Below are 72,089 nucleotides of genomic sequence, written 5' to 3' on the forward strand. Positions count from 1 at the left end.
ATACTCCCCCCAAACTACTCATAGCCATGGGGCACCCGGGTGGCTCAGTGGTTGAGCACCTGCCTTTCATGCCCAGAGCCTGATCCTGGAGTCCTGGGATCAAGTCTCACATCGGGCTCCCTGCATGGAGCCTGCTTCTCCCTCTGCCTGTGTCCCTGCCTCTCTCTCTCTCTGTGTCTCTCATGAATAAATAAAATAAAAAAAAGTAATAGCCTAATGTTGACCTTACCAATAACATAAACAGTTCATTAACATGTATTTTGTATATGTATTATATTACTCTGTTCTTATGATGAAGTAAGCTAGAGAAAAGAAAATGTTATTAAGGGAATCATAAGAAAGAAAAAATACATGTATAGTACTGTATTTGTGTGTGTATTTGAGAGGGAGAAAGAGAGGGGGGTGCAGAGGGAGAGGGAGAGAGAAATTTTAAGCAGGCTCCACTCCCAGCATGGAGCCCAGGGGGCTCGATCTCAGGACCCTGAGATCATGACCTGAGCCGAAGTCAAGAGTCCGACACCTAACCGACCGAGCCACCCAGACGCCCTTGAGGACTTCGAATTTACACTCAAAAGTAAGATCAGGTGGTGAAGAGCTAACACAGTTGCTAGAGGTCTTGGAGACAGCAGCTACTATTGAGATCATAGGGTTTTGGCATGGGGAAAAGCTGTTTATCTTAACAGATTTCCAATGTATTCAAAACTGGTCTGTTTGGGGAAAAGATGCCTGATAGAACATATCAACAACAAGGAGCCATGTGTGTTTGGTTTCTGAGCTGAGAAGGGCAGCCCCACACTGACTTGACCTTTGGCAGAAGATTCTGGAGCATAAACCACACAGCACTGCTGCTTGCTGTAGAGGGGAAGGAAGAGCCTTTTGAAGCTCTTACCAATCTCTGGCTAGGGGCCACTTACAAATGCGGGGGGGTGTGAGGGTGGGTGGGGGGGTGGGCCACCCTCTTCAGCGGCTCCTATCAGCCCCAGGCAATTCTCCAGAGAACCGAGGCAGCTGTGAGCCCTCAGCCCCCACACTCACAGCAGCTGCTTGTAAATGTTTCCAGGGATGGCAACTTATAGCTCTTTGAATTTGTCCTCTGCCTAACTATAGGCGCATTTTTATTCAGGCAAAGGGAGGAGGGAAGGCTCTGTTGGAAGTTCGAATTAGGAGAGGGGAGGCAGGCAGAGCTGAGAGGGGGCTCAGTGGGATGGGGCTCAGTGGCAGTGAAGGAGCAGGTGAGGAGGAGGAGGTTAAGGGGAGAGACCCTGGAGAAGTGGGTGGGAAACGTGGTCCTGTGCCTGGCCTGCAAAGAGTCCCTGTTCCTGACTTGCAAAGGGAATAAATTAGTGACACAATTGGCTCTAGTTTGCTTCATATTCGGCAACTCTTGGGGCCAAGAGCCACCTCCCCCCCAAGCTGCAGGTGGGTTTAAGCAGCCCCAGTTAATTTTTGACAGTGGTCTTCAAACGTTTTCACTTCCATAGCCTCTAAAGGAATTTTGGAAAAACTATATGCCCCATAACCTAACTTTACAACTAACAACTTTTTATGGAGGGATTTATGAAAGTTTAAATATAACAAATACTGACATTAAGAAAATAAAACTGTCACATCCCTCTTTGAAATGTATTAAGTGGAACCAAATACCATAGTGGTTTGATATCCACCATGATCCACTTAAAAGATACACGAACAAACTCCTTTAGAACAGTCAGAAATTTTATATCCTACCTTTTTCTCTTGAACCCTTTTCATTCTACCCCACAGAATTGTATCCTAATGCAATATGTTTTTATTCTTGGAAGTCTTTGATCATCACAACCTAATTTCTACCATAAAAACATGTATAAACTCACATTGTAAAAAAAAAATGCTCATTTCCTGTGACTGTAAGGCTTTTGAGCCTTTGGGACTGTTTTCATTATAACCAGTAGTACACAACTGATTAAGCTAACACAGAAATAAAACTTTATAATTAATAAACATAAAACAGAGTATTGTTGGGAATATATCACTTAAGTGGTAGAAGAGGATTTATTTTTTAAATTTTTTTATTTGAGAGAGAGAACAGAAGTGGTAGGGGAGGGGCAGAGAGAGAGGGTGAAGCAGACTCCCCTCTGAGCAGGGAGCCTGATGCCGGGCTCCAGTCCAGCACCCCGAGATCATGACCTGAGCCAAAGTTAGACACTTAACCGACTGAGCCACCGAGGCACCCTGGTAGAAGAGGATTTTTAAAAAATGTAGTTTATGTATGGATGAATGTTGCTTATTTTCAGTTCAGCATTTTTTAAAAAGATTTTATTTATTAATTCATGAGAGAGAGAGAGAGGCAGAGACACAGGCAGCGGGAGAAGCAGGCTCCATGCAGGGAGCCCGATGTGGGACTCGATCCTGGGTCCCCGAGATGACGCCCTGGACTGAAGGCAGTGCTAAACCGCTGAGCCACTGGGGCTGCCCCAGTTCAGCATTTTTAAAAACATTTTATTTATTTACTCATGAGAGACACAGAGAGAGAGGCAGAGACATAGGCAGAAGGAGAAGCAGACCCCCGTGGAAAGCCCGTTGTAGGACTCAATCCTAGAGACCCAGAGATCACCACCTGAGCCAAAGGCAGACCCTCAACCACTGAGCTACCCAAGTGCATTCAGTTTAGTATTTTTTTGTTTTTTTAAAGATTTTATTTATTTATTCATGAGAGACACACACAGAGAGAGAGAGAGTCAGAGACACAGGCAGAGGGAGAAGCAGGCTCCATGCAGGGAGCCTGCTGTGAGACTCAATCCCGGGTCTAAGGATCACACCCTAGGCTGAAGGTGGTGCTAAGCTGCTGAGCCACCCGGGCTGCCAGTTTAGTATTTTTTAATAAAAATTTTATTTATTTATTTTAGAGAGAGAGCATGAGTCAGTGGGGGAGGGGAGAGGGCCAGAGGGATAAGGAGAGGGAGGAGGAAAGAATTTCAAATAGACTCTGCACTGAACATGAGCCCAATGGGGCTCGATTCCACAACCCTGATATCATGATCTGAACTGAAACCAAGAGTTGGATGCTCAATTGACTGAGCCTTCCAGGTGCCCTCCATGCCAAATCAGCATTTTTAAGAGAAAAAAAGTGTTGAGAAATCATTTTTAATATAATTAGATGGGAATGAATCACGTTTATTTAAAACAATATTCAAATGAGCACTTTTTGAATAATATCCCAAAAAATTATTTTAGTGACCTATCATCAAAATTATATGTAAGTATCTACCAAATGACAACTTGGTTATGCCCTCCTCTGATTCTGTTGATAGCAAGGTATTAAAAACTACCAGACTTTTCAAAGTATTTGTTATCTCATCATTAAAGTAATGCACTTTCTCAGTGCCAATATTTCCAATGATGCCTTTGTTTGGTCCCCAGGGGGTTTCTTCACCTTGGATATCAGGGGGAGCCTTGAGATGAATTAGAGACATGCCTTTCTTTTGTAGAGTGGGACAAGTGACGGTGGGAAAGCAGAACCATCGGGTATGTTCTCATGCAGATCAAATTTAGGAAAGAGAACCAATGCAAGTTATAAATCTGGTAATTGGTTAAAATCAAACACACAAACAAGACCTGCCTCTGTGTCTCTTTAAAGTCTTCATGTTTCCTAGAAGTATGTGTACTCTGAAAAACTTTGATCCATAAAACCGAAAAATATGAAAAGCAGGGGATTGCAGTAGGGAGGAAGGCATTGTCCATATTGACCCCATGCAGACACTGTAATATATACTTTTAGAAGAGTCAGTGTTGAGGGGCGCCTGGGAGGCTCAGTTGGTTAAGCATCTGACTCTTGGTTTCAGCTCAGGTCGTGATTTCAGGGTCGAGATGAAGCCCCATGTCAGGTTCCATGCTGAGCGTGGAGTCTGCTAAAGTTTCTCTTTTCCCTCTCTCTCTGTCCCTCCCCCCCCCCCTCTCTCTCAAATCAATCAATCTTTAAAAAAGGAGTCAGTGTTGAGTCATTGTGATATAGGACCCCAAAACTCATACTCAATCTAGAACTCAGCCTGCATTCATTACTCATATCCTTGGGACAAGGCATTTGTTTACTTATATTCGGACTAATGTGTAGAAGACTGATACAGAGGTAGGGGAGGATTGCAGAAATGCATTTGACCCTTTAAAGGTCCAAGGAACTCAGTACAGGAAAGAGGATGAATACCACAAATGAAGTTGGCCATTTACATGGTTTCCAAGATTCTTCATAACTACAGGGTTTGAATACATCTCTTTGAAGTGCTTTAGGTAGTATGTGGCACAGGACTTGGATTTAGGGAACAACGGACCTATAGGAGGCAGCTCGTGTAATTCCTCTTTCTCTAGTCTAATGATCCACATTAAGCTTTATTCAGTGGTCTGGGCTTCAGTAGTCTAAGTTCTGCCCCAGCAAGCGTTCCACTGGGCTCCATGAGGATTGATAAGGTGGCGTGCTTCAGAGTTCTGCAAACTATGACCTATTATCAAAATATTTAAACTGCCTGAGGAATTGATTCCTCATTTCTGCCTATTTTAAATATTAAAGTTTAGAGAAAGATTTAGTTGGGAAAAAATGCTGTTACTGAACACACACACACACGTATGTGTATACATGTGTACCACTCAAGCCATTCACTGAACACACACTTAATTTTCAGTCATTTGTGCCCTTGCACATGTTATTTCTTCTGCCTGGGAACATGAAAGTTCATCTTCTTATTAGAGTCTCAGCTAACCCTTCCAGAGAATGTTTGCTGTCTCTTTTAGATAATATTTTGTATTTACTGTTATTATAGAGCTTCCCATGTTGTATCATAGCTGTATTATTACATATACTGGTGATTCAACTTTCTAATTACTATCTGAACGTGTCTTCTGCATTCCCTCTACCGATGCCTTTGTTCAGTTTATCCTCATCTCTTATGTGGACCATTGCAACAGCATCTAGTTGTGACTCCTATCTATTTTTCTATATTTCTACCATTCTTAAGGTGCTATTCTGATTCTATCATGCCTCCACTTCTAACATTTTGTGGATCTCCATTGCCCTAAATGACACAGCCCATGATTCTTGGTCTAGCTAAGTTGTGCCTGGTTTCTTCTTCAGCTTCCTTTACTTCCTTTACCCTTCCCTTGGAAATTCTGTCCAGCTGTGAGGAATTACTGATAATTCACCCCATAAGCCATGTTATCTCAAGGTTTTGTGCCTTTGTAAATGCTGCCTCTTCTACTTGAGATAGCTGTTCTCTAGTATTTAGTGAAGTTAATTCCTGTAGATCCTTTAGACCCTCACCTAGATTTTACTTCCTCTGGGAAGCTTTCTTGACACTAAATTATTTTCTTTTTGTGATCCTATAGTTCTCTTCCATCTTTACTTGTCTGTTTCTACCATAAGTCTTAAGTCTTGGGGTGCCTGGCCCAGTAGGTTGAACATCCAACTCTTGATTTCAACTTGGGTTATGATCTCAGGGTCCTGGGATCAAGCCTCACATCAGGCTCTGCTCTCAGTAGGGAGTCTACTTGAGGATATCTCTTCTCTTCCTTTGCCCCTCCCCCTACTCACACTCTCTCACTAAAATAAATAAAATCTTTTATTTTAAAAAATTTCTTTATTAGAGAGAGAGAGAGAGAGAGAGAGTGAGCATGAGCAGGGGTAGGGGCAGAGGGAGAGAGAGAGACTCCTAAGCAGGCTCCACAATCAGAACAGAGCCCAACATGGGGCTTGATCTCATGACTCTGAGATCATGACTGGAGCCGAAATTAAGAGTCAGATGCTCAAACAACTGAGCCACCCAGGCTCCCCAAGACTTAAGCCTTATAAGGGCATGAACTATATCTTAACCATCTCTTGTCTCTATTTCCTAGCACAATGCCTTGCCCAAAGTCATTGTTCAATGAATAGTTTTCGAATGAGTCAGGAATTAATGTTTGAGGAGGAGAAGTATGCCTGGCCTAGGGCAGGCTTAGGGTAACTGTTTTATTTGGTGTCCTGGGTCATTCTTAACTAAGAGGCCACAAGGCTATCGAACATGACTTAGGGAGCCAGGTTATTTCTCAACTATACCCAGAAAGAGTTAGCTTCAGTGTAATTTACACACACTTAGAGTTACTGGTATTAAAACTAGGTTTAAATAGAGCTTCAGAGTCGAATAGCCACTGCAGTATACACTGCGGCATAATCAATAGTAAAACAAAGACATTAGGAAAATAAGATCGATGAAACTCTACAGGAGAAAGGAATCTTGGTGCTATGGAGATGAAACAGTAGTCACAGCTGTTGACTCTAGGGGACAACAGAACAAGAAGGGGATAAAAAGAGCAATAAAAGGCCATTGAAAGCACACCTGTTACAGTAGGAGACAGGCCTTGGACGTATCCGGTTACATGCCTGGGACAATTTGCCTCTTATTTATTTTAAACTCTGAGAAATCTAGGGATAAATTTGGATGAGATGGGGCATTGTTCTAACATTTCCTATTGGCAATATCCTTTCTGTATTACTGGACAAAGAAATATATTTATATATGTATATATATAGTTTTATATATATAAACACAAAGCAAAAGCAAGTTATCTTTTAAAATATATGTATGAAATGTAAATAATGTAAGAAAAAAGAAAATTGAGTTGTTCACTATCCAATTCAAATGCAATCTCACTGTTATCCTTTTGCGATGTCCTGTCTCGCCATTAAATATAATATCGAGAAACCTTATTGTCCAGATGTTACTAAAACAATTCTTTCATCTTTAGCCTCACAGATGGCTTAGGATCCGCAGGACTCTAGTTTGATAACTTAAGTACCATATTTTAAAGATCCCTGAAAATAAGTGGATAGCTTAATAAAAGAGATAATGTGTACAGACGACCATAGATATTTAGAATAAAATAGAAACATTCAGTCAAAAATCTGGATTTATGTCTACATGATGACAATAAAATTTCTATTTTTCATGCAACATTTTAACTGTAGCCATGTGGACACTGCAAAAACATCCTTTTTCAGTTATTCATTTCTCTGTATAGAAGAGATTATTGCCATACCGAAAAAAGCAACGAGGTTTGATTATGTTAATTCATACCAAGGTAGGCAGGCCTAACAGAAAGGACTTTCTATAGGACTTCTATATTTTTCTGTTTGGTGTGTTTGCTACTAGGTAAACCACAGAATTCCTGAACTGCTATAATCCATAGTTTATATACTATCGGTTCTAGTGGCATTCCTTCTTTCATTCATTCATTTGAAAATTAAACTATTAATTTATAGTATAGAAGAATATTCCAAATAGAAGAGCATATGCACGGAATCTAAGCTAGTAAGGAACTTGGCATGTTGGAGGATGTAAAAGAAGGCCAGGCTAGTTCAAGGATAGTGAGTAAGGGCGAAAATTTGGATTTTACCCTAAGAGCCATAGGAAATCATTGAAAGGTTTTCATGTTCAAGAATGAATCCATCTGATTTACATATTTAAAAGATCATTAAAGGGGCACCTGAGTGACTCAGTTAAGCATCTGACTCCTGGTTTCAGCTCAGGTCATGATCTCAGGGTCTTGAGATTGAGCCCTCGTTGGGCACATGGGGCTCCACACTCAGCGGAGTGTCTGCTTCTCTCCCTCACCCTCTGCCCAGCCATCCTGTTGGTACTCTCTTGTGCACATGCGCATGCAGGCACTCGTTTTTTTTTTTTTTTCTCTCTCTCTCTCAAATAAATTTATTTTAAAAAAGTCACTAGATATATTAGATATTTTTGGTGCCTGTCGATACCTGGGGTAGGCAACTTTTAAGTTCAGTATGAAAATGTAGGATGGTGTCACTGAAATTCTGGGAATGAGTGAAATTATCTAAGGAGAAAGGGCCATTCTCTGAGGCACTCCAACAGTTAAAGTTCAATCAAAACAGAAGAATCAACAATATAAATATAATGAAAGCACCAACAAAGATATTGGAGGAATGACTAGATAAAAGGAAGAAAACTGAAAGAGGGTTGAAATGAAGGGATGAGTGTTCCTTTTTTTTTCTCAGAGTTTTATTTATTTAAGTAATTTCTACACCAAATGTGGAGCTCAAACTCATGACCCTGAGATCAAGAGTTATGTGCTCTTCTGACTGAGCCACCCAGGCAGCCCAGGAAGACTGTTTCAAGGAGACTATGATCCTCTAAGATGAAGACCAAAGGGTGCCACATATAAGATTTTCTCTAGTCAGCAACCCCTCATGCTCTTACACTTGTAGCTGAACTATAGAGTGTAAATAAACTGGCAAGGTGGCTCTGCTACATCCACAGAACTGGGGCAACGTGGAGAAAGATTATTCTCTTCTCGAATCTAATAAAGGTTATGGAGAAATGCCCTGGGTATTTTCCACAGGCATATGACAAACTATTTTCCTTTCTTAGACAGGAGAATTAGGCTTCCTATTTATGATTTATTAGCGCCCACATGTGCCAAACACACTGAGACTCAACAAAAAGAATTAGATTCTCTTTTAAAGGAGAGAGAAATATAACTTCAGGAGGGAAATATCCACAGGGACACAGATATTATGTCTATATTTTCAAGCAAGCACAGGAGAAGATCAAAGGGTAGAAAAAATGGAAAAATGGTTCTTGAGCTAAAACTAAAGTTTGTGGATTTCTGGGAATATGAAACTCAATGAAGAGTATAAGCTGTATACAAGTTTAAGTTCATTTAGGATCAGATATCAAAGATGATCTTGCTTACTTCAAATGAGTTAACTGGATGTTGGCTGAATAGAGCTTAAGCTAAAAAGGAACTTTCTAGAAATGTTGTGACTAAGATTCTGACAGATGCGAATAACAGGAAGAAGCACCCCGTGGTAATACAGAAGGAAAAAAAAAATGGAAAAGGGGCCAAATAGATACAAACTGCTGATTAATGTACTCTGACATCCCAGCTATGAATTCAAATAGTAGAGATACCATTTCAGAAAAACAAATCTCTTTTAACAAATAAAAAATTACACACTGTTGAACTTCTAAGCCTATGCTATCAATAAAATCTTTTTGCAGGAGAATGAGGGTGGGGGGGGGAAGGGGAGGAAGGGAGAGAGAAAGAGAGAGAGGGATTCTGAGAAATTGACTCTGTGTCTGCTTGATAGTTACTGGATGGAATCACAAAGAAAACATTGGCAAGAGATCAGGCCTCCTGGAATCCATTAAACACAAAGAAGGAGAAAAGCATCTAAATGTTGGTTGCAGATCAGCATGCTATATCCAAAGATTTGAGTAGAACTGTTTAAGAGCAAGCAGATCCAGCAATAAAATTTCATAATCAGCATTCATAAAAATAGCAAGAACAGAAGTTTGCTAGGTTAGAGAGCAACTGTTGCTACTACATATGTTGGATTTCATATGTCAGTCTTAACCAGAAACAAAGATCTTGGTGGGACATTTATGCTTTACTTCTGTTCTTGCCTTTCAGCTTCTGCAAGTTTCTGCCATACTTCCACTAGTCACTAGTCACAATGCCACAGTTTGTGAGGGTGTGCTCAGAAAAAGACTGGAGGCAGCCCGGGTGGCTCAGGGGTTTAGCGCCGCCTTCAGCCCAGGGCCTGATACTGGGGACCCTGGATCGAGTCCCACCTCATGCTCCCTGCATGGAGCCTGCTTCTCCCTCTGTCTGTGTCTCTGCCTCTCTCTGTGTGTGTGTCTCTCATGAATAAATAAATAAAAATCTTTTAAAAAAATTTTTTTTATTTATTTATGACAGTCACACAGAGAGAGAGAGAGAGAGAGAGGCAGAGACACAGGCAGAGGGAGAAGCAGGCTCCATGCACCGGGAGCCTGATGTGGGATTCGATCCCAGGTCTCCAGGATCACGCCCTGGGCCAAAGGCAGGCGCCAAACCGCTGCGCCACTCAGGGATCCCAATAAATAAAAATCTTAAAAAAATAAAAGACTGATCTTCTGACCCACAGACCTAGAAGAGAAATGAGGGCTAACCTAAGCTGGGGGATGGGCACTGCCACGGTTGGAGCCCACCCCACACCGCCTCTCGCTGGATACATTCAACAGACAAGAGCTGTGTGGGGCACCTGGGTGGCTCAGTGGTGGAGCATCTGCCTTGGGCTCAGGATGTGATCCCGGGGTGCTGGGATCGAGTCCTGCATCGGGCTCCCAGTGGGAAGTCTGCTTCTCCCTCAGCCTGTGTCTTTGCCTCTCTCTCTGTGTCTCTCATGAATAAGTAAATAAAATCTTTAAAAAGAGAGCTGTATGGTAGAATAACTTGACTTGACAGTGTAGCCTTGCTTTAAGGAGAAGCATCAGAGAGAAATTAGAGATCAGATAGGCAAGATGCCAGGGATTGAAAAGTCAGCTAACACAGGCTAGAACTGGTTGGTACTGGAGGCTTGAACAGACTAGAATAATCATCTGACCTTTTAGAGGATGAGAACTACTCATTACTCATAAGACAATAACTTTCTGAAAAAAATTTAAAAATTGTTCATTATCTAAAACTTTTAAAAATAAAAAATACACACATCACCACCAGAGATGCCACAACTGGCTCCTTGGGGGTATATCCCATAAAATATTTTTCAAAAAAAAATTTTCAATGCATATGCAGTTGATATATGTACACATACACACACACATATATGTTTGCAGTTACTGCATTTTAGTCACTTCTAATTTTTCACTTATGATATTTTTATGAACTTTCCATTATAATATTTACCCACTGTACTATTTTTATTTCTGTGTAATATTATCTTACAAGAGCATATCACAATTTATTTTACTAATCTATTGTTGAGTATGTATGGTATTTCTAGTTTTTTCCTACCATAAAGAATATTGCAGTGAATATCACTGAACACATCATTTCTTTAAGGATCCCTTTCTAATATCAAACAAAAAATGAAACAACTGGGTATCTACTTGAGAAAGATTGATACTGTTTCTCTACCTCACACTGGGTACTAAAATTAACTCTAAATGGATCAAAGGCCTAAATATAGGAGCTAAAATTATACAGCTTTTAGAATGAAACATAAGGGTAAAACTTCATGGCCTTGGACTTGGCAGATTTCTTAGATATGATACCAGATGCATAATCAACAAAAGAAAAAATAAATAAAATGGACTTCATCATTAAAAACTGTTCTGCAGGGATCCCTGGGTGGCGCAGCGGTTTGGCGCCTGCCTTTGGCCCAGGGCGCGATCCTGGAGACCCAGGATCGAATCCCATGTCAGGCTCCCAGTGCTTGGAGCCTGCTTCTCCCTCTGCCTATGTCTCTGCCTCTCTCTCTCCCTGTGTGACTATCATAAATAAATAAAAATTAAAAAAAATACCTTAAAAAAAAACTGTTCTGCAACAAAGAGCAGTATCAAGAGAGTGAAAAGGCAATCCACGGAATGGAAGGAAATAGTTGCAAAAATCATATACCTGATTAGAGGAGGATCCAGAATATATAAAGACCTCCTATAATTCAACAACAAAAAGAACAACCCAATTAAAATACGGGCATAAGACTTGAACATACATTTCTCCAAAGAGCATATGTAAATGCTCAACAAGCACACAAAGAGACACTCAACATCACTAATCATTAAGGAAATGAAAATCAAAACACATTAAGACACCACTTTGCTCCCATTAGATTGGCTAATATAAAGAAAAGCCCAGAAAACAGTAAGTGTTAACAAGGATGTGGAGAGATGTGGAGTAATTGAGACACTTGGTACATTACTGTGGGGATGTAAAATGGCACAGCTACTATGAAAACCAGTTTGGAAGTTTCTCAATAAATTCAACATAGAATTCCCATATAACCCAGGAATTCTACTTCTAGATAAATCCCCAAAAGAATTGAGAGCAGGTGTTCAAACAAAAACATGTATACCCAAGTTTGCAGCAGCACTATTCACAATTGGCAAAACATGGACACAACACAAAGATTCATCAGTGGATGAATGGATATACAAAATTAGTATATCCATTGTAGGGGCCAAGCACAGGTCGCCCCCAAATGTGCCATGATGGCATTTTGATTATTATGAATTAAAGCTACTTAAAAAATAGTCTGTGCAAGGAGGACACTCAGAGCTTCCTCTGTCCTCCTGAAGAAAGGAAATACATCTCGTGTGAAAGGTGCCCTCCCTGTACCAGGAGGTAAAGAGACATCCTTATTACCAGAGATGAGGAATTTAGAGCCAAGAAGGCTGTATAAAACACATCCTGTTACTTTTTACTAATTTACTAGTCCAGCTCAAATTCTGTTTAGAATTCTTTACTTGAAAAAGAGTAAGAACTGCCTGCCTTAGTTATTTCTTTAGGCCTTAGTCATTTCTCATCATTGGGCCTTGGTACGCAAGTAGCGAAACTTTTTTTTTCTCCTGTTAATCTCATGTAAATTCAATTCTTAATCCACCTAGAGGAAACTTGGACAATTTCTTGGAAATTTCCAACCTAGGAAAATTTCTTCCTCCCTTCATCATGCAATGGACTGTTACTCAGCCATGAAAAGGAAGAATTACGATGCATGCTGCCACATGGGTAGATCTTGAAAACATGCTAAGTGAATGAAGCCAGACAAAAAAGGACATATATTGTATAATTCCACTGAAATGGGATATCTGGAAAAAGCACATCCATAGAGATAGAACGCAGATTGGTGGTTGCTAGGTGTTGTGGGGAGAAGTATTGTGGAATGACCGCTTAGTGGGTGAGGGGTTTCTTTCTGGGGTGATGAAAAAGTTCTGGAACTTGATGGTGGATGATGGCACTACATTGTGCATGTACTTTAATGCCACTGAAGTGTACATTTTTAAATGGTTTAAAAGGTAAATTTTATGTTGTGTTTGTTTTATAATAAAACTTAAATAAAAAGGGACACCTGGGTGGCTCAGTGGTTGAGCATTGCCTTTGGCTCAGGTTGTGATCCTGGGGTACCAGGATCGAGTCCTGCATCAGGCTCCTGCAGGGAGCCTGCTTCTCCCTCTGCCCGTGTCTCTGCCCCTTTCTCTCTGTCTCTCATGAACAAATAAATAAAATATTTTTAAAATACTTAAATAAAAATATATTTATAAGCTTACATAATGGTATTACTTTCAATGTCCATTATTGGAGACATTATATAACAGAACACTGCTAGAACTTTAGTAATATATTACGAGTTAACAGTCTGTTAAACACCATATATGGGCATGTTTGAAAAAAAATACTAGATGTGTATGCAAGGTACATGTATATGACCTAATACCAGGCTTGTTTCATGCAAGGATCTGAGGACTCCTTGCCATAATTCTGCTGGCTCCTGGAGACTTAGAGCCCATAAGCTATGACATCTTCAGCAAGAGAATGAGTCCACAAAATTCCAAAAGGCAGCGTATTAGTTTTCTCTGGTTATTGTGACAAATTACCACAAACTGGGTAGCTTGAAGCAACAAGAATTTATTATCTCACAGTTCTGGATGGCAGAAGTACAAAATCAAGGAGTTTACAGAGTTGCTCTCTTAAGATTCCCAGGGAGGATCCGGCCCTTGCCCCTTCTAGCTTCTGGTGGCTCTAGAAGCTCATTGGTTTATGACCCCATCACTCCAATCTCTGTCTCTTCTGCCTTACTATGTTTGTGTTTCTTCTTCTTCTGCTCCCAAACTCTGTCTGCCTCTATCTTTTTTTTTCTTTTCTTTTCTGTCTGCCTCCATCTTATCAAGATAAGTGTGACTGCCTTTAGGGACCAGCCAAATAATACTGGATAACTCCTCCTCTCAAGATCCTTCATTTAATGGAATCTTTTGCTTTATAATATTGCTATCCACTCATGTGCCATATAAGGTAATATTCATAGGTTTTGGGGATTAGGATGAGGACACATCTTTTGGGGAGCCCATTATTCAGCACCCTGCAGTCTTCCCTTTGCTGCTCTCCCTCACAAATTCACATCCATTACAGAGAGTAAGGACTGAACCCTCAGGGGAATATCTATAGTCATGAATGGGAAGAGAAAGATAAGCCACCAAAGAGGGGAAAGAAGGAGCAGTGGGAAAGGGAGGAAGTGTTTCAAGGCAGAATAGTTCCATTTAATGGTCCCATTTGATCATGCTTATGACCAAATAAATGGAATTATACAATATAGTCTTTGTGAGTGGCTTCTTTCATTTAGCGTATTGCCAAGGTCAATCCATGTTGCAGCATAGCATGCATCAATACTTCATTTCTTTTCATGGCCAAATAATATTTCATTGGAATAGATACCAATTTTACTTACCTGTTCATCAGTAGGTGATGGATATTTGGGTTGTTTTTACTATTGGCTATTGTGAACAATGCTGCAATGAGCATTTGTGGCCATGGTTTTTAGTGGATGTATTTCTAGTTCTTGTGAATATATCTATAGGAGTGGGACTGCTGTGTTATATTGAATCTATGTTTAACTTTATGAGGGAATGTCAAGCTTTTCCAACATGGCTGCACCATTTTGACTTCTCATCACCAATCTATGAAGGATCCAGTTTTATCACATCCTCACCAGCACCTGTTATTATATCTTTTTAACTATAGCCATTTTAGCGTATGTGACACTGAAATATTGAGCGAAGAATATAGAAAATCCCCATATACACACTTTGACACACATACACCATTCCTTCTATTATCAAAATCTTGAATTCGTGAGGTGCATTTGTTACAATTAATGGATCAATATTGATACTTCACTATTAATTAAAGTCCGTAGTTTACATAAAGATTCACTCTTTGTGTTCAGTTCTATGGGTTTTGACAAATGCATGATAACATATATGTACCATTACAGTATCACACAGAATAGTTTCACTACCTTAAATCTTACCTGTGTTTTACCTATTCATCTTTCCCACCCCCTGAACATTTATCTTTTTTAAAAAACATTTATTTATTTATTTATTTATTTGAGAGAGACAAAGAGCATGAAGAGGGGGAGGGGCACGGGGAGAGGGAGACAGAGACTCAGTCTCTGGGCCCAGCACAGAGCCCGATGAAGGGCTTGATCTCACAATCCTGAGATCAGGACCTGTGCCAAAACCAAGAGTTGTTCACTTGAATTGACTGCACTATCCAGGCGCCCCAACCACTCATCTTTTTACTGTTCATTGACCCCTGGATTCAGCTGCTCTCACAGTTTCTTAATAGAAGTCTCCTACTCTTAGTCCCAGTCCAGTAATTCTCAGCACCTTCTTTGATAGCTGGCTCCTCTTCCTTTATTTTCTGTTTCATAGTAAGATACCCCCTTCCAAAGCAGGTGCCCCAGCTAGAAATTATCCTAGCTTCATTTTTCTCATTCTAACTTCCAGTCGATTATCAAAGACCTTGTTATTTTCACTTTGAAATGTTTCTTCAATTCTTCTCTCCAACCTCACTGTCATCCTACTTTGTTTTTTTAAATAAATTTTTAAAAATTACAGATTAGTTTCAGGTGTACAACCTAGTGATTCAACTCTATACCTATGCTATGCTCACCACAAGTGTAGCCATACAACACTATTACAATATACCATTGACTATATTCCCTATGCTGTGCCTTCTAGCCCCATGACTAATTCATTCTATAAGTGGAAGCCTCTATTTCCTGCTCCCCTTCACTCATTTTACCCATACCCCCCCACCCTGGCAACTATCAGTTGGTCTTCTGTACTTATGGTCTGATTCTGCTTTTTGTTTGTTTATTCATTTGTTTTGTTTAGATTCCACATATGAGTGAGATCATATGGTATTTGTCTTTCTCAGTCTTATTTCATTTAGCATAATAGCCTCTAAGTCCATCATCATCCTATTTTAAATAACCTTTCTCTCTCCCGAGTTACAGTAACTATTTTCTTGCTGTTTTTCCTGTCTCCTGTCTTGCCATTTTCAATGCAGCCTAACTTTTCTAGTGAGAGAGTTTTCTGTAATGCTGACCATATTACTTCCATGCTCAAAACCCTTGCCCCCCAGCCATTATTTACAGGAGAATGTCTTTTTCTTTTTAAATATTAAGAGAGAGAGAGCTGGGGAAGGAGTAGAGGGAGAGAGAGAGACCCTTAAGCAGACTCTGCTGAGCAGGGAACCTGACTCAGGGCTTGATCCCAGGAGGCTGAGATCATGACCTGAGCAGAAGTCAGACGCTTAACCCACTGAGCCACCCAGGTGACCCTACAGTAGAAAATCTTTAAGCTGGAACACAGGGCTTCCTTGATCTGGCTCCCTCTTACTTCTCCAGCTTCATACCTCATCACTCCCTGACTCAAATTTCATTATCCAGCAACCATGAATGCTATGTAGTTCCTTGGAATGCACCATGCCATTATTCACTTCCATTCCTTTGCTCATAGCCTTCTCTGCCTAAAATACCCCTTCTCCTTCTATACTGTTTTCCTACATATTCTTTTTTTTTAAGATTTTATTTATTTATTCATAGAGACACACACAGAGAGAGAGGCAGAGACACAGGCAGAGGGAGGAGCAGGCTCCATGCAGAGAGCCCGACGTGGGACTCGATCCAGGGTCTCCAGGATCACTCCCTGGACTGCAGGTGGCCCTAAACCGCTGCGCCACCAGGGTTGCCCCCTACATATTCTTTGGGCCTCAGTTCAGGCATTACCTCCTGAAAGATTTATTTGACCCCACTCAACCTAGATTTTCCCTCCTTGTTGTTCTTTTATAGCATCCTGTATTTTGTCTTTGCTCTTAACACATTGTATTATTATGGTCTATTTATATGACCATATCTCCCAACCCCAATTCCAGCTAGAGTGTGAACTCAAGTGCAGGGGTTGTATCTTATTCATTGCTGTATCCACAGCACCTAGCTTTAATGAGTTTATTAGTCTCATCAGCTGAGAAAAGGCCTTTGGCCCCCTATCTCCCTACTCTCCACTGCAATGATTTTGGACCTTTTGCCCAGAATCTAAGATTCTTGAGGATTGTTACCATTCACCCAGAGACAATAGATAAGGTGTCAGGCACTGAAGGAATCTAGTAGTGTGGGGCCAAAACTGAGTCATACAAAACAAGCTGGCTGTGCTCACCATTTATGTAGCACAAGAGAGAGGGAGATTATTGCTTTTTAAAAAAGGTTATATATTTATTTATTTGAGAGAGAGAACACAGAGGGAGAGAAAGAAGCAGACTCCCTGCTGAGCAGAGGGCCTGATGCGGGGCTTGATCTCAGGACCCAGACATCATGACCTGAGCCAAAGGCAGATGCTTCACCGACTGAGCCACCCAGGTGCCCTAAGATTATTGCTTATTATTCATACATCTACCAATCAAATACCTCTTCTTCTACCATCAAACCTACACTTGGAGACATTCTCATGGGTTCCTACCTAATTATTCTTTTTCCTTCAAATAGCTTTTAATGGGCTTCTAAAGCTCTGAATTCAAAGACAAATCCAAGATGGTATGATTTCTCTACTCACTGTACAATGCAATCCTCTCAGACCCTCTCTATTGTCTGTAAGTTTTTCAATGGCTCCACCAACCAAGAACTCACAATTAAGAGTAGGAAATCTTCATATTCAAGTGGGTACTGGGATACGTTCCCAGATATTTCTAACTTTATCAGTGTATTCCTGGTCCCACCCAGTTGTCAATCTGGACTATGTTCACTCCAGTGAAAACAGACCAAAGACTTAGGAGTCTGATGACTGATTACATCCCTATCAAAGGTTCATGCTGTTCATCCCTCACTGCCTATTCTTCTCCCTGTTCCTTCTACTTGGAATCTCATTCTGTTATTTCCTTTATCTTACTTCCAATTTTTTTATTTGTTGTTTTAAAATTAACATTGCCCTTCCTAGAATCTCAGATAAGTATGCCAAATTTCAGAACAGAGGGCTGTCTGTTGGGGGTCTTTAGGTCAGAAATCATGTATCCAACAAAATGTATTGAACACCTTCTATGTGCTGGGCTCTGTTCTACATCCTGCAGATATAACAATGAACAAATCAGGCAAAATTTCTGCCTCATAAAGTTACATTATAGTTGGGGGTGGGTGAGTAGGCATTAAACAACACAAATAAGTAAAATGTATGTTAGAGCGTGATAAAGAAAAAAATAATTCAGCAAAAGTGTGGTTGAAAGGGTGACTATCCTATTTAGATAGGGTAGTCAGAGGACAGTCAAAGAAAGTCACATTGAAAAACTTGAAAGAAGTGAGGGAGTGAGTCATGTGGATGCCTGTGGGAAGAATATTACAAGTAAAGAGAACAAGGGGAGAGGCTCTGGGGTAGGAAAATGACTGGAGGGTTTTAGAAATAAGAGACCAGGGTAGATGACCTGAGAGCAAGGGATGAGTGCCTGGAGATGAATTCAGAGAGAAAACAGAATCAGATCCGGTAGGGCCCTATAGGTCATCATAACAACTTTGGATTTTACTCTGAGAAATTTGGTGTTTGAGAAAATGAGTTATGTGATCTGACTTATGTTTAACAGAATCACGTGGGCTGCTGTGTTGAAAGTAGGCTCTGTGGGGTGGTGAGCAAAAGTGGAGGCAGGGAGACCAGGTAGGAGGTTATTGTAGTAATCCAGACCAAATAATATAATAGTTTACATTAAGACAATGGCAGTGGAAGTGGTTGCATTCTAGATATGTTTTGAAAGTATTGTTGGTAGGGCTTGTAGATAGATAAGATGTGGGTAGTGGAAAAAAGGGAGGAATAAGGATAGCAGATTTTTTTTAGCTTGGACAACTGGAATGATGGAGTTGCTTTTTACTAAGATAAGGAAAAAATGTGGGAAGAACAGGTTCGAGGGGAAATATTAGGAATTTGATTTTGTGTCTGTGAAGGGCATGTTGCCTCTTAGACATCCAAGTACAGAGGGTAGGTAAACAGTTGGGTATGTGAGTCTGGAGTTCAGAAGAGACTTCTGATTATATATATTTGGAAGTCATCAGCATACAGATAGTATTTAAAGAATGAGTGAGATTACTAAAGAGTGCTCTGGGGTTCAACAGATAACGAAGAGACTAGGACCAAGGATTGAGCCCTAGGCATTCTAGAAGTTGAGTTAATAAGAGGACACAGTAAAGGAAAAAATGAGTAGCCAATGAAACAGAGGAGTGTGGGGTCCTGAGAGCCATTCAGGAGTGAGTGATCAACTATAGCAATTACTACTTATAAGGCCAATAAGGTTGAAACTGAGATTTTAACATCGAATCAGTTAATGTCAAGGCCATCGATGATTTTGAAAAGAATAGTTTTTGTGGAATGATGGTGGACTGACTGCGGTGGTTTCTCTCTCTCTCTCTCTCTCTCTCTCTCTCTGCAGTGGCTTCTCAAAAGAGAATAGGACTATGGGCAGTTTTATTTTTTGCTACAGAATAGAGAATGAGGGGAGGGGTTGCTAGAGGCAGATGTGGAATAAAGAATTTTTTTCAGATGAGAGAAAGAATAGATTTAAAAATAATGATGGCAATGATTCAGTAGAAAGTAGAAAATGGAAGGTGTAGGAGAGAGACGGCTGAATGGCTGCAGTGATGTCCTGGAGTAAGTGAATGGGGGTGGGGTCTAGTGGAAGAGTTGTCATTAGATAGGAACTTCAGCGCAGTTCCAAAGCATGTAGCTGCATCAATGTGATGGTGGCGATTGTGGGTCTACTTTTCTATTTTCCATTTTCTCTTTGGTGAGAATAATGATGGCAGGAAGAAATGTTGACAGTCTGAGGAGAGTACAAATGGGAAATATTCATGAGAGGCAGAGAACGAACGCACTAGGAAATGTAATCTGATTCTGGAACAGCATTGAGGATCTATTTGAGGTGGGTGGTTGTGGGTTTTTTTTTTCTCCATCTACATTCAGCAGCAGGGGTGCAAGGGTGGAAGAGGCAGAAAGTTAGATTTAACGGAAACGGGCTTTTCCAAGTGTGTAAGACGAAGCAAGGGGTAAGCTAGTTCAGCTTGAATGTGAGGAGGTGATTATAATGACTGGTCCCTGTAATGGGGAATTTGGGAAGTGGGACCATAAGGCAGTTGATTGATGGAGTGTAAAGGTTGAAAAGGTTCTCCTGACTTGGGGTACACAACACATTTGCTAGAGCATGATATACTTACTGCCCAAGACCCACGTTGTTAATAAGTTATACCATTTCAGACAAATGGATGAAATCCCACACTGACTACTTTGACTCTAACAACACTTATTTGAAAACATAAGTTCTGGCATGTGTGTTTTTTAAAAAAAATCCAAAAAATTAAAAAAAAATCCAGTCACATCACTAAAGTAATGTACATGTCTCACCTCATTTATATATTGCCTTTCCTCTGAAGGGCTTTAGCTTCTGAACAAGAACCTATCAAACACTAACCATGCCTCAGAGGCTCTAGCTCCTAGAATAATCCAGGTTTGAGTAAAAGCAGATGAAAGGCTGGAGATTGGAGGAGAGGGGATGAAGAGAAAGGTGGAATAGAAAGGAAGCAACACCCCTTGAGGATAAACATAACATTGGTAAATCAAACTAGTAAATAAATAATACATTAAAAAGAACTAAGAGGATAGGGGCACCTGGGTGGCTCAGTCGGTTAAGTGTCTAATTCTTGATTCTGGCTCAAGTCATGATCTCAGGGTCCTGGAATCGAGCCTTGTGTCCAGCTCCATACTCAGTGGGGAGTCTACGTGAGTTAGTCTCCTTCTGCCCCTCCCCTTGCTCACTCTTTTTCTAAAATAAATAAATAAATAAATAAATAAATAAATAAATAAATAAATTTTTAAAAAGAACTAAAAGGATGAATAAGAAAAATAAAGGGGGTGGTACAGAGAAAAGTATAAGGCAAATACGGTAAAAAAAAAAAAAAACAACACGACAATATTACTGAGATTCTCCAGTGATACTTCTGATTATTATTATTATTAGTAGTAGTAGTAGTAGTACCATTATCATCTCCATTTTACAGATGAAGAAATAGAGGAATGAAGAAGTTAAATCACTTACCTGAGCCCCACAACTTGTCTCCCTGTTTTGTTTTTTTTTTAAGACTTTATTTTTTTAAAGTCATCTCTACACCCAACGTTGGGCTTGAACTCACAACCCTGAGATCAAGAATCACATGATCTACTGATGGAACCAGCCATGCACCCTATGTCTCCTTGATTTCTTTTTTTATTTTTTATTTTATTGTTTTTAAATATTTTATTTATTTATGAGAGAGAGAGAGCATGAGGGGTGAGGAGCAGAGGGCAAAGCATACTCTCTGATGAGCAGGGAACTCGATGCCAGGCTCTATCCTGGGACCCCAGCATCACAACCCGAGGGAAGGCAGACACTTAACCAACTGAGCCACCCAGGCACCCCTAAAGCACTTTAGATGAAAGCTAACTTCAGAAATCTATACAAAACTAATGTTGTTCTATATGTAGCAAGTCTACCCTCTACAGATTTTGGCCAAAATTTTGCTTCTTCCTTACAGAAAGGGAATTGGGTCTTGAAGATGTAGGAGACAAATCAAGTATAAAGACTTTCATTCTTTTATTTTTGTAGGGTAAAGGATTCTAAGCTCTAGAGATTAAATGGAATTTGTCTGTCCCTGGTCAGATTGCTGCAAATCAGGTCATCTCGATCCAAGTCTCAACCACGGGAATCATAGCATAAATGTATTTTGTCTGAGACAAGTGCAAAACAAAAGAAAAGATGATTTTAAAAAGGCATCCAAATTTATCACTTCAGTCTTATGTGGCATGTCTGCATATTTTGATCTCAGATAGGAGTCTGGGGAGGCCCTTGCCTGGCATTTGTTGACTGTATTTGACAATACAAAGTGGGGCATGATGTACAGCCCAGTGATTGTTTCTGTTACAGACCATGCAAGGAAAAGCGCTAGAACATTTAAATCAGGCAATAAACTATTCACTAATATGTTAGAGAGGTCAAAGCAAGCTTCTTCAAAGCAATGTACTTGAAAAATAAAGACCTCAAAGTTCCTAAATAACTTTAGGAATGACAAAACAAGCCCCTATGTTATCTACAACTTATCAGTAACAAATATTAACATGGTCACTTAGAGTTCCAAAAATATTGAAAGAGAAGATCACTTTATCTTCTTATCATTCTTTGGATAAATGCTCAAGGGTCTGTTTTGTTACCACATCAGGGTACTCAATATTCAAAATAACCATGAAAGTACTGTAGAAAAGGGGCTCATACACAGAATGCCATCAGGATGGGGGTATGAATCTTCCTTTGACTTCCTTAAACATAAGGAATATAAAGACTTCATATAAATGAAGAAAAATTAAAAACTGGAATATTTTTTTTTCTTTTAAGAAAGGAAGGGGAATGGGGAAGGGGAGAGAGGAAGAGAGAGAACTCTCAAGCAGGCTCCATGCCCAATGTGGAGCCCCATGTGGGGCTCAATCTCATGATCCTGAGATCCTGGCCCGAATTGAAATAAAAAGTTAGACACTTGGGGATCCCTGGATGGCTCAGCAGTTTAGCGCCTGCCTTCGGCCCAGGTTGTGATCCTGGAGTCCTGGGATCGAGTCCCACATCGGGCTCCCTGCCTGTGTCTGCCTCTCTCTCTGTGTGTGTCTCTCATGAACAAATAAATAAAATCTTAAAAAAAAAAAAGTTAGACACTTAATTGACTGAACTGCTCAGGTGCCCCTAAAAGCTGGAATCCTTATGTCTTAGTTCAGGCTTCCATAACAAAACACCATAGACTTGGTTAAACAACAGGAATTTATTTCTCACAGTTCTGGAAGTCCAACATCAAGGTACTGACAAGATAGGTTTTGTTTTGAGTCTACTTCTCTTGGTAGGCCAATGGTCACTTTCTCACTCTGCACTCACAGGACTTCTTTGTGTTAGAGTGGGTGTGGGAAGGTAGAGCAAGTCGTCTGGTGTCTCCTCTAATAATGCACTAATCCCATCAGACCAGGCCCCTACCCTTGTGACCTCATCGAACCTTAATTATCTCCCAAGGGCCCCTTCTCCAAATACCATTACAGTGGAGGTTAGGGCTTCATTATATATAAATTTTGAGAGGCCACAAACATTTGGTCTGTTATACTTTACAAACATAGGACTGGCTTTTAAAAACATTTGTAGTTTGTTTGTTTGTTTGTTTGTATTTATTTATTTATTTATTTATTTATTAAGATTTTATTCTTATGTACCCTCTATACCCAATGTGGGTCTCTAACTCACAACCTCAAGATCAAAGTTGCATGCTCCACTGAGTTGGCCAGGCACCTGATCATTTGCAGTTTTTAATCAAACACTTTTAATTGTGGAAAAAAAGACATAACCTGAAATTTATTATCTAATCATTTTAAGTGCATAGCTAATAGTATTGTGTGCTCATATTGTTATCCAATCATGACTGGCTTTTAAAACCAGTGCTCATGAAACTATTTATTTTCCCCTGGTACTAGGTGTGTAAATCAGATGCAGTGTCATAGGGGAAGTAGTAGAGCCGTAGTTCTGTCTTCATTGTTTGCTCAGTTAAGCTTTCTATTAATTCAGTGTATTAGTTAGAATTCCCCAGAGAAACAGAACCAAGAGGAGATATCTATCTGTCTCTATCTTTCTGTCTGTCTATTCAACTAGTGGGAGAGATTAGCTCACATGATTATGGAGGCTGAGAAGTCCCATGATCTGCCTCTGCACACTGGACATTCAGGAAAGCCATTGGCATAGGTCAGTCCAAGACTGAAGGCTTGAGAACCAGGGCTGCTAACAGTTTAATTCCTAGTCTGAGGGTAGAAGACCCATACCTTAGTTCATGCAGTCAGGCAGAGAAGGGGCAAACTCTCCTTTCCTCTGCTTTTTGTTCTATTCAGGCCTTCAACAGATTGAATGATTGGGGAGGGCAATCTATTTTACTCAGTCTACCAATTCAAATGCTAATCTCATCCAGAAATACCCTCACAGACACACCCAGAAACAACGTTTAACCAGATATGTGGGCACCCCATGATCCTATCAGGTTGACATATAAAATTAATAATCACATTTGGTTATTAGAGATAAAGAAAGTAAGACATTTGTCCCTTGGTGGTTGATAGCTGGCATTGTATCTCATTGGTCAGTGTCCATGCTGTACAAGTTGTTAAATATTTTGAGTATCACTACTGATTATACATATTCTGTATTAAGTAAAATGTTTTTTTTTCACTGAAGCAGAAAAGTTAACCAAATTTTATAGAAGTAGAAGGGTTTAAAAATAATTAACTAGAACTGATAAATGAATTCAGTAAGATCATAGAATATAAAATCAATATACAGAAATCCATTGCATTTCTATACACTAATAATGAAGCAGCAGAGAGAAAAATTAAGAAAACAATCCCATTTAAAATGGTATCAAAAATCAATAAAATACCTTGGAATAAATTTAACCAAGGAGGTGGAAGACTTGTACTTTGAAAACTATAAAACCCTGATGAAAGAAATTGAAGATGACACAAACAAATGGAAAGATATTACCATGCTCATGGATTGGAAGAACAAATATTGTTAAAATGTCCATATTACTCAAATCAATCTAAAGATTTAGGCAATCCTTATCAAAATGCCAACAGCATTTTTCACAGAACTAGAACAAATTATCCTAAAATTTTCATGAAACCCCAGAAGACCCCCAACAGCCAAAGCAATCTTGAAAAAGAAGAAAAAATGGGAGATTCTCACAATCCCAGATTTCAAGATGTACTACAAAGCTGTAGTAATCAAAACAGGTGTGCTACTGGCACAGAAATAGACACACATATCAATAGAACAGAATAGAAAGCCCAGGAATAAACCTCCTATTATATAGTCAATTAATCTGCCACAAAGGTGGCAAGAATATGCAATGGGAAAAAGGCTCTTCAATAAATGGTGCTGGGAAAACTGGACAACCACATGCAAAAGAATGAAACTGGACCAAAATGGATTAAAGACATAAATGTGGGACCTGAAACCATAAAAATCTTAGAAGAGAGCCCAGGCAGTAATCTCTCTGACATCGGCCATAGCAACATATTTCTAGATAGATCTCCCAAGGCAAGGGAAACAAAAGCAAAAATAAACACCAGGACTACCTCAAAATAGATTTCTGTACAGCAAGGAAACAATCAGCAAAACTAAAAGGTAACCTACCGAATGGGAGAAGATATTTGCAAATGACATATCTGGTAAAGGGTTAGTATCCAAAATGTATAAAGAACTTCTAGGGCAGCCCCGGTGGCTCAGCGGTTTAGCGCCGCCTTTGGCCCATGGCCTGATCCTGGAGTCCCGGGATCCAGTCCCACGTCAGGCTCCCTGCATGGGGCCTGCTTCTCCCTCTGCCTGTGTTTCTGCCTCTCTCTCTCTCTCTCTCTCTCATGAATAAATAAATAAAATATATTAAAAAAAAGAACCAACAAAACTGAAAAAAAGTAAAAAAAAAGAGAACTTCTAGAATTCAACACCAAACCCACAAATAATCCATTTAAAAATGCACAGAAAACATGAACAGACATTTCTGTAACAAAGACATCCAGATGGCCAACAGACACATGCAAAGATGCTCAACATCCCTCCTCATCAGGAAAATGCATATCAAAGCCACTATGAGGTGGTAGCAGCTGCTCAGTGTCTGATATGCAGCTCTTTGTCCACACCTAGGAGCTACACACCCTCAAGGTGACTGGCCAGGAGATGGTGGCCCAAATGAAGGCTCATGTAGCCTCCCTGGAGGGCATCGCTCCAGAAGATCAAGTAGTGCTCCTGGCAGGCATACCCCTAGAGGATGAGGCTACCCTGGGTCAGTGTGGAGTGGAGGCTCCACATGGGAAAGTCCGAGGGCAGGCTCCCAAGGTGGCCAAACAGGAGAAACAGAAAAAGAAGACAGGCTGAGCCAAGCGGTGGATTCAGTACCACTGGCACTTTGTCACTGTTGTGCCCACCTTTGGCAAGAAAGACCTCAATACCAACTCTTAAATCCATTATAAGCCTGGCTTTCCTCAGTAAAGCCACTTAGTCCAGTCAAAAAAAACCAAACCACACACACACACACACACACACACACACACACACACACATAATGAGGTACCCTCACAGTTGTCATAATGGCTAAAATAAAAAACACGATAAACAACATGTGTTGGCGAGGATGTGGGGAAAAAAGAACACTTGTGCACTGTTGATGGGAATGCAAACTGGTATAGCCTCTATGGGAAACAGTATGCAGATTCCTCAGAAAATTAAGAATTACCCCATGATCCAGTAATTCCACTAGTGGGTATTTACCCAACGAATACAAAACACTAATTCAGAAATACATACGCACCCCTATATTTACTGCAGCATTATTTATAATAGTTAAGATATGGAAGCAGCCCAAGTGTCTGTCCATTGATAGGTGAATGGATAATGAAGATGTGGTATATATATGCAATAGAATATTCCTCAGCCACAAGAAAGAGTGAAATCTTGCCATTTGCAACATGAATGGAAAGAGAGTATAATAATAAGTGAAATAAATCAGAGAAAGACAAATATCCTATGATTTCCCTTATAAGTGGAATTTAAGAAAGAATGAACAGAGAGAAAAAAAAAGACAAAGACAAAGACCAAAACCAGACTCAACTACACAGAACAAAAACTGGTGGTTACCAGACGGGAGCCAGGGGGATGGGTGAAACAGGTGAAAGGGATTAAGAGTAAACTTACCATAATGAGCACTGAGTCATGTATAGAATTGTTGAATCACAACGTTGTATACTTGAAACCTATGTAACGTTGTATGTTAACTATACTGAATTTAAAGTAAAAAAAATAATAAATAAATAAAAACAATTAGCTATGGTTCTCATTAACACTTCAATATTCTTTTCTGATTTTGATGTAACTCCAATTTAAAAGAACTTACTAACCTTCAATATTGAATGTTAGAGTTTGAGCAAAATTTAAAAATTTTTTCTACGGAGAGGAAATTCACATAAAATTAGCCATTTGAGAATGAACAATTAAGTGGTTTACAATACTGTATACCCATTGATGCTATCCATCTCCAAAACTTTTCCATCAGCCCAAAGGAAATCCCATCCCCATTAAATGGTCACTCCCAAATTCCCATCCCCCCCACACCGCAACTATTAATCTGGTTTCTGTTTGTACAGATTTGCCTATTCTAGACATTTCATAGAAGTGGAATCCTACAACATGTGATCTTTTTGTGTCTGGTTCTTTCACTAAACACTGTTATCAAGTTCATCCATGTTGTAGCAGGTATCTATTGGTATTTTATTACTTTTGTGTGGCCGAATCATATTCCACGGCATGTGTACACCATACTTTGTTTATTCATTCATCTATTGATGAATATTTGTGCTGTTTCTACCGTTTTGGCTGTTGAGTTAGACTTCTAACAGCTCCATCAAGCAGCAAAACCCCTATCTCTCTCCCTTCCACATGATGAGCTTAGCTCCCCTAGAACAAGGATTATGACTGTTTTAAGTATTTTGTGACACTTGGCTCTGTTCCCCAGAACTGTTTAGTCTTTTTTTTATCTGCAAGCCGAAGGACAAATCTGTCTCATTCCCCCAAGCCTCCGCAACAGAAAAATTAATCCGTCCCCACAGCATAAACTGCTCCATCCCTTCCTCTGCCTCCCTACTGACCAGTCCTTCCCTGAAAAGGGCACCTTTCAAACCTCCATTTTTGCTTTTCTGATATTTTCCATCTGTAATTTGCCATGCATGCATTTGGTCCTGTGCAAGCAATCTGGCACGTGCAAGAGTATTTTTTTTCTGATCTAGACTCTCTCCTAAAAATAGTTTGATATTATATAACTCAGCTACTCCTTAGCATCATTTTAACAACACATTTGTACAGAATTAATATGAACCACATTTCAGCTATCCCCTCCTCCTGCCCCCATCCCTACTCAAATCATGGCTGACCAGCCTTACATCCAGCTTTTGGCCTCGTGTCAAAAGAGTACATTTTAGTTAAGTAAACAAGTTCCTGCAGATGTTATTTTTCTGACGTAACAGGATGCCTCAATCCAGGTAAGCTGCTCATTTCTTCTTAAGAAGCATCATGAAGATTGAGTATATGGTAAGAGATATAGGTTAGTAGGATCAGATTGCCCCAGGGTGCCCCTCAAATCACACCGTGTCAGCAGTTGGCTTCTCTGGACCTCAGACGGCCTATTCAGGTAGCCAGCATAAGAGCCATATCCTTGACAATTCTATTCAAGGCAAACTTATTTCTGTATATTCTTCAGCCCTGTATTGCGCTAAAGAAATATTGTCATTAGGTGGGCCCTCAACTCTATGGTTAACTAATATTCGACAAAGCAGGAAAGACTATCCACTGGAAAAAGGACAGTCTCTTCAATAAATGGTGCTGGGAAAATTGGACAGCCACATGCAAAAGAATGACACTAGACCATTCTCTTACACCATACACAGATAAACTCAAAATGGATGAAGGATCTGAATGTGAGACAAGCATCCATCAAAATCGTAGAGGAGAACACAGGCAGCACCCTTTTTGAACTTAGCCACAGCAACTTCTTGCAAGACACATCCATGAAGGCAAGGGAAACAAAAGCAAAAATGAATTATTGGGACTTAAGATAAAAAACTTCTGCACAGAAAAAGAAACAGTCAACAAAACTAAAAGACAACCTACAGAATGGGAGAAGATATTTGCAAATGACCTATCAGATAAAGGGCTAGTATCCAAGACCTTATAAAGAACTTATTAAACTCAACAGCAAAGAAACAAACAATCCAATCATGGAATGGGCACAAGACATGGACAGAAATTTCACAGAGGAAGACATAGATATGGCCAACAAGCACATGAGAAAATGCTCTGCCTCATTTGCCCTCAGGGAAATACAAATGAAAACCACAATGAGATACCACCTCACACCAGTGAGAATGGGGAAAATTAACAAGCCAGGAAGCAACAAATGTTGGAGAGGATGTGGAGAAAGGGGAACCCTCCTGCACTGTTGGTGGGAATGTGAACTGGTGCAGCCACTCTGAAAAACTGTGTGGAGGTTCCTCAAAGAGTTAAAAATAGACCTGCCCTACGACCCAGCAATTGCACTGCTGAGGATTTACCCCAAAGATACAGATGCAGTGAAAAACTGAGACACCTGCACCCCAATGTTTCTAGCAGCAATGTCCACAATAGCCAAACTGTGGAAGGAGCCTCGGTGTCCATCAACAGATGAATGGATACAGAAGATGTGGTTTATGTATACAATGGAATATTACTCAGCCATTTGAAATGACAAATACCCACTATTTGCTTCAACGTGGATGGAACTGGAGGGTATTATGCTGAGTGAAGTAAGTCAATCGGAGGACAATCATTAAATGCTTTCACTCATATGGGGAATATAAAAAATAGTGAAAGAGATTACAGGAGAAAGGAGAGAAAATGAGTGGGAAAAATCAGAGAGGGTGACAAAACATGAGAGACTCTTAACTCTGGGAAATGAACAAGGGGTAGTGGAAGGGGAGGTGGGCGGGGAGATGGGGTGACTGGGTGACAGGCACTGAGGGGGGCACTTGATGGGATGAACACTGGGTGTTATACTATATGTTGGCAAATCGAACTCCAATAAAAAATATACATATTAAAAATATATTGTCATTAAGATTTTAAAACCAGAGGAGACAGTGTGAATATCTCCTTACACAGTAATGGTTTACCTAATAGATGGTCTAAACACATGCCTGCAAACCTGGAGCACAAAATTTTGGGAGTGGTGCTGGGAGAATTTAGTCTTTGTTATTTTTTTTTTTTAATTTTTTTTAATTTATTTATGATAGTCACAGAGAGAGAGGCAGAGACACAGGCAGAGGGAGAAGCAGGCTCCATGCACTGGGAACCCGATGTGGGATTCGATCCCGGGTCTCCGGGATCGTGCCTTGGGCCAAAGGCAGGCGCCAAACCGCTGCGCCACCCAGGGATCCCATAGTCTTTGTTATTTAATACAAAACATCAAGATGGTCATTGAGGGGAAAAATAGAATGTCTCAGAGTGCCGTATACTAAATTGATAGTACATTGTTACTTTATTTTTAGAGTTATCATATGCAAAGGGTTGCAGAAGGGGAGGTGGGCGGGGGGGGTTGGAGTAACTGGGTGTCGGGGACCGAGGGGGGCACTTGATGGGATGAGCACTGGGTATTATACTATATGTTGGCAAATTGAACTTCAATGAAAACAAAAAACAAAACAAAAAATAAAGTTATCATACAGTAAAACTGACACTTTGGTGTACTACATGTTTTAGCAATGAAATTTCCAATCAGATATTTAGACTCATTTACTTATTTTCTTTTCCTCTTTGATGTGAGGTTGTACCTGAGGGAATGAATGGACTTGTAGTCTACTGTATATAAGTTTCCTATGGGGATCCCTGGGTGGCGCAACGGTTTGGCGCCTGCCTTTGGCCCAGGGCGCGATCCTGGAGACCCGGGATCGAATCCCACATCAGGCTCCCGGTGCATGGAGCCTGCTTCTCCCTCTGCCTGTGTCTCTGCCTCTCTCTCCCTCTCTCTGTGTGACTATCATAAATAAATAAAAATTAAAAAAAAAAAAAGTTTCCTATGTTAGATTCATGGGGAAAAAACCTATAGTACAAGAGAGGGGACAGTAGGAGCAAATGTATTAAAGCAGAAAAACACAGGGAATGGTAAATAAAGGGGAGTAGACCAATTTGATCAGAGTAGAATATGGGATGCCCAAAGAGAGTAATGTAAGATAATTCAGGAAACATTTGTTCACTTGGGTACACAGTAGAGCTAGTAATGGTGTCACTATCAATACTTGGCTGAGCTATTGAGCTTTACAGATAGAGATAAAATCTTTGCTCCACAGGCCCCGATAGCAGCCAGAACCTGCCAAGTTTCTCTCCAAGGTGCTTCAGAGGAAGTGCTTGGATTTGTTCAGGACATCACAGGTTTTCCATAAACAAATGAGGCTGTCTTAGTAATTGAGTGGCACAAGCTGCTTCAGATACAAGTGTGTGTAATTGAATAGTACTAAGGGCAGATTGTAGTAAATTGGGGCTTGAGTCTGTTGAAATAAACCAACAACCACCGTGGGTCTAATTTTCCAAGTGATCATGTCTGGTATTTCTGGGATTCTTCTGAACAAAAGACGTTTGAATCTCTCTCCAGCTTTGCCAAAATAAGGGTGTTTGGATGTTGTGATGCCAGTAATAGACATTCTCTCAACCCTATGTCTTGCTACTAAATGGCTGCATGTAGGGCGAAGTGAAAATGTGAAGTAAATAGTGAAATGGCAAAGATCATTTAGGGAATTAAGTTTTCTAGAAGTTTTAAAAATTTTTATTTTGGGTACCTGGGTGTCTCAGTTGATTAAGTGACCGACTCTTGATCTCAGCTCAGGTCTTGATCTTAGGGCCATGAGTTCAAGCCTAACATTAGGCTCCACGCCTACTTAAAAAAAATGATTTTTGTATGTGTAATTGTTTTTGATATTTTAAGTCTCACATAGTCTGGAAGCAAAATTTCTATAAAATCTGGTTGCATTTGCATATCTGTTTTAATTCATTTATGCATTCAACAAATATTAGCTGAGTACCCACTATATGCCAGGCCCTATTCTAAGTCTCAGGGATAAAACTTAGGATAAGACTTAAACCAAGTCTCTGGCCTCATGGAACCTGAAGTCTGATGAGGCTCAAGTAATAAATTAGTCAACATATAGATACTCTATCATCACCTGGTGATAATTATTAGAAAGAACATTAAAGCAGGATAAGAGGATAGAGCATGAATTGGGCAATAATTTTATGTCAGGTTAGGAGCAGCCTCTCTTAGGTGGTGATGTTTGACTAAAGACATCAATGTAGTTAAAAGGTAAACTATGTGAAGGTCCAGGGGAAGAACATTCCAGGCCATGGGAGCAGCAAATCTAAAGGTTCTGAGGCAAGAATGTGTTTGGTGTGTTCTGACAATGACAGGGAGGAGAGTGCAGCTGGAGCAGGGTGTTCCAAGCAGTGAGACATGAGGGCTGAGAAGTGAACAGAATAAAAAAACATGTAGGGCCGTATTAGCCCATGATTAGGATTTTGAATTTGATTCTAAAAGTGATTGAACCTGTTGAAAAGGTCACATGATGTGATTCACCATCTAAAAGCCCTCTGCTTGCTCCCTCCTGTGTATAGGTTAAAAATTGCCTCCCAAATTGCCTCCCTTATTTCTGATGACCAGTAGGCATGGCCTTCTGAAAAGTCCTAAGTCTTCTTATTTTGGACAAAGTGAAACTGGCTTTAGGTGCAGACCCCAGGAGAACTCAGTAGTATTCTAGTTCTCTGCCTTTCATGTTACACTCTTTGTATCTTCCTTTCTGGTAGACATGGTCCAGGGCCCCTCATCCATGGCTGGCTGTAAGTGCCCTACTCAGCTTTAAGGACACACACCCACTCTACAACTCCAGTCGTTCTTGTTGCTAAGCCTGAGGGTAGGATAGCTCTTGTCACTACATCACTATTAACCTGGTGGCATTTCATCATTTGGGCTCTCCAAAATAACTACTGACCCAATCAGTGGTGGGGCTCCTGATGCTCTGAGACTTGTCCTATTGCCTTGCTCTGACACCTCTGGTGTCAAAGCATATTTGCAAATAATCCCCCCCCCAATGATTGTGGTAAAAACCCCTTTTTGTTTTTCTCTAAAAGGATAAACACATACCTATATATGCTTATAACACAACTTAGAACCTAGAGTCCTCAAATTACCACATTGTTCCAGGAATAGCTTTCATTCTGTTTTTTTTTCTCTCTCTCTTAGAGAAAAACTGAGAAGTGAAGTTTTTTACCAACCAAATGGTAGAACCAGATTTAGAATTGAGAAAGAGCTATTTGTGAAGAGTATGAATCTATATGATTATATGTGGCTTTGTTGCTAAAGATATACTAATTTGCCATTTAAAATTTCCCCTTCCTCAGTGCCTAGACTCTAAACTTTACTGACATTTATTTAGATCCTATTTTTACTTATTTTTTTTTTAAAGTAAACTCTACACCCAATATGGGGCTTGAACTTACAACCCGAAGATCAAGAGTTGCATGCTCTACCAACTAAGCCAGCCAGGTACCCCTTAGATCCCCTTTTTCAAAAGAAGCTCCCCCCTACCACTTTTATTTGAAAATATATTTAAAACCTGCAACTTCTCGGGAAAAAATATGTAGAGCGCTTTATTTTTGTTGTGGGCATTATAAAACTGAATAACCAAGACTAGAATTAGTTTGAACTTTATCTTGGAATATGTCCATGAAGAAGAAAGCAAGCCAGGCTACTCTTGACTTTGTCACCTCCAGCATTTTCTATCAAAGACCCTCTGACCAAGTAAGTTAAAGCATTTGAATTGCTTGCTATAGCATGACTCCATCTCAAACTTTTGCATACTCAGAATGGAGATTTTTGCCCGAATTCCTGTCTTCTATTTCTCTGGTTATTTCAGTCACTGTTTTCCTTCATTTGGATTCCTTAACACTCAAACCACATTATTTGGGAGGATGAGCTCCAGGTTGAATCAGACGGATTGTCAGTTCTGATTTGGGAGGAGGGTTTATGAGACTCAACAGTGCTGTAGCTCATTGTTCAGTCTTCCAAGAAATATCACTGCTATCATTCTCAAGGTTTTCAAAATCTTACAAAGAATGTTGGACAGCTAATGTGTTTCAGCCATATTATTTCAGAACAAGTCTCACTAGAGATTGGTAGATGCCCCCACCACCACTCCCCAGAGCTGACTTTGGCTATGAGAAGGTTTATTTAAGTAAAAGAAAGTCAGCTAACTGAAGATTAGCCTTCGCATACCTTTGCTATAATGCGAAGTCTACAGTCACCCCAAAGTCAAAATTTGGCAAACTTTTCTTTTTCTTTTCTTCTTCTTCTTCTTCTTCTTCTTCTTCTTCTTCTTCTTCTTCTTCTTCTTCTTCTTTCTTCTTCTTCTTCTTTTTTTTTTTTGGCAAACTTTTCGATGTAGGGTGCCATACTGCTGACTTTCATTATTTTAGAAAGGGAACAAGCATGACCCAGGTGCAAAAAGACAACTCTTTCTCTCTCTCTCTCTCTCTGTTCAAAAATTTTCTTCCAGGCCATCTCCAGATGGAGTTAATACGGTCATCATAAAATGAAAATATCCCATGGATAGGTTAAATATATTGCCTTTGATTTTAGGTAGCAGGCAGGTTGTGAGGGGTTAGGGTTGGGGTTGGCACACTTTACTGTAACGATCCAGATAGTAAATATTTTAGTCTTTGTGGGCCAGATGGTCTCCGCTACAACTACTTAATTCTGCTTATTGTAGTGTGAAAGCAGTCATAACACGTAGCTGAATGTACATGGCTACGTTCCAATAAAACTTTATTTACAAAAACAAAGCAGTCTGAATTTGGCCCATGTTCCATAGTTTGCTGACCCCTAGATTATAACACTTAGAGTAAAGCATAGGTTTCTTGGTATAATTATTTCAACACAGCCAGGGACATCATGAAATTATTGGACAACTAAGAGAATGCCTTGACATAGAGTGGCTACTTTATAATTTTGCCATTGATCCTGGTGTCTTCATTCTATTCAGAGTCACCTCATTTGCTGCTTTTAGGCTGGAGGCTAAAACAGTAGAAACTGTGGATATTTATTTTTCATTGATCTTGTTCTCTTAACTCCTGTAGAAATAACAAAACCTGACATGTTTATACATTAGAATTCCTAGATGTCTTGCCTATAGCACATTTCATAAAGCACCTGGTGACCTTAAAAACAATTTTTATAGGAGCAATTTAAAGGAGAATAAATAGAATTAATTTCAGTGCATCTTACTCCAGTGTATAATTTTGCACTTGGCCAAACATCACGTTCCCTTGTTTTGTTCTGTTCAAAGCCTTTTCAAACTCATGTAAGTGGTTTTGCGCATGTACAAAGACATGTATTTGTTTATTTCTTTATATCATAATAACCATGTATAACTATTCTGTTTTTCCATTGAGGCCTAGGAGGGAATATCCTTCAATGAGCACTTTCACATCTGTTTTCTCATTTAATATAATTTAATTATTTTTGCAGATGAATCATAGGGAAGATAAAGTTACTTGCCCAAGGTCACCCAGCTAGTTAAGAGTGCAGCCAAGCTTCCAAAACAGGTCCGTTTGATTCCAGAGGCTATGTTTTCCACTACATCACAATGCCTACAGGAAGCTACTTGTAGTACTTGGCGGGCTTTGTCTTTTTTTTTTTTTTTAAACCCAACCTGTTTTCAAGTAAATCATAGAAGAACTGAGAAACAAAGTATTTAATTCTTTTCATATACTTTGGAAGTACATATTTTTAAAAGGAGATATGGTGGATGCTTTTGTTTAAACAACCATAGTTCTATGACTAGAATATTTCCAAATAAGGGTGACTTCCAAAAATTATTTGCTTTCTTGGCAGTCTTCATACATTCTTTGTGAATGCAACTACATTTCCCATCTTCCTTGTTTAGGACAGAATCATATGTTAATAACATTTTTTGAAAGGTGTGGCTTGGTGATATTTTTTTCAGATTTGAAATAACTAAACTTCCTGGCATCATAAGTTCAAATTGTGGAGAAGCCAGCTCATAACAAGTTCGATGTTCTGAAATTGATTTTTGTTTGGGCATAGCTTTGTGTAGCCCTGAATGTAAAAGTTAATGCCAAAATCTTAAGATACAGATATTTAAGCCTTTTCATCAGATATGAGATAAATTCCCTTCCTTTGGAATGTTTTTTCCCCCCCTTGGGCAGAGCAAAAAGACATCAGAGTGAATCATTGCATGATAAAAAAAAAAGTGGGACTGGGAGACTTGACCCTTAAAATTGTTATAACATATATGACTCTCAGACACCCCTCAACCACCATTGTGTAAACATAGAACTACTTTTCCTCACATCTATATTTCAGACATTGAGCACCGAAGGCCCAATGATAGGGAGCTTTTGGGGGAAAAAAACTAACCTCCGCCCTCCTTAGGGTCTTCTCAAGGTTGTTGACATCACACTGTCAACTTTATGTGGGTGCCAAGGTGTCGGGGGGCATCGGGGTGATAGCAGTGATGAGAGGACGGGCATATAGTTATTAATCAGAGGTCTGTATAGGTTACTGCTAAGATGTCCACTCTCCTGGCTCACGTGGTTCCATTGAGTCACAGGTCCTTCCTTGGTTGCTTTCCCACTGCCCTTGGGGCTCAGGAAACTTCGCCAGCTCCACATGCAGACCTCCATGCTGAGAACAGCTCAGATCTGTTACTTTCTAGTGTCCTGATGCTTCTGAGCTAGAAGCGCTATGAAATTAAATAAGAGGTTCTTGGTTGCCTTCAAGAAGCTCTTATGTTTTGACTTCATTCTTCTCCCCCCACCTTGGAAGAATCCATTTCTAGTGAGAAGAAAAGCCTTCTCCCTTTTTCTGTTTTAAAGGTCCTCTATCCCTATGGAATTTCTTCCTTTATGAGCTTGGACTTCATGAATCCCTGAACTTGCAAGTTACTTCTCTTTAAAAGGGGAGGGTATATTGAGAACAGAGTTAAAGCCCCCAAATATTATCCATTCACCTTGTTCATAACAACCAATAAATTGCTTTTCTGTGAAGTTTTCCCAGTACTTAACACACTTTGGTTTGGAGTTCAGAAAGAACTGTGGTATGGTGACTCTCATAAAAAACATCACGGTGTTCTCATGTGGGGCCATGGTGCTGAACAAGGGGCTGCTCTTGCAAGAGTTTCGACTTCTATCTTTTTTTTTAAAAAAAAGATTTCATATATTTATTTGAGAGAGAGAGAGAGAGAGAGAGGGCACGAGTGGGTGGAAGGCAGAAGGAGAGGGAGAAGCAGACTCCCTGCTGAGCAGGGAGCCTGATGCGGGGCTCGATCCCAGGACCCTGAGATCATGACCTGAACCAAAGGTAGACATTTAACAGACTGAACCACCCAGGTGCCCCTTGACTCTTCTTTCTCATCATCTAACAGCTTAATGGAAGCCCTCTTTGCTTGCCAACCTCAGCAGCTGGGTTGTCTTCTCTCTGGGCTCTCCTCTAACTCTCTGACCATACTGCTCCCTCCTGGCAGGTCCGCAGCTCTAGGGAGCAATCAGCTTTCCCCCAAGGTCTGCCAGGTGCCTGAGGGCCATGTGAACAGAGGCTGCACAGTCAACCATTTTCGGATGGCTTTGGGGTTTTCTAATTATCATTGATGCTGATTACAGAACAGTTGATTGGGCTACCACAAAGCCAATCACTATCTGACATAAGGACCATCGAAATGGCTAGATATGTTGTACTGGAAGAAATGTAGCTCAGATACTGAGACTCAGGGAAGTTCAAGAGCCAGTCTAGGTTCAAACAGCAAGTTCATGAACATGATTACAAGCCACCCCTGAGAGCCATGTTCAGTGTAAAGTTGTGATAACATTCAAACACATTGCAAAAGACTCTCCAGCTTCTTGATGACTCTAATAAAACGGTCGTACTGACTGATAAAACATCATATGATAATGGTCAGCAGGGCTCTAGACCACTGAGTTCCTAAGCTAGTGTCACCACCTAGAAACTGTGACACTGTGCCTTGTTACTTTTCCTCTTTATGTCTCAGGGTCCTCATTTGTAAGGTGGGAATTATACTAGTGCCTGCTTCATGCTTTGTTATGAAGTTTGGATGAATTAATATATGTAAAAGCACTTAGGGTAGCGCTTGCCTCATTGTGGGCATTTCTATTATTTGTTATTATGAAATTATCATTACTTCGGAATCATACCCCAGTGACATGCTCAGAGAAGATAAATGTGTATGTGAAGATTGAAGGACATCAAAACAAAGTCTGTAATCACAGCAGAACTGGAGTAATCACTCACTCACTTGTTAAACATCCAGGGAAATAATGGGTTCATTAGATGCCATAATAATTTTAATAGCAGTGTGTCTGAAAGCTGTAATGTGACTTGGAGACTTCGTTTTTAATAATATATGATTATAATGTGTTTTAAAATGCTTGTCTTTTATAATGTGTTAAGAGAGTAAGATGGAGGGGACATAAATACGAAAACTAGCAATTGAAAACTAGAAATTAAAGCAACAATAAAATACCATCATTCCTCTATTGTCAGTAACTAAAAACATTTTTTAAGTGTTGTTGGATATGTTTTGAAATGCTACTCTAAGGGCGCCCGGGTGGCACAGTCAGTTGGGCCTCTGGGTTTCGGCTCAGGTGGTGATCTCATGGGTCCTGAGATCGAGCCCCGCATGGGGCTCCGTGTTCAGCACCTTGAGATTCTTTCTCTCCCTCCCCGCCCCACCCCTGCAAAATAAATGAATCAGGGGATCCCTGGGTGGCTCGGCGGTTTAGTGCCTGCCCCTGGCCCAGGGCGCGATCCTGGAGTCCTGAGATGGAGTCCCACATCAGGCTCCCTGCAGGGAGCCTGCTTCTCCCTCTGCCTGTGTCTCTGCCCCCCCCCCCCAGTCTGTGTCTTTCATGAATAAATAAATAAAATCTTTAAAAATAATAATAAAATAAATGAATCGATCTTAAAAAAAAAAAAGAAATGCTATACGTTGCTGCCGTTTGGAGAGTTAACTTGAAAAAATATTCCAGTAAAACAGTATTTCTTAAAATGTTGGAAATTGTTTTTCTCTTTGACATCGTAATCCCAATACTAGAAATATACCTTAAGAAAACAAACATGTAACCAAAATTAATATTTATCCATATAAATCCATTATAAGTTTAATTTAGGAATTAGAAGTAACCTAAAAGCTCAGCAGTTGAATGGTAATAAATAATGATATGCCTATATAAAGACATATTATGCAGTCATTAGAAGTCATGCTTTTAAGAAATGTTTAGGGGCACCTGGGTGGCTCAGTGGTTGAGCGTCTGCCTTTGGCTCAGGTCGTGGTCCCAGGGTCCTGGGATGGAGTCTCGCATCGGGCTTCTCTCTCTGCCTGTGTCTCTGCCTCTCTTTCTGTGTCTCTCATGAATAAATAAAATCTTAAAAAAAAAAAAGAAATGTTTAACAGCATGGGGGGACTGCTCACAATGTAATGTCCAGTGACCCAAGTAGGATAAAGAAACCTGCATATACGGAGTCTCAGAAATTATATTTAGTCGTATATAGTGGAACCCTGACTATAGTAGCTTATTCATTTTTTTAAAAGATTTTATTTATTTACTCATGAGAGACACAGAGAGAGAGAGAGAGAGGCAGAGACACAGGCAGAGGGAGAAGCAGGTTCCATGCAGGGAGCCTGATGTGGGACTCCATCCCAGGACCCCAGGATCAGGCCCTGGACTGAAGGCAGGCGCCAAACCACTGAGCCACCCAGGGATCCCCTATAGTAGCTTATTCAAATAAGGTTTTATTTTTTTCTCATCTAACAAAAAAATGTGGAGATAGAATATCCAAAGCTTGTGCCTTGCATCCACAATGTCATCAGCATCCCAGGTTCCTGTTGTCTTTACATTTACCATCCTTAGCCTGTGGCTTTTGTCCTCGTGCTTATCACTTCAAGGTCATAAGGTGGCTGCTCCATATCCCGCCTCACATGCTTGCTCCAGGCCAGAAAAAAAAAAAAAAAAAGAAATAGCAAGGGAACCTGGTGCTGCCTATATGAAGCAAGTCAAATGTTGCCAGAAACCTCCAGTAAACTTTCCCTTACATCTCATTCATCTAGAACTATGTCACATGATTACTCCTAACTTCAAAGAACACTGGGAAACATTTTTTCGCTAGGAACATTGCTATACTGGACAGAATTAGATTTCTTCAGTAAGGAAGATGGAGAGAATGCATCTTAGACTAACAGAATTTCTTATACCTGGTGCTAATATAGTTTAAAAGCAAAAAATGTAACACAAGCAGCCATCCCCTTACTCTCTTGCCCAGATAAAAGACTGAAGCATTATATACCAAAATGTTTATATTTTAGTGGTAGGATTCCAGGTGTCCTTAATCTTATTTATAATTTTCTGTACAGTCTCTGACTTGCAATGGCTTGACTTATGATTTTTCAACCTTATAATGGTGCAAAAGCGTTACATATTCAGTAGAAACCATACTTGGAGTTTTGAATTTTAATCTTTTCCTAGGCTAGCAATAGGCAATATAATCCTTTTTGGTGAGGTTGGGCAGTGGTAGCTCCCAGTCACTGATCTCAAGGGTCAACAACTGATGGGAACCATTCTGTTCCCATACAACCATTTTGCTTTTCACTTTTGAAACAGTACTCATAATTTACATGAGATATTCAACACTTTATTATAAAATAGGTTTTGTGTTAGATGATTTTGCCCACATGTAGGCTAATGGAAGTGTTCTGAGAATATATAAGGTAGGTGTGGCTAAGCTATAAGGTTTGGTAGGTTAGGTGCATTAAATGCATTTTTGATTTATGATATCTTCAGCTTATGATGAGTTTGTTGGGACCTGACCCCATTATAAGTTGATGAAGATCTGGATTCTGCAAGTTTTCTACAGTGAACATATCCTACTCTCACAATCAGATAAAAAGCAATTTTTAGTAAAAACTTTACAGGTATTGCACTTCTGCTGTGGTATAATGGCAAACATTGGACAACCAACCAACCTATATATTAATCCATAGAGGACTAGTTAAATAATTATGGTTTATTCATACAATGTGACATCATAAAAGCTTAAAAAATGAAATGCATCTAAGTATACCGATATAGAATATGCTCATTACATGAAATTTCAAAAAGTAAATTTCAGAGCACTACAATTCCGTTTATTTTCTTAAAACACAGAGAAATTTGGACAAGGCATAGAAATCCTTATAAACATTGAAGAGGTTCTATCTACAAGGCTATTTCCCAGCTATTAAGTTTTCTTGGGGAAGCAGTATTGAGGGAAGAAAATATTCTTTATTATTTTTTAAATGAATACTTTTTTATTTGAATATTTTTACAAGAACATAATGTTTTATTATTCAGTCTAAATATATGAAAACTAAGCTAAACATTTCAATTAGTCCAATAAAGGGTTGTGGCCCTTTGAGGCTCTAAGCTTCTGGTTAGGGAACAAGGACTTTTGTTCCTTTTGGGTATAATGAAGTATGAGATGTTGCCTTCCACAGCTTCATAACTGTGCTGTTGAATAATTGAGTTGAGAGAGCACATGCATATCAGGGAGGAAAGGGGTCGGAGAGCCCAGCAGAGCAGGAGTTGCGGTAGCAGACCAAAAGATGTATTGCATTCTAAAAGGCAACTCCAAGCTTTAAACACTATAAGGCAAACCTTCAGGAAGGAACAGTCAGAATCTTTTACTTGGTGGTCTTGGATTTCACATGAATATTTGCTTTAGTTCTCGATTGCCAAAAATGCTCCTATTGTGGTTCTGTAAGCTGTTTACAGCCTTCTTACAGGCTTCTTTCCTGGGAGATGGGGGCATATGACATCTCAGAGCACAACACACATGGTCCCTGTTCTCTTTCTGCAATCAGAAGGCCCATGATTACCCCCTGGGAATTACTGCAGCTTTAATGTACATGGCATGGGCAAGGCTTATGGCAAGGGGTAAATAGGATCATGATTCCAAAATGAATTTTTTTCCATTTGTGTAGAATGAAGAGCTGAAGAATGCAAGACAACATTTTATGTATAAAAGTTCCTGTTGGGGGTGGTTGTGGAAAAAATATTTCAACTCAAAACACTGAACTTTTAGTATTTTTGCCAAACCAGCTCCCCCCACCCCCTTTGGTAAGGCAACAAAGTAAAAACAAGCAGCTTCTACTCCCAAGACTGCACATTCTCCTTTTGGCAGCTCCATGTGCACTTTTGATTTATATGGTTTGTTTAATTAAAAGTATGAAGAATTTTCTTTCTTAAATTCTTTCCCACATTCCTTGATTCTCAGTGTCTAGGTTTCAAGGATTTTTCCATCTGCTTCTTCTAATCACCCAGAAAAATCTAAAAGAGGCTCCCCTAACTTCTCTCTTTCTCCTTTTGTGGAGCCCACAGCATGAGAGTGAGAAAGTCTATTACTTGTTTCAGTTTCTGTTTTCTTCTCTGGCTGCCTTAGATTCAGATACGAAAATTAATGAATATATGAATATATATGTGAAGTGCTTGCGAAGTCATTAAAGATAAGGGCAATGAAGGGTTATAAAGTCATATTTGTACCCATTGTTTTGGATATCATCTCGGGGATTCTGGGGCTCTAGTTAATACTGAAATGGCTTGCCTTTAAAGATTTATTTATTTATTTATTTATTTATTTATTTATTTATTTATTTATTTGAGTGAGAGAGAGACAGAGAGAGAGAGAGAGAGAGAGAAAGCAAGGGGAAGGGCAGAGGGAGAGGCAGAGTGAGTCTTAAGCAGACTCTGTGCTGAGCGCAGAGCCAGACATCAGGCTCGATCTCATGACCCTGAGATCACGACTCTGAGATCATGACCTGAGCTGAAACCAAGAGCTGGACACACAACCAACTGTACCACCCAGGCACCTTAAAATGGCTTGCCTTTAGATTCAATAGTAGGAATGAAAAATTCACAACACGGGGGGGAAACACCAGCAATGGTTGGTGCTTCTCTCTCCCTCTTGTGGACTATGCCAAAGGATCTGCTGTTCTTTTACAGCCACCTCAGAAAGATCGGTGGGGTCATGCTAGTGGAGGTTCTCCCACATGGCCATACATTCCATCCTCAAGGCCACCATCTAGACCTACTATGTCCACATTCTGGAAGAAAGGATCCTCCCACATGGGGCAGCCTTCACTATCTGGAATGTGGGCAAACAGGAGTATAAGGTTGCTGCATATTGTGATATCGATGAGAATAAGGTCGGGAAGGGCTTTTACTGCTAGGAGCCTCTAAGGGAAAGCCCAAGCCTGGGGTTCAGCTCCTGCACTTCCCAGCAACTGGGGTGCCCTTCATCATCTGCTAGACCTCTGGAAGTGTGGTTAGTGATTGAGGACAACCTGAGGCTCCTGCAACTGCAGGGGCAGGGACTTTCCTCACTGTAGCTGACAGCCCACAGCAGCCGTTCCTAGCCCAGCATCCGGACATTGCTCTGTGTGCACCTTATCTCCACCCTGTCTGAGCAGGAGCTTTTTGGAACTTCCAGGCATGATGCATCCCTCCACAACATTCACCTTTTGAAGTACAGTAGCCTCCCCCTTATCTTGGGGGGAATACATTCCAGGACCCCCAGTGGATACCTGAAACCTGGGATATTACCTAACCCTAGATATACTTTGTTTCTTCTTATACATAGCTATGATAAAGTTGAATTCACAAATTAGACACAGTAAGAGATTAACAACCATAACTAATAACAAATGGAACAATTATAACAATATACTGTCATAAAAGTTATGTGAATGTCGTCTCTCTCTAAATAGCTTACTGTACTTACCCATCTTGTGATGATGTGAGATGATAAAATGCCTACGTGATGAGATGAAGAGGTTTGAATGACATAGGCATGATGATGTAGCCTTATGCTACTCGTGACCTGATGCTGAGGCAGAAGGAGCATCTGCTTCCAGCCCACAGTTGACGGTGGGTGACCAAAGCTATGGAAGGTGACACCAGGGATAAAGGGCGACTGCTGGAAAGGCTATGGTTCTCTGGACCTGGTGGAGAGGACGGTGGACATCTTGCATCTGCCGCCCTCCAGGAAAGGAGACTTTCCCTCCCGCATGGCCCTGGATGTCAGGTCATCTCGGACCTCAGACCCTGGTTGCACAACCTCTGCCATTCAAGGGGACTCCGTGCTAGTCTCTTTCATCTAAAATGGGAAACTGCTTATTTCAGGAGGGAGGCATATTTTAAGGCCTGAATGAGATAAAAGTTAATCTATGAAGTTAAAAAAAACTTAAACTAATGCATTTTAGTAAAATTCACTTGGTGACCTTTAAAAAAATTATTTTATGAAACTTTTCAGTCATTGAAAACTGACAATCTTCATTTTATGTTTCCTGAAAGAATAGCTCTATGAATGTTTTCATGGGTTGTCAAACAAATATACTTAGGAGGTGAATTTATGGCAGCGTTCAGGAAACAGGGCAAGCCAAACCATGAATTTGCATCCTTTGTCATTTGGGATGCTGGGATGCCTGACTTGCTTAGAACTGTTCTGGTAAGCTCTCTTCTCTTCTAGTTGGGTAATCATCGATCGCCCTTCTTGCTCTTTGTTGATTTCTGACATCTTTGAATAATTATCATTTTCAGAGTTTTGGAACAGAGGGGAAAATGCCTTAGCCCCAATATCCATCCCTTTCATACCACTGAACATGTGATTGCTTACTAGAGTCTTGGTTCTCCTTTTTCCCCTGAGGACATAGGTATTGAAAAGAGAATTGGCTCAAGCTCACTGGTCCTACCCGTCTGATATATGGTTGCTAATATGATATGATTGGCCAGACAGTTTGGGTATAATGCTGTGGCAGTGTGGCCACAGAATTTTAATTTATTCCACAGGCTCTTTCACTATTTTATTACTTTTGCCCCCTCGGGTCCATTTTTTTTTATTTGTAAGAAAAAAAATTACAGTCAGGTTATAGCTATATGGCACTGCCACATCAGCCATCTTGTATTCAATTTTAATTTTTGACTGTCATAAAGTCTAAGATTTAAAGTACTGATATGAATCATTCCAAGATGTTCTGCTCCTTAAGGCAGCATAATAGCCAGACCCTACAGGTTCCCAGTCCAGTTATTAACGTAATTCAGCCAGCCAACCAGACAGGCAGTGATCCAGTCCATTGCTCAGCCATTGAACCCCAACAAAAAGCTAATTTCTTCAGTTACAGCAATCTTGTTTAAAGGTTTATAATTTGTGTAATGCTCTTTGAACAGACTAGTTTTCCAGAGTGCATCTGGAAAGTGTGTCTGGAAAATGGAGATGCTATGGAAAACAGAGAAATAAACGTAGGGAAAAGGGGGATCATCTTCAGATGCGTTCACCATGTTTCCCTCCAGTTCTGTTTTTAGCATTTGACAACACAGTCTGCTCAAGTCTGCAGGCCGTCATCATTCCTTCCATTCATCTCTAAGCAATTCATCATCATCTCCAAAGTGTGTTTTGATTTGTCCCACTCATGGAAAGGATACACCCAAGGTTGGAGGTGAAATATGGTCAGAGACTATGACTACAAAAATTAAATGCTTGGCTTTGTTCATGGATGCTCCCCAAGTTCGATTATGTACCTCCAGGTTTCTGCCACATGCTATTCTGGCCTTTTTGTACAAAAACATTCCTTGATTCCCTGGCACAACTGATTAATTCTTCAAAATCCTCTGAGATTCCAATCAAGTGTCACTTCTCCTAGAATGTCTTTCTCGACCTCTCCCCCTTAGATAATAAATGATACAACTCCCATTTCTTAGTACTTCCTGTTAGCTGGAAAATGTACTTTTTTTTTTGAGAGAAAGAGAGAAGGAGGGGTGGGAGGAGGGGCAGAGGGAGAAGACAGAGAATCTTAAGCAGGCTCCATGCCCAGCATGGAGTCCGACGCAGGGCTCCATCTCACAAACCTGAGATCATGACGTGAGCCAAAATCATGAGTCAGGCACTTAACCAACTGAGCCACCTAGGCGCCTCCAGAAAATGTACCGTTTTGAGTCATTACCCTTCGTAACTCTCCTTAAGTCATTGTTTTATTCTCACAACTACATTATGAGATAGATGTTAATGCAATCAACCCAAGAGGGAACTGCCACTTAAAGATATTACATAACTTTCCTAAGACTACACAGTTAGTACACGGTAGAGGTAAGACTTGCACCCAAATTCTGTGGTCTGTATTTTAAGCCCCTGTGGCATCGTTTCCCAAAGTATGGCACATAAGCCACTGTTGCAATGGGAGATGATTTGAGATGGTGCAGGACATCTTTATATGAATACTTTTCTATTTATGCATTTTTGTGAAACATACAGAGAATAAGAAAACAAATCAACTCCCAGCATTTTGCCAGAGATGCTTCATATTTTTATTTGTTTGTTTATTTTTAAAGTTTTAAAAATTTTAAAGTAATCTCTATATCCAACATGGGGCTAGAACCTACAAGAGATCAAGAGCTGCATGCTCTACCGACTGAGCCAGCGAGATGCTCTACTTCATATTTTTGTTTAAAGGAATACAACATTATATATACAGTTGAAGATCTCTGTTGATGTTCCCTAGATTTCATTCCTCTTCAGCCCTCCTTAGAGGTAACCACTGTCCTACATTTAGTGGGTATATTCCTTTACAAGTTTTTAAACTACTGCTAAGTACATATTTATCAATATACAAGATGTAGTATTGTTTTGTTTGTCTTCAGACTTTATGTAAATAGCATACCATATGTGTTATTTTGCAACTTGTTTTGTTCACTCCACATTTTGTTATTGATATTTATTTGATACACACAGATTTTGTTCCTACATTTTAAATGCTGTAGACCATTCCATTATATAAATGTCAGATTTATTTATACATTCTTCTTGACTCACGTATAAATTTTTCCTAATGTTTGATATTACAAATAATACCATACTTAACATTCTTGTGCATGTAAGTTTCCTTGTGTACATGTGCTAGATTTTCTCTAGGATACAAACAAAGAAGCAGGCTTGCTAGGTCATAGGTTATATGCATCTTCAAACTTACAAAACATTACCAAGTGGCTCTCCAAAATTTATCATTTTACACACCCACCAGCAGTTTATAAGAATTTCCTTTTCTCAAAATCATTTCTTAGTTTTTGCTAACCTTGTGAGTAGGAAATGTTATTTCATAGGGACTTTTTATTTGCATTTCCTGATACTGGGTTGAAGGTTGAAATAAGGTTGAAGGTTGAAGATCTTCTCGTAGGTTTATTGTCCATTTGGATTTCTTCAGTTGTGAATTGTCCGTTTTTCCTTTTAGAAATTATTTACTTAAAAAAGTTATATCCAGGGATGCCTGAGTGGCTCAGTGGTTGAGTGTCTGCCTTTGGCTCAGGGAGTGTTCCTGGTGTCCTGGGATCGAGTCCCACATCAGGCTCCCCGGGGAGCCTGCCTCTCCCTCTGCTTATGTCTCTGTCTCTGCCTCTCTCTGTGTGTCTCTCATGAATGAATAAATAAATAAAACCTTTAAAAAAGATTTATCCAGTAAAATCCATTCTTTTTAATGTACAGTTTTATGAATTTTGATAAATGCATGGAGTTGCATAATCACCACTGAAGGCAAAATATAAGGCAGGATGCCCCTTTACAGTCAATCCCTCTCAACCCATGATCCCTGGAAACTTATTTTCTATACCAATAGCTTTGTCTTATCTCAAATGTCATATAAATGGAACTATACAGTATGTATATTTTTAATGTTTGGTTTCTTTGACTTAGCATAATGAATTTAAGATTCGTCCATGTGATGCATTTCAATAGTTGTTTTTTGGTGCCCGTGTGGCATTCCATTGTATAGATCTACTGCACTGTTTATTTACCAGTTGAAGGATTTAAAGATGCTATGAAAGTTTGCATATAGGTTTTTGTGAAGCATAAGTTTTTATTTCTTGTTGGGAAATACCTAAGAGGAGGATTGCTGGGTCATATGGTGGGTATATATACATATATATATATTTTATCCATCATCTATCTTCTGTCTCTTCTTGTTTCAATCTGTCCTACACAATTGGGCCAGATTAACCTATATAAAATATTACTTTTCTCATTAAAGTGTCATTGTTCCACAGTGCTTGATAAAGTGAGCACAAACTCCCTATTCAATGACACAATATGGATGCAATCTACCTTTCTAGTATAGTTTAAAAGCAGAAAATATATCAATATAATTCTCCACATGAATAGGCTGAAGGAGAAAGACATTTTGGAACACAGCTCATTATTTGAAGAAAAATATAAATGAGACCCTATCTAACTCCACATACAAAGATACACTTATTGGATTAAAGTTCTAAATAGGAAGAACATTTGGAAAACAATCATTATCATTCACCAGATCTACAGACTATAGAAGAAAAAACATATGATCATCTTGATAGATGGAGAAAATCCATTTGACAAAATCCAACAAACATTTATAAAAAAATATTAGTGAAAATCTTAGCAGGCTTCAAAGTTAAATTTATTAATCTGATAAAGAAAATTTACCAAAAACCCTACAGCTTTTATATATTTAATGGTGAGAGACTGAATGCTTTCTTCCTAAGACTGGGCACAAATCAAGAATGTCTGCTCTTACCAGTGTAATACAACATCAGACTGGTAGACCTAGCCAGTGCAATGAGGCAAGAAAAAAAGTGCACAGATTAGAAAGAAAGAAATAAAACTATCTCTATTCACAGAAGACATGATTATCTTGCATAGAAAATTCCAAGGAATCTATAAAAACTCTTCTAGAACTATTAAGGGAATTAGTATATTTGTAGCATATATAAATGTTCTTTCTATTTTTCTATATGTGAGCAATGAACAATTGGGTTCAAATTTTTGAAAAATAGTACCATTTATGATAACACCAAAAATTTAAATACTGAGATATAAATCTAAAAAAATATGTGTAGGATCTCTATTCCAATATCTATAAAACACTGATGAAAGAAATTTAAAAATTCCTAAATAAATGGAGAGCTATACCATATTTATTGATCGGAATACTCAATATGAAAAATACATTTGAAGTATCCAATTTGATAAGATTGGACATTTGACATACATACATATATGGAGATACATGTACCTATATATCTCCAACACCACAGTCATGATAATGGACATATCCATCACTTCAAAAATGTTCCTTTTACTCTTTTGTCCTTTCTGTTTTTCCCCACTCTCCACTCCTGTCCCCAGCCAACCACTGATCTGCTTTCTGTCATTATAGATGCGTTTTCATTTTCTAGAATTTTACATAAATGGAATCATACAGTATATATTCATAATTGGTCTTATTTCTTTCATCCACATAAGTATTTTGAGATTCATCCATGATGGCACGTTAATCTATTGTTCACTCCTTGATATTGCTAAGAATTCTATTGTATGGATATACTGTAATTCACCTCTTCACGAAAATTGTAGTTGTTTCTTGTTTAGGGCCATTACAAATAAATTCAACAAAAACATTTGTGTGTTTGTACTAACAAATATTTTCATTTCCCTTGGGTAAATATATTGGAGTAGAACAGCTGGGTAATATGAATGGTATATATTTAATTTGTTACAATGTAGGAGAGTTCCACTTGCTCAAATCCTCTCCAATAATTGGTATAATCAGGCTTTTTAAAATTTCAGACATTCTAATAGATGTGTAATCAACTGACATTTGACAAAGGTGCAAAACCAATTCATTGGTGAAAGACAGTCTAGAACAATGAGATATTAATACACACGAAAAAATAGAAGTTTGATTCAAATCTTTCATCCTACATAAAAATGAGCTCAAATGAAAGCACAGACCTAAATATAAATCCTAAGAGAGTAAAATTCTAGAAGAAAGGATTGGAGAAAATATTTTTGACCTTGGGTTAGGCAAAGTTTACTTAGATGTGACACCGAAAGTACCATCCATAAAAGAAAATATTGGCAAATTGAATGCCATCAGAATTTAAAACTTCTGCTCTTTGAATGACTGTTAAGATAATGCGAAAAAAAGCCACAGACTTGGGGAAAATATTTGCAAATTGCGTATTTGATAAAGGACTTGTATTAACAATATTATTTTATCAATAATAAGGAAAAACATAACCCAATTCAAAAATTGGACAAGATTTAAAGAGACACTTCACCCAAGAAGATGTATGGTTAGCAAAATGCACATGAAAAAATGCTGAACATCATTAGTAATTAGTTAAATACAAATTAAAACCAGAATGAGATGTTTCTATGTATTAATGGCCAACCTAAAAAAAAATCTCTGATAATATCAAGTGTTGGTGAGAATGTTGAGCTGGTGGGAATATAAAATGGCACTACTACTCTGGAAAACAGCTTGATAGTTTCCTATAGTTAAACACATACCCCTGGGGGCCTGACTGGCTCAGCGTTTGAGTGTCTGCCTTCGGTCCAAGGCATGATCCTGGAGTCCTGGGATGGAGTCCCACGTCGGGCTCCCTGCATGGAGCCTGCTTCTCTCTCTGCCTGTGTCTGTGCCTCTCTCTCTCTCCCTCTCTCTCTGTCTCTGTCTCTCATGAATAAATAAATAAAATCCTTTAAAAATGGGTTCAGAAATATCTGTTTTGTTCAAATTGTCAAGTTATTTAGTCACACTATGTATCCTCTAGTGAGAGTTCACAAAGACCAATTGGATTAATTCAAAAGTAGCATAGATGGTCCTCTTAATAGAAAGGTTCGATTTTTGTGTCATAATTCAGTCTCAGTCTGACATCCTCCAAGGGATAAAAAGTTTTTAAAAGAGACTAGCCATCAGCCAGAAAGATTCAAGATAGCAATGTGCAGAGTGAATACATAAGAATAAACACAATTCAGGAGGAGTTCCTCATTTTAACTAAAGAAGATAAAGACTTTGCCCATTTTATAATGTAATCTCTTCTTGTAAGAGTAAAACTTTTGAATGCATTTGTTGGGCAATACATTTCTTTTTCTTTTTTCATTTTTCAACCAAATCAACCTGTAGTTTTTTGCTAATTTTAGAATCATCTGATTTTTAGGGATGTGAGGAATCTGTAATTAAGCTATAAAAGATTCAGTACAGGTGATATTGTATGCAATATTATGTACAAAATGAGATAGAGAATAGCCTAATTACTATAAAACAAACATTTGTAATACTTGAGTATAGGTATATGGAAAAAATCTATCTGAATCATATATTTGATTACAGTTGAGCGTTGGTTCTATTCATAGCATGTGTTTCTTTCTGTACATTTCTATGTACATTCTGTGTATTCTCCACCTCTAACCATGCAACTGTATGCCAACATTACCCAGGCATCCTTCTTTCCAAACACCAAACTTATATCCAGTTGTCTTTTGGACATTTCTACACGGATGTCCAGAGACAAGACTGTCGTATATGGTTGTGCAGACTATGTACTATACAACTCCAAAGTGAGGTGAGCCATTTATTGACTGCCATATAAATATTGCCTCTTGGAGTTGTGCAACACAGATACCTTGTCCATGGACAACAAACATCCAAAATTAAATTTACCATGTCCTTCCACCAAAATGAGCTTATCTTGCTGAGTCCCATTTCCATTGAACTAATGTAATAGCATTGCCTTTTCTCTCTTACTCAGCTTTGATGTTTGGAAGTCTTGTGACAACTCCTCTTGAGCTCTACATTTAATCAGTGGCTGAGTCAAATAGATTCTTACCTTCAGATTGTCTATCAGGGGCATCTGGGTGGCTCAGTGGTTGAGTGTCTGCCTTCGGCTCAGATTGTGATCCTGGGCTCTCCGCGGGGAGCTTGCTTCTCCCTCTGCCTATGTTTCTGCTTCTCTCTGTGTGTCTCTAATGAATAAATAAATAAATAAAATCTTTTTTTAATAAGGTGCCTATCAGATCCACCTTCCTTTCCCACTAAAAACAAATAAACAAAAACCCTGACTGATTCCCTTGTTCAGAATTATAGAATTGTACATTTGACAGCAGTAATGACTTTATAGATCCAGGCAAAATTGCCCATTTTACAGATGAGGTAACAAGTCAAGAGAAGTTAAATGACTTGCTGACAGTTGCATATGTAACTAGTATCATGACAGAAATGGGATTAGAATAGGAATCACCTAGCTCTCATGCCCCTAGTCCTTTCACTATAAAATGATGATCTCTTTTATCCACCGCTGAGCCACCCAGAGATCCCTGAACCCATATTTTTTAATAAGTGCTGACCTTCAAAGTCAAAGTGTGATCCTCTTGGAAGATTTGTTTACCCGTCTACTCCTTAATTCATGAAATCTTTAGGTACTGAGCCAGTGTATAAATTAGGCATGGAAATAAACTTGTTATGTTATAAATACAACTTACTTCCACTCAAACCGTATTATCCAGTTTAATAACACTTATCTGTATTTATTTAATTAATTTTTTTTTTGAGAGAAAGAGAGAGAGTGAGAGAGAGTGTGTTTGTATGTGTGTATGTGTGTAAGCGCGGGTGAAGGGCAGAAGAAGAGAATTTTAGGCAGGTTGAGCCTGATGCTGGTGGGCTTCATCCCACAACTCTGAAATACTGACTTAAGCTGAAATCAAGAGTCAGATGCTTAGCTTAGTCAGATGCTTACCTTAAGCCATGCATGTATTTCCAGTTTAAATCAATATAATGATTTTGCCAGTTTCCAAAAATTAATTCTCCCTCAAAGAACTAAAATTTACCACCATTGAGAAGAATTGAAATCATAATCTATAGACTCCAAAGATATTCTTTTTTTTCTAGAAGATATTCTTGAAGACAAGTTCCATAATTTTGAAATGAGTATAATAGAGTTGGTCAAGATGACATCTTTGCAGGATTGTTATGTGCATCAATCAATTCAGTTACATTATTTGACTATAATAGTTGTATGCTTGTGTGGAAAGAACATGGGTTTTATATCAGGCATACTTGACTTCAATTATTGATTCTACCTCTTAAATAGATTTATGACAATGGGCCATTTGTCTATTTTGTGTTTTTTTAATTTTAAGATTTTTCCCTAATTTTATTTTTTCAAAGATTTATCATTTATTTGTGAGAGAGGGGGTGAGAGAACACAAGCAGGCAGAGTGTCAAAGGGAGAGAGAAAGGGGGAAGCAGGCTCCTTGCTGAGCAGGGAGCCCAATATGGGGCTCAACCCCAGGACCCTGAGATCATGACCTGAGCTGAAGGCAGACACCTAACCTACTGAGCCACTCAGGTGGCCCCAAAAGTATTTAGTATAGTGCTAAATATGGACCATTTGAATACCAGGTTATTGTGAGGCAGTCCTATCCGAGAGCCAGTCTGCTCCTGGAGACCTTTCCCTGATGCCGAGATCAGCTTCCTTTAAGATGGAAGCCCAGGCAAAGTGACATTTATTACTCAGGCCTCGTGAATGGTTCTTGGGGAATGATGAAGGCTAAGTGTTATCCACACAACCAAGTAGAATTCAATCCTTTGTAATTTGGCAAGTGAAGAAACATAATCGTCTTTTGTAATTTAATTCCATTTTGAAGAAATATTTGTATTGCTAATGAAGAGGGGTACTATCTAAATCCTGTTCACTAAATTATCATGGATTGAGGTTATTGCTTAAGAATTCCTATTAACCCATTAGGTCTGTCAATTTTCTCTGCCTGATCCATAATGATAAATACCCCATGAAATGTTCTTCCTGCCAATGGCCTTCCTCATTTATAATGTCCTCTACAATCAAAGAGGGGATACCTCACCGTGTATATGACTTTGATACTAATTATGTGGTCGGCCCAAACCTTTTTGTCCATGGCCTTTGTGCTTAAGTAATCTTTTTTTTTTAATTTATTTTTTATTGGTGTTCAATTTACCAACATACAGAATAACCCCCAGTGCCCATCACCCATTCACTCCCACCCCCCGCCCTCCTCCCCTTCTACTACCCCTAGTTCGTTACCCAGAGTTAGCAGTCTTTACGTTCTGTCTCCCTTTCTGATATTTCCCACACATTTCTTCTCCCTTCCCTTATATTCCCTTTCACTATTATTTATATTCCCCAAATGAATGAGAACATATAATGTTTGTCCTTCTCCGATTGACTCATTTCACTCAGCATAATACCCTTCAGTTCCATCCACGTTGAAGCAAATGGTGAGTATTTGTCATTTCTAATAGCTGAGTAATATTCCATTGTATACATAAACCACATCTTTTTTATCCACTCATCTTTCGATGGACACCGAGGCTCCTTCCATAGCTTGGCTATTGTGGCCATTGCTGCTATAAACATCGGGGTGCAGGTGTCCCTGCGTTTCATTGCATCTGTATCTTTGGGGTAAATCCCCAACAGTGCAATTGCTGGGTCGTAGGGCAGGTCTATTTTTAACTCTTTGAGGAACCTCCACACAGTTTTCCAGAGTGGCTGCACCAGTTCACATTCCCACCGACAGTGTAAGAGGGTTCCCTTTTCTCCACATCCTCTCCAATATTTGTGGTTTCCTGCCTTGTTAATTTTCCCCATTCTCACTGGTGTGAGGTGGTATCTCATTGTGGTTTTGATTTGTATTTCCCTGATGGCAAGTGATGAAGAGCATTTTCTCATGTGCATGTTGGCCATGTCTATGTCTTCCTCTGTGAGATTTCTGTTCATGTCTTTTGCCCATTTCATGATTGGATTGTTTGTTTCTTTGCTGTTGAGTTTAATAAGTTCTTTATAGATCTTGGAAACTAGCCCTTTATCTGATAGGTCATTTGCAAATATCTTCTCCCATTCTGTAGGTTGTCTTTGAGTTTTGTTGACTGTATCCTTTGCTGTGCAAAAGCTTCTTATCTTGATGAAGTCCCAATAGTTCATTTTTGCTTTTGTTTCTTTTGCCTTCGTGGATGTATCTTGCAAGAAGTTACTGTGGCTGAGTTCAAAAAGCGTGTTGCCTGTGTTCTTCTCTAGGATTTTGATGGAATCTTGTCTCACATTTAGATCTTTCATCCATTTTGAGTTTATCTTTGTGTATGGTGCAAGAGAGTGGTCTAGTTTCATTCTTCTGCATGTGGATGTCAATTTTCCCAGCACCATTTATTGAAGAGACTGTCTTTCTTCCAATGGATAGTCTTTCCTCCTTTCTCGAATATTAGTTGACCATAAAGTTCAGGGTCCACTTCTGGGTTCTCTATTCTGTTCCATTAAGTAATCTTCTTCCTGCATGGCAGTTCAGGAGTCAAGCACTCAGGAGACCTGAGAGAGCGCACTTCGGAAGGGTTATGAATCTCTAGTTAATTAAGGGTTAACCAATGCACCTGTTGGACTGCATTCTTTGGCACTGCTTTGTCAGAAGGACAGAGAGAGAAAAACAAAGAGGGAGAGAAAGAGAAGAGAGAGAAAGGGTTATATGAAGATGGGAAGATGGGAGTTGACATAGGAAGGAACCTGAATCACTATCATTGCCAGGAGTTTAAGTGAATGGTTTTTAACCTTTGGGGGTCAAAGTCCTTCTCTAAGGTTCCTTGGGAGCTATAGCTCCTCTCCCACAGGAGATTTCACATCCCATTTCAAAGTGTTCCTGTGCATCCTAAACTACATCCTTAAGCCCCAGGTCAGTTGGTGGTCTATAATAATGATCTCCATGTCATGAATTTCAGTCATGCTATTTGCAATTTGTGTGACAAAGATTTGCGCATCATTTAAAAAAATATTTAATTTGTTTATTTATGAGAGACAGAGACATAGGCAGAGGGAGAAGCAGGCTCCCTGTGAGGAGCCTGATGCAGGACTTGATCCCAGGACCCCGGGATCACAACCTGAGCCAAAGGCAGACACTCAACCACTGAGCCACCCAGGTGTCCCTGCACATCATTTTGTAAAGATGTCTGACACCTTATAGTTGACTTCCTAGTGTCCCACTTGGGACCTTCCTCTGTCCCCACATTGGATGGGCTCACCCATTTCTCAAGCTTCATCTGCCCCCTCTATGAAAAGTTAACCCTTTTTCCATCTGGAAAACTCACAAAAGTTACAAAACATCAATCCAGAAAGGCACACATATGTGTATATCCTATTTCACACTTAATGTTCAAGGTACTCATGTGCTAACTACAGTCCATCCATAGACCCAAGATTACAAAGCCCTAGCTTGGAGGGAATCCAGTCTCCATGTATAAAGTGGATTCAGGCATTTAGCATTTCCACTTGGTTCTTAAATCTATTATAGTGGTTAATAGACAAAGTTTGAGGTTTTCAAAGGACCATATAATCTGGCCTTAGATCTTTTTGCTTTTAGCTTCACTATGGACATCTTGATCAAATCTCCAATGCCAAAGATGTCAATGGCTCACAGACGACTCTGCAGAGCCCAATATGGTTTCCTAGACTCTGCTACAGCCCTTCACAGTAAGGTGGATGAGCAGCCAGGTACAGGCCTTGGTCTACTGTGCTCAGCTGGGGACTAAGTCAATTTGTTTTTTTATTATACCAAACTATGAAGAAAACAGTCTCCTTCCACTAACAATAACATCTTCTGGATTAATCAGTCCTTTTGGATAATTCTGTGTTTCAGAGTTTCAATCCCCCCACCTCTATGTCCTTTCTCCCCAGGATGTGACAGAGAAGGAGGAGCCATTTGAACACAGGCATCTCTGTGTGGTTCTTTACCGGACTCTATACTAATGTATTCAGTGATGTCCCTACTCCTCCAACATTGGCCATCCTGCTGGCATCTATTCAGAAGTCCAGGGCTTGTGAAACATAGGGTCTATGCTCTTGGTCCATTTACATCCAGAGTTGTTCACCACCTTGCTGACTTGGTGTTACCTCTACCTTTGCCTGCCTTTCAGATCTTCTGGAGGTCAACTGCATTCTCCATCTAGCTCCAGTCCCTGCCATGGGGTCACTGCTCCTTAGTTGTGGCCCCATGGCAGGTCTGTTGGCTCTTTATTCAGATATTTTCCATGTCTTCCACTGGTAACATGTGGAAACTTCTAGATCAGTCTATGCCAAGTAGTTGCTGAGGAAGGCATGGCTCTCTCTCTCTGCCTAGATATGCTTTGTATCCATCTCTCTTCTGTTATGATTACCTCTCGTTAGTGAGGGGGATCTCAGAAAGGTGGTGTCTCAGAGTTCCATAGACCAAATTGGGCATAATTCCACCCTATTTTCAATACTTGGTTGTAAAATGTTTGTCAAATCTTCACTCAAGTCCTCAGGATTCATCCTTATGATGGTGGGGTGGATGGAGGAGGGTAGAACACTCCTATATCTAGTATCTAGCCTTTTACTTTTCCTTCTTTCTCTCACTCTCATCTCTCAGAATGTTTCACTTTTTTTTAGTTTTTGTTTAATTCCAGTTAGTTAACATACAGCCTAATAATGATTTCAAGTGTGATATATCATCATTAGAATGTTCCACTTTTTTCCCTGGACAGTGTACCCTTCACCTGTATCTTATCCTAAGTTTTCCCAATCTAGTAAAGTTCAAGAATGCCAGTCAGCTAGGCCTGCTTCTTAAAAAATAAGCGAAGGTGGGGGAGCACCTGGGTGACTTAGTCGGTTGGGTGTCTGACTCTTGATTTTGGCTCAGGTCATGATCTCAGGGTCCTGGGATCAAGCCCCTCATCAGGCTCTGCACTCAGCTCAGAGTCTGCTTGTCCCTCTCCCTCTGCTCCTCTCCCTGCTGTGATCTCTCTCTAGCTCTAAAATAAGTAGTAAAATCTGTATTTTTTAAAAGATTTTATTTATTTATTCATGAGAGACACACAGAGAGAGGCAGAGACACAGGCAGAGGGAGAAACAGGCTCCATGCAGGGAGCCTGACGTGGGACTCGATCCTGAGTCTCCAGGATCATGACCTGGGCCGAAGGCAGATGCTTTAACTGCTGAGCCATCCAGGCGTCCTGTAAAATCTGTATTAAAAAATGAAAAACAAACAAAAAATTTTTAAAAAATGAAAAACAAAAACAAAAAACCACTAGCTTCGTTGAGATGTACTTTACATGACATGAAATGTATCTATTTTAAATGTAGAGTCCAATGACTTTTTAGTAAATTTATAGAATTATGTAACGGTCACCATATTTCCAGTTTTAGAACAGTTTCATTATCCCAATAAAACTTTTCATGCTCATTTACAGTGAATCTGTTCTTTCACCTCAAGCCCTGGGTAACCCATCTGCTTTCTGTCTATGGATCTGGGCATGTCATATCAACTTAATTGTACAACATGTGGTATTTGGTGTCTGGCTGCTTTCACTTTGCATATCATTTTTGAGGTTCACCCATGTTTTATGTGCCACAATTTCATTTCTTTTTAAGGCTGAATAATATTCCATTGTATGAATATACCACTGGTATATTGGTGGAAATTGGGAGAGTTTCCACTTCTTGGCTATTGTGAATAGTACTGCTTTGAACATTCATGTACAGGTTTTTGTTTGAATATCTGTTTTCAATTCTTTTGGGTATAAACCTAGGAATGGAATTGCTGAGTCATATAGTAATTATATTTATCTTTTTTTTTTTTAAGAATGCCTTTGCAGTTTTTTTTTTAAGATTTTATTTATTTATTCATGAGAGACAGAGAGATATAGATAGAGAGAGAGAGAGAGAGAGGCAGAGAGACAGGCAGAGGGAGAAGCAGGCTCCATGTATGGAGCCTGACGTGGGACTCGATCCCGGGTCTCCAGGATCACACCCTGGGCTGAAGGCAGGCGCTAACCCGCTGAGCCACCAGGGCTGCCTATATTTATCTTTTTGTGGAGCCACCAAACTTTTTTCCACAGCAGTCCCACCATTTTACATTCTCATCAGCAATGTATGAAGGTTCCAATTTCTCCACATCTTTACTGATACTTGTTATAGCCTGTCTTTTTTATTGTAGCCATTCCAGTGGGAGTGACAGGCTTGCTTCTTGATACATAAAAGAAATTTGGCAGGAGCCAGCCTCCTGGGTAGCTCAGTGGGTTAAGCATCTGACTCTTAATTTCTTCTCAGATCGTGATCTCAGGGTTGTGGGATTGAGCCCTGCATTGGGCTCCATGCTCAACATGAATTTTGCTTCAGACTCTCCCTCTCCCTTAGCCACCCCTCAAAAAATATTTCTTGAAATAATAACTGATTTTACTCAATATGAGTGTAATCACATGCTCAGGATCACTGTCCAGAGAAATTAGGATCACAGGGGGTAGGGAAAGGAACTAAAAATGAAGAGAGGAGTGAATCAAAGTCTCCCACAGAGCTCTTTCCTCTTATGCATTATCCTGTAGACCTGCTGCTAAATTCTACAGAGCAGTGGAAATATGAAAAGGAGCAGCAGATTGCCGGTTACATGAGGCAAAATTGGGGAATCTGGCCCACATTAGAAGCCACTTTTCCTTTGGCTTACTCTAAAAGTAGATCAGCAGCCCAAAGGATAAAGATGAGATAAAGATACCAGAGTTGACTTGGCTGCCCTGTGGCCTCCCGTGCATCTCTCAGAGGCATGTCGTTAAGTTCTATAGACTAGCCATCCCACACAGAGGGCAATACCCACCAGGCCCGAGGAGGTGTGAACTTTGGGCTTGCTACATTTTATACCCTTTCTGCCCCCATATTCAACACCCAGAGACGTTTCATACTGTGATAGCAGGCGATAATACTACTTTTCAGGTAGTCATATAGCCCAGGTCCAATTTCTATGCTGAGGCCTTGGACTTCTTGCTGGTCCAGAACTGAGGCAGTCTCTACTGTGCTGTGCCTGTACTCCAGGATCTGAGAGTTTTCCATTTTGATCCTCACTGGGGCCTCCTTTGGTCATGTCCAGTCATGGCCAATCACACCAGGCACAGCTGATGGGTGATATCATATTGGCAAGAGCAACAAAAGAAAGGCAGCATAGGCATAAAGCATATAAAGGACAAGCCTAACAGGAAGGAGCCAACATTGGTGAAACACAGCATAAAGCTGTAAAGATGGTGGCTCAAGGGAGAAGTGTCTCTGTGCAAGATGAAAACGTGGAAAAAAAGCTAGTAAGAGTTCTCAACTATAGTTTGTGGGGGAAGATGATGCTAAAAGTCTTTAGTTCATGGGAATAAAGACATCAGAAAATGAGGGGACCATCTGGAGTTTTCCTTTTTTTATTTTTATTTTTATTTTTTTAAGATTTATTTATCCATTTATGATAGAGAGAGAGAGAGAGAGAGAGAGGCAGAGACGCAGGCAGAGGAACAAGCAGGCTCCATGCAGGGAGCCGGATGCGGGACTCGATTTCGGGACTCCAGGATGGCGCCCTGGGCCAAAGGCAGGTGCTAAACCGCTGAGCCCCCCAGGGATCCCCCTTCCTTTTTTTTTTTTTTTAAGATTTTACTTATTTATTTGAGAGAGAGAGTGAGCGTGTGAGAGAGACCACATGAGCAGAGGGGAGGGGCGGGGGAGAGGGAGAAACAGACTCTCCATTAAGCAGGGAGCTCCAAGCGGGTCTCCATCCCAGGACTCTGAGATCATGACCTGAGCTGAAGGCAGACGCTTAACTGACTGAGCCACCCAGGGTGCCCCTGTGTGATGATCTTTCTAATGAGCTCTCCACAGCTGTTTATCTCATAGTCACTTCTTAAGAATTCAGAATAAATATTTATCTTTCATCAAAATATCCCCTTAAACACATATGGTCAGCTCTTTCTTCCTATTTATCCACATCATTTTGGGGCATGTAATATTCAAGAACATTCCAATATCTGGTATGAACATGAATGGCAGATCTTCAAATAACATATACTTACCTCAGAGTCTGGATCAAATAATATAGACTTGTTCATCCTTTCTAATCTTCCTGCCCTCAACTTAGTTGGGGGTCTCACCACATTCACCTGAACTTTTTATAATCTCCATATTTCAGCTCTGATCCTCATATTCCCCTCTCAAACCCTCGCTCACTGTGGCTTTATAGTGGAGACATTCAATAAATAAGAGTTGAAATGAAAGAATGTTCAATGTAAAATTAAACAGAAGTAAAAAAAATAAAAATAAAAAAATAAACAGAAGTATATCCTCTATTGTCATGGGAATAAGTCTATTTTCCAAATCAGTGAAAGAATATATCATTTGAAGGCATATTTTATCTGAAATGCAACCGAATAGTTGCTTTCAAAAAATTCTGAGCCACCCAGGCACCCTCTGGGGAGTCTTTCATTGAGGAATTATAAGACTGATCAAGAAAGTTCTGGTATCAGTTCTCTGTTCAGTGCATGTCCCTTTTACAGCATAAGGCCTGCCAGTGGCAACTTTTGGCATGACTCTCAGAAATTACAGATTGCCATCAAAGAAATTCAGGTTAGGCATAATCAATACAGAGTTATTTGAGACTTTTGAGTTTTAATGCTTTAATTTTAAAGGAGAGGATCATAATTGGAGGCTAACTTCCAACCCACCAGTCCATGTAGCAACACAGGCTCAGAAAATGTCACACAAGAACCTTTCAGCCAATATTGAGAGAGAAAAAAATACAGGGCAAGTTAATGGCTATAAAGAATTTATGGGGTCCTATTAAAACAGAGTGAAGGTACTAAGGTCAAGAACAAAAAATAAACACAATTTGAGGGATGAAAAAGTTGAGCACCTGAATGGGTGACTCACATTCTAGAAAAGTGGTAAATGAAGTAGTCAAAGGATAAAAGTGAGTACTGAAAAGTACTGACTTCATAAGGAATTTATAAATACTCCCTACGGGTTTATAATTGACTTTGCTGATGGGAAATTTATAAACAGAAATGTGTATAATAAAGGAAAAGCTGCCTGTTCTTTGGTCATAGTTCTAAGCAGTGAACAAAAAACTGCAGAAATGATTTTAAGCCAATGGTCCCATGAAAACATTGTCAAAGTTGTGAGGTGAAGGGCACCTGGGTGGCTCAGTCAATTCAGCATGTGACTCTTTGATTTCGGCTCAGGTCATGATCCCAGAGTCAAGGGATTGAGCCCCACGTCAGGCTCCTTGCTCAGTGGGGAGATTCTCCCTCTGCCCCTCCCTCATGTGTTTTCTCTCTCTCTCTCTCTCTCTCTCTCAAATAAACAAAATCTATTTTTAAAAAGGTTGTGAGGTAAAACTGGTTATATTAACATTATCAGTTTCCTTCCTATTTTCCTATGAGTTCATGGTGCAGAAAGGGACCTAAGGGGGCAGTGGGAGCAAGGGGGCTCCTCTAAACACCTAAATGGGGGAAGATCCTGCCCCTCAGATTAATTTCATATGCAGAACCAGCTCCAAATCAAACAGACAGAATGTACTGAAATGTAGAAAAAATTCGTAAGCAGCAATCAAAAAAATAATGAGAGTAATTTGTTAAAACCATCGGTATTTAACAACAATATGGTGTGTGGGAAGAACATCGGCCTAGGAATCCATGCCAGTTCTATTCCTCAATCTGCCTCTGCCATGCACAACAGACAACCAACATATGATACTCCTCCTAAGCCTAAATGGCCGTGACAAGATCAAAATAAGGAAAAACCTATGTTCCCACAGAATCCAGGGAAGGGAACTACCCACATAATACAGACTTTACGTGATTCCTGTGTGCATAACCTATTTGTTGTCTAGTGAGATTACAGGTGAAGTACCTCTAGCCCCACTTTATCAGACATCTTATACTATTATCTCCTTTTCTCTTTTCTCTCCAATTTCCTATGATCTTCTAACTTATACCCATCACCATTTAGACTCCAGGTTCTCACATCTTTTTTTCTAAGACTTTATTTATTTATTTACTTGAGAGAGAGAGAGAGAGAGCAAGCATGTAGAGGGAGAAACAGGGTTCCTAGTAAGCAGGGAGCCCAATGTGGGCCTCGATCCCAGGACCCTGGGATCATGACCTGAGTCAGAGGCAGATGCTCAACCAACTGAGCCACCCAGACATCCCAGTTTGTCACATCTTAATAAACACTGCTGGGATCCCATAGGTCCCTCCACATCACTATAATGTTCATTATGGGAGAAAGAAGTTACAGATGTAAGATCAATCAAAGATAAATGAGGTTAAGCAAAAACTTTGTAGTTCTAAGTTTGAATATTAGACTAAAAAGTTCTTGTTATCTAAACCAAAGAATCGAATAAAGCAAAGACTTTCTGCTTCTTTGCTATGGTTCCAAGCTCTAAACGGTGAACAGAGAATCATGCATATGGTTTGAAACCAATGAAAGCAGTTGGAAGGTGAAACTGGTTAGATTAGCACCATCCTTCATTTCTTCTGTATTTTCCCATGTTTCTTTTGCTACTCAAAGTATCTTTCTTTTGCCCTGTGTTTAAGAATTGTGTGGTTCACAATGAACATAATCCTCAATGGGGAAAAACAGCGTTTGGCCCTTAATGTCAGGAACAAGACAAGGATGTCCATTGTCACCACTTTTATTCAACATAGTACTGGAAATTCTAGCCACAGCAATTAAACAAAAAGAAATAAAAGGCATCCAAGTTGGTAAGGAAAAAGTAATACTTTTACTAAGTGCAGATGACATGAAACTCTTTGTAGAAAACCCCAAAGATTCTACCAATAAACTACTAGAACTGATAAATGAATTCAGTAAAGTCATAGGATACAAAATCAATATACCTAAATCTGTTGCATTTCTATAATAATGAAGTAGCAGAAAGAGAAATTAAGAAAACTATTCCATTTACAATTGCACCCAAAATAATAACATACCTGGGAATTGGACAGCAACATGCAAAAAAAGTAAACTGGACCACTTTCTTTCACCATACACAAAAATAAATTTAAAATGGTTTAAAGACCTAAATGTGAGACCTGAAGCCATAAAAATTCTAGAAAGAGAAGGCAGGCAGTAATTTCTCTGACATCAGCCACAGCAACATTTTTCTAGTTATGTCTCCTGGAGCGAGGCAAAAAAAAAGAGCTATTGGGACTTCATCAAAATAAAAAGGCTTCTGCACAGTGAAGGAAACAATCAACAAAACTAAAAGGCAGCTCACTGAATGGGAGAAGATATTGCAAGTGACATATCTGATAAAAAGTTAGTATCCAAAATATATAAAGAACTGATGCAACTCAATACCCAAAAAACAAATAATCCAATTTAAAAATGGGCAGAAGGCATGAAAAGACATTTCTCCAAAGAAGACATGCAGATGGCCAACAGACACATGAGATGCTCAACATCACTCCTTATCAGGGAAATGCAAATCAAAACTACAATGAGATATCACTTCATGCCTCTCAGAATGGCTAAAATAAAAAACACAGGAGACAATTGTTGGTGAGGATGTGGAGTAAAAGGAACTCTCTTGCACTGTTGGTGGGAATGCAAACTGATGCAGCCACTGTGGAAAACAGTATAGATGCTCCTCAAAAAGTTAAAAACAGAACTACCCTATGATCTAGCAATCACACTACGGGGTATTAACCCAAAGAATACAAAAATACTAATTCAAAGGGATAAATGGAACCTGATGTATTTAGCAGCATTATCTACAATAGCTAAGATATAGAAACAGCCCAAGTGTCCACCAACTGATGAGTAAAGAAGACATAGTATATATATACAATACAACATTATTCAGGCATAAGAAATAATGAAATCTTGCCATTTGCAACAACATGGATGGAGCTAGAGCATAATGCTAAGCAAAAGAGAGAAAGACAAATACCATATGATTTCACTGATATATAGAATTTAAGAAACAAGCCCAAAAAATGGGCAAAGGAAAGAAAGAGAGAGAGAGAGAAATATTAAGAAGCAGACTCTTAACTCGAGAACTGATGGTTACCAGAGGGGAGGTGGGTGGGAGGATGGGTTAAATAGGTGATGGGGATTAAGGAGGGCACTTGTCATGATGAACACTGGGTGATGTATGGAATTGTTGAATCACTGTATTGTACACCTGAAAACTAGTATAACACTATATGTTAACTATACTGGAATTTAAAATTAAATTTAAAAAATAATTGTGTGGTTCAATTAGACCCATTTTCCCACATGACAAATATATATTCACTACATTTTGCTCTCAGGTAATATTTGTACAACAAAAAACCTGGAATGGTTCCCAAAGTATCAATCTGTTAGTCTGTGCCAAGTAAGATAGCTGAATACATATAACCAAAGTAGTCAAAAAGAGCCAATTTGATGGCAGTATATAGGCCTGTCCTGGTTGCGGAGACTAACAGATAACTGTAAATCCATATTTCTACTTTGAAACCAAAAGTATGCACTATGTCTAGATATTTGATTTTTGGAATTATATTCAGGTTTGGTCTTTAATAATAGACACTCTAAATCTTTTGGTCATGCTATCTCCATCCTCGAGTGTCACTGAATTACAGGCAATGCATATTTTTCATAATTGGCCACATTTGAAAATCCTGGCACAGAACAGATGACCCATTTTCCTGCTGATGAAAGACCAGGTATGACACTTAGGTTGGTAATACACATTCTTAGACTTCATCCTAGAAAATATAAGAACTCAAAATGAGGAGCTTTCATTTTTTAAAAAGATTTTATTTATTCATGAGAGACACAGAGGGAGAGGCAGAGACACAGGCAGAGGAAGAAACAGGCTCCATGCAGGGAGCCCTATGTGGGACTTGATCCCGGGACTCCAGGATCACACCCAGGGCGGAAGGCAGACACTCAACCGCTGAGCCACTCAGGGATCCCTGAGGAGCTTTCCATACAGTTCTTTCCTATTGCCTTTGCAAAGAATGTATGATATGTTGATGAAAAGCTGAAATGCATCACCTATATTATAATGTATAGTTTCATCTTGAAGAAGTAGTTTAGGGCAGCCCGGGTGGCTCAGCAGTTTACACCGCCTTCAGCCCAGGGCATGATCCTGGAGTCCCGGCATCGAGTCCCGCCCCGGGCTCCCTGCATGGAGCCTGCTTCTCCCTCTGCCTGTGTCTCTGCCTCTCTCTCTCTCTCTCTTTCTCTCTCTCTCTCCTCTGTGTGTGTGTGTCTCTCATGAATAAATAAGTAAAATCTTAAAAAAAAAAGTAGTTTATACATTGGTAGTTGGGGAAATCTATGATAGTGTAGAATTCAGTACATGTGATAGAGAATTATTAAAAATACCAAACTGAATCACTTTGCATATTCCATAAAATTTTGGAACAGTCTTAATTAGTCAAGAATGAGCCAAAACCATGAAAAATGAACTTAGAGACTTGACAGGACTGCAAAGCCCAAAAATAAACACTTTTTATTTTACTGTGCTTTGATGTAGTTACTAAGAATTTTACTGGGTACATATAATTTTTACCTCAGTGTTGAGCAGCCATTGCAGCAAGAAAAAATTTTAGTTCTCAATACTTGTGAATTTAAAAAAGATTTTATTTATTTATTTTAGAGAAAGAGGGTGGAGGGGAACGTAGGGAGGGAGAGGGACAGGCAGACTCTGCACTGAGCACAGAGCCCCATGTGGGGCTCAATCCCATGACCCCCGAGATCATGACCAGAGCTGAAACCAAGAGTCAGACACTCAACCAACTGAGCCACCCAGGCGCCCCAATACTTGTGCTTCTTAAAAGATAGAACGAAACAAAAGATTTTACCATTTGCTTTGGGGTTATAACAAAAGTTATTGAAAGACACCCTTTGGATGTGTATTATTATTATTATTATTATTATTATTAAAGATTTTATTTATTTATTCATGAGAGACACAGAGAGAAGCAGGACATAGGCAGAGGGAGAAGCAGGCTCACTTTGGGGAGCCCGATGTAGGACTTGATCCCAGGACCACGCCCTGAGCTGTAGGCAGACACTTAACCACTGAGCCACCCAGGTGCCCCAAGATATATATTATTATTATATATTTTCTTTTCCTACATGTCTCTCTGTTCATATGATGCTATATGCCTCATTTAAGCTTGTTGAGATCGGCCAGGTCAGCAAAACCTAGAACTAGACCAACCACAAGAGGATGATTCGGGCAGGTAGAGAGTTGACATCAGGGAAATCACAGGAACCTGGCTGTTGACCATAGGCACAACACTCCCACCAACCTAAGTGCTTATCAATGGATGAATGGATAAAGAAAACGTCTCACACACACACACACACACACACACACACACACACACATACCCTGGAACACTATTAGTCATAAAAACAAGGAAATGTCACCATCTGCAATGAAATGGGTGGAACTTGCAGGTATTACACTCAAAGAAATAACTCAAAGAAAGATAATGTATGTTCTCACTCATATGTGGAATTTTAAAAATAAACAAACAAAACAACAACAACAACAACAACAAAAACCTCATAGAACCAGAGAACAGATTGGTGGTGATCAGAGTCAGAGGTCAGAAGATGGGGAAAATGAGTGAAGGGGATCAAAAGGTACAAACTTCCAGTTAGAAAATAATAAGTCACAGAGTTGTAATATACAGTATATTGCCTATAGTTCATAATCATGTATTATATGTTTGAAAGTGGCTAGGAGAGTAGGCCTTAAAAGTTTTCATCACAAGAAAAAACATTCATGACTCTGTATGGTGATAGATGATATTTAGATTTACTGTGGTGATCATTTCACAATATGTACAAATGTTGAATCATTATTCAATATAATGTTATATATCAACTCTGTATCAATTTTTAAAAATTTCAAAAGTTAAAAAAATGCAACACTCCCACCTCCAGGAGCACTTTGGGTTGGGAGTCATGGTGAGACTCTAGCTCTGTAGGAACTGGATGCCAAGCAAAACTCAGACATACAAGAAACTATATTTATAGGGACTGGCATGCAATTCAAGTGGTTTTATCAATCACAGCCATATCAGAGCTCTATTACCAGAACAAAGTGTAGAAATAGAGCAGAACCATCACACAGACTGATTTTATGAGTGGATAATAGGTAGAGTTTATTATAATGTTCCTGTCTGTGGCCTGATTTTTACCAGAGCCTGGAGCAAGGTTAATCTTATCAGTAGGATATATTGTGGCCCTGATTGTGGTATTGGAGACCAGAATTAGTTAAATCACTTCTCTCTAAATAAGTCACTTCTTTTAGTACAAGAGTTGCAAACTATGGCCTGCTGCCTGTTTTTGCACGGTTCACCAGCTAAGAACGATTTTGACATTTGTAGGCTGAAACAAATCAAAGGAAGAATAATATTTTCACAACACATGAACACTTATGAAATTCAAATTTCAAGGTCCATAAATAAAGATTTATTGTAACAGAGCCACACCTATCTGTTTATATATTGTCCGTGGCTGCTTTCATGTTACAGTGACAGAGTTGAGTACTTATGACAGATTCTACACAGCCTGCGAAGCCTCAAATATTTACTCTTGGACCTTTATAGAAAAGGTTTGCCAACCCTGGTTTGGTGTCTAAACTCCACGGATACGCAGAAATCTCCTAGCCCAATAATTAGGGCCTGATCATGTCTAATTCCCTAAGAAGTTGCACTCAATTCTGATAGAAGTAGCAGAGAGAAGTTAGCAATCAACAAGTATGATGATTTTGTGCTATTGAAGCACTGGCAGATAGAGGAGTTGAATGAGACAAAGGGTAGGAGGTAGCCTTCTATTAACCTCTGCCTTTCCCTGCCCTGCTCTGCCAGAGGCTCAGAGTAGTCTGCCGAATACGGCCTGAGAGAGCGAGATATTAGGATATTGGGTATTTCGTTCTGCCAGCACCAGTGACAGATAGACATGGCTGTCCAAGTTCCTCTGTCTGGTGTATGTTCCCTGACCTGTGTCCTCTTCTCTGACGCAACAGTGTTGGGCTAAGCTCTATGATTGGCTTTTTGCCTTGGTTTTTAAATTAATTTTATTTTTTTATTCATGAGAGACACACAGAGGCAGAGACACAGGCAGAGGGAGAAGCAGGCTCCCTGCCAGAAGCCCGATGCGGGATTCCATCCCAGGACCTCGAGATCATACCCTGAGCTAAAGGTCGATGCTCAACCACTGAGCCACCCAGGCGCCCCTTGCCCTGGGTTTTCTGATTAGGGCTACAATTCCCACCTTGAGGGTACCAGCCTGATCGGTCAGTCCTCTGATTCTCTAAGAAATCCTTTCTACCGTCATGGTCCCTGGGAGCTGGATTCTGCTCTGAGTGGCTTCCTCTTCTAGTTGGTATCTTGCTCTAATCCCAGTAGACCATCTGATACCAGGTCTTACCCTCAAATGTTTAGCCCTGCTGCTGTCCCTTACCCCAACTCCAGAACCTGATCATCCTTTGAATACAGCTCAAACTTGCCTCGTTTTTCAAACCCTTCCCTCTTCTTCCTTTTGCTGAGTTCCCAGCCATACATCGTGGTTCAGTTTATATTAATTATAATAGCCAACAGATCTTACAAATTACTTACAAATGAGAAGATTAACTCTCAGGTCCACAAATGTGGAATATACCTACCAGTTCAGTCTAAGAACTAAGGAATTTGTCATCGCATATCCTCCAGGAAGTGCCTTGGATATCAAAACTAAGTTAAATGTGGTAAATGGTCTTTAGTGAGTCAATTCTGAATTAATTTATTTTTGATCCCTCATTTAAAAAAAAAAAGCCAAATAGGGGCGCCTGTGTGGCTCAGTTAGTGAAGTGTCTGCCTTTGACTCGGGTCATAATTCCGGGGTCCTGGGATCAAGCCCCACATTGGGCTTCCTGCTTAACAGGGAACTTGCTTCTCTCTCTCCCTCTGCCTGCTGCTCCCCCTGCTTGTGTGCGTGCTCTTTCTGTCAAATAAATAAATAAAATACTTTTGTAAAGCCAAATAAACAAAAGTGAGGAGAAATAAAAATGACTATAGTAAGTCTGCCCCCTGAATAAAGAGGAGAAAGTGGAGGAGACCCCAAATTTGAAGCCATATGCAGAGAGGTTAAGTTGTGCTAAGGTATGTCATGGCCTATCGCTTCAGTTCCCTCTTTCATTTCTGCCAGTTATCTCACAAACTGACTCTTTTAATGCCTAAATCTTTACAAGGAGAATCTCCAAGTAAAATCTCCCATTGTACAGTTACATTCCAGCATTTAGCAACCAGAACATTATAGGTACTGAGCAAACGAGAAAGGATTCCAGCTTATCACCACCTTCTGTCTCTACCCACAGAGGCTAAATGAAAGGACGACTGTGGTGCTTGGCGATTGCCCATTGGATATCAGGCAAAAATTCTGTGCTGTCACGGGAAAGTGGTGGTGGAGGTGGAGTGGGGGTGGAGATTTGTGTCGAACTGACCTCCCCTGGCTAATTATTCAGAACTATTTCCCTGTAGGGGCACCATCCATATCTTTTGTGTGACTGCTGAACCAGACCACAGCAAAGCAGGTCCAATCAGTTAAGCAATCTTAAAGATCTAGCAATGCATTTTCCCTCTGGGTTCATGCTGCTGTGAATGGTCAGAAGATTCTAAAGATGGCCTAACTGATTTGATGATCATGCCTCAAGGTTCAATGTAGCTACCATGCATAGCTATGCATTTTTTACATTTATTGTTAACAGCTCATCCTCTGCCCTAACACTTCTAATACATAAAAAAAATTTAATAGCTCTTGGCTAGGGCCTAGCACATAGTAGGCAGAATAAATATTTGTTGACTGGCATTTAATGACTAACTGTACAAGTTGTAGCAGAATAATACAGACATTGTCTTGAAAGTGGAGTATGACTTACATTAGGCCAGTGGTTCTTATCAGGGGATGATTTTGCTACTCATTCCCAAGGGGCATTTGGCAAGGTCTGGAGACATTTGGGGCTGTCACAAAAGAGAGTGGCCTCTACTGAATAGATGCCCCAGGAATGCCACAAAACATCCCACAATGCACAAGATATTCCCTTTAAAAAAAATGTTATCTGGTCCAAAATGTTAAGAGTCCAAGGTTGAGAAACCCCAGATTAGTCAGATAGGAGATATGGAACAATTTGGCTTTTTAAAAGTGGATAAGGAGGAACAAATAAATAAAGCACAGAGGATTTTTAGGGGAATGAAACTGTTTTGTAGGATATTTAATGGTGGACACATGTCATTATACATTTGTTGAAGCCCATAGAATATGCAATATCAATAGTGAATCATTTTTTTAAAGATTTGTTTTTTGAGAGAGAGAGAGAGAGAGAGAGAGGTCATGCGAACAGGAGGAGGGAGGGAGGGAGAGAGAGAGAGAGAGAGAGAGAGAGATAATCCTCAACCAGGCTTCCAGCTAAGCACAGAGCACAACGTGTCTCAATTCCAGGACCCTGAGTTCATGACCTGAGTTGAAATCAAGAGCCAGCCGCTTAACTGACTGAGCCACCCAGGTGCCCTCAACATCAACAGTGAATCTTTTTTTTTTTTTTTTTTTTTTTTTTAGATTTTATTTATTTATTTGACAAAGAGAAAGAGAGCACAAGTAGGCAGTGTGGCAGGCAGAGGGAGAGGAAGAAGCAGGCACTCTGCTGAGCAGAGAGCCTGGAGAGCCCAATGCGGGCTCGATCCCAGGACCCTGAGATCATGACCTGAGCCGAAGGACACTCAACTGACTGAGCCACCCAGGTGCCCCAACAATGTATCTTAAAGTAAGCTGCAGACTTGGAGTGATAAAGATATGTGTGTGCAGGTTCATGAACTGTAACAAATGGTGCAGGATATTGGTAATGGGGGAGGTCCATGTGTGCATATGAGCAGGGGGTATATGGGATCTCTGTGTTTTCTGTTCCATTTTGCTGTGAACCCCAAAATACTCTTTAAAATGGTCTATTTTTAAAAAAGTATGAGTAGCTGGAAATAGAATTTTGGTTTTCAAAATATAGTCAGGTTGTATTTATTGTGAAATATTTTGGAGGAAACTGGATTTAGACTATAAGGATTATCTGATGCTTCAAATTGATAAATGTTGTCATGTGACATATTTTCCTAAATTAACTTTTTCTTTCCATACAGTTTTTGTTAAAAGGGAAATTATTTCCATCAGCTACCTTAGTTAAGATCAATTTCCGGTGTACCTGGGTGGCTCAGTGGTTGAACATCTGCCTTGGCTCAGGGTGCAATTCCGGGGTCATTGGATTGAGTCCCTGCATTGAGCTCCCCGCAGGGAGCCTGTTTCTCCATCTGCCTGTGTCTCTGCCTCTCTCTCTCTCTGTCTCTGATGAATAAATAAATAGTATTTTTAAAAAAATTTTTTTAATACAATATCAAGATCTAGAAAATTCTGTGATACAAAAAGAGAAGAAAAGAGTACTAGTGAGAGAAACTTCAGTCTTCAGTCTGCTAGACTTACTGGCAAGGGTAGTCAGTACAATCTGCTATATCCAAAATTCCATTCACAAAGAGCAGCATGATCTTGTAGATCCAAGTTATTTCCAATAGACCAAAAATAGACTCAAGACTATAAAAAAATCTCCCAACCAATTCTTTTTTTAAAGCAGATATTCCTCGAATTACTGAAATATAAACATTATTGAGGACTTTTAACATTGGTTGGTGTTCTGCTTATTTTTTTTCTTTTTTCAGACTTCAGAAATTAAATGTCAAGCACTGTAATAACAAAGTGCGAAGATTATACATTTAAACTCATGAAAATGCAGGGAATGTGCAGGACTCTCTAAGTGACAGGACATGTGCAATCTGTATGTCTAACTATTACAATTATAAGAAATAGTTTATCCAAAA

The 72,089-nt window shown here is 39.7% G+C and overlaps 1 pseudogene; it reads left to right on the forward strand.

The window, feature by feature from the left end:
• The first annotated feature begins 25,536 nt into the window (after positions 1-25,536).
• On the forward strand, positions 25,537-25,875 carry LOC144308492 (ubiquitin-like protein FUBI pseudogene; annotated as a pseudogene).
• Positions 25,876-72,089: the final 46,214 nt, after the last annotated feature.

The sequence above is a fragment of the Canis aureus genome, chromosome X (assembly GCF_053574225.1).
Source record: "Canis aureus isolate CA01 chromosome X, VMU_Caureus_v.1.0, whole genome shotgun sequence".
NCBI classification, from domain to species: domain Eukaryota; kingdom Metazoa; phylum Chordata; class Mammalia; order Carnivora; family Canidae; genus Canis; species Canis aureus.